Genomic DNA, 71,863 nt, shown 5'->3' with positions numbered 1-71,863 from the left:
CACTGGCAGGGCTGAGGTGAGCTGCTCCAGGAACAGGAGGGTCATAGACGAAAGCTAGAGGGGGGCCAGCCCTGTGGGGCACACAGACTTGCGTTTCTCGTTGCTGGCTTTTGGCCCAAACAACTCTTTGGAAAAGAGCACAGGAATGGCCCCAGTGGGTGGAAAAGAGCACAGGAATGGCCCCAGTGGGTGGGACCTGTTTTCATGGTGTGTGGCCGACTTTGGAGGACGATGGACCCAGGGCTGCTGGGCATCAGAGGAGGGAAGGGGGCCTGTGTGTGGGATGCAGGGCTGCCCTCCATCCCTCACAGCCCCTGCTGTCAGGAAGAGGGCAGGGGGTCCTGGGGCACTGAGGCTGGGGGAACATGAGGGCTGTCACATGTGTGTCCTAGTCAAGTCTGATCCATGTCCTGTTTGTAGAGTCTTGGCCATAAAAAGGGACTAGGAACACCCTGCCTCACCCTCACCCTCGCACCCTCCCCTGCTCCATCTGGGTCTGTCTGGATGGCAGAGGCTCCGAAGGTCTGACCCTACCTGATGGTGGATGCTCAGAATGTCTGAGCCAGAAAGGGCATCAGTGCAAGTCTAGGGCCAGGTGCTCTGACTCACGCCTGTAATCCCAGCGCTTTGGGAAGCTGAGGCCGGAGGATTGCTTGAGCACAGGAATTTGAGACCAGCCTGGGGAACATAGTGAGACACTGTCTCTATAAAAAGTACAGAAAAAAATTAGCCTGGCAGGGTGGTGGTGCAAGCCTGCGGTTCCAGGCTGAGGTGGGAGAATCACCTGAGCCTAGGGAGGTCGAGGCCTCAGCCATGATCAAGCCACTGTTCCACTCCAGCCTGGGTGACAGAGTGAGACCCTGACTCAGAAAAGGAAAGCCTTGCCTTCCTCCTCCTGATTGACAGGTGAGGCAGATCCCAGTGCCCCATACGGACTGTGGGGACACCGATGCTTGGTGCTGATTGAACCCCTACCGTGTGTCGCAGACTGTGCACATCAGCTCACTGAATCCTCACAAGAGCCCTAGGGGGGTGCTGTTGTTGCGGCCGCCCTCCTGCTGTGGAGTTGAAGGCGCTGAATGGGGAAGGCGCTCCCTGAGGGGCACACAGTGAAGGAGCCCCCGAGCTGGGATTTGTCCTATCCCAGGTCCTCGGTCCACCCGCAGCTCCACCGGCTGCTGGCAGAAGCAGGTCACCAAGGAAAGACCCAGGGGGCTTCCTTTTGGGGTTCCTGGTATATTAAAAGTGAAGGAATACCGAGACAGGGTTGTCGAAACCGCGGGCTGGCTGAAATGTTGAAGGAACAAATGAACTCTTTATCGTGGTGCTGTTCAGAAAATAACTATATTGACTTTGCAAAAGTCCATTCATTCCAGGTACATCTGGGCGTGAGGATGGGAAGGAGGGGACTGTGAAGATGGGAATTAGGGCTTGTGGGTCAGTGCCAGAGCTTTGTGGCCGGACTCCCTGGGTCCAGATTCCTGGGTTTGGATTCCCAGGCAAGTCACTTGACTCTTCTGTGTCTCGATTTCCCCATCTGCAGCATGGGCTCCTAACAGCGTGGTTCTGGTGTGGGGATTGGAGGGGCGGGTAAAGCCTTTGATCAGTGCCAGGCTTTGGGTGACTGCCGTGAGGGGGTTACTGGGTCCTCACAGCCCTCATTTCTCTGAGACTCTAGATGCAGCCTCATTTGAAGGTGACTCCCACATTCAGGAATCCAGGCCTTCTGGGAAAGTGAGGCCCAGGGCCCATGTTAGGCTCAGGCACTGGGGACCAGCTGCATCCATTCAGTTTACAGAGAGGTGTGTTCACCTGTGTCTCCACCTCCCCGCTCCAGGGAGACCCGGCACGGAGGCTGCTCCCAGAGTAACTGGGGATTTCATATGAAGAGCTAATTAGGCAGAATCAGTAGGGTTTACTCAAAAGAGGAGACCATTCCAGACAAAGCTGGGAGATGAGAGGATGAAACCTGTGGCTGAGTGTGGGGAGGGGAAGGGTTCTGCCAATTCCACAGAACCTCTGCCCACAGGCGTCCCCTCCCCTCCAGACGCCAGAACTGCAGGATTAAAGTCTGTGCTGGGTTCTGACCCTGAACGGGCACTCTGAGGGCTGGATGTGGCAGAGGGCACAGAGCCTACAGCTGCTGAGCCACTGCTCCCTGCACACCTGCCGCAGCCCTCAGTGTCACCACCAATGCCCCACAGTGGCTTCGGCCTGATCCCAGAATGAGGAGCCAGATGGGCCTCGGTTCAGATTCCAGCTCTGCCACTTGCTGGCTGTGTGTTCTTGGATGTGACCACTCTGAGCCTCAGTTTTCTCACCTGTCAAAGGGGAGTAAATGAAAGTACCTCCCTCCCAGGGTTTTCGTGGGGCTTGGAGCAATCAACTGGTTGAACTGCTTAGTAAATGCCTGCTGCATTGTGAATGCACAGTGAGTGCCAACTGTTGTTATTATTTCCTTCTCTCTTAACCGGAGAGTAAACACACACACAGTCATCATATAGATTATGCATTGTATGGCCAGGCACGGTGGCTCACACCTGTAATCCCAGCACCTTGGGAGGCCGAGGTAGGTGGATCACTTGAGGTGAGGCATTCCAGACCAGCCTGGCCAACATGGTGAAACCCCATCTCTACTAAAAATATAAAAATTAGCTGGCAGTGGTGGCGCACACCTGTAATCCCAGTTACTTGGGTGGCGGAGGCATGAGAATTGCTTAAACCCGGGAGGCGGAGGTTGCAATGAGCCAAGATCGCGCCACTGCGCCTCCAGCCTGGCAAGACTCTGTCTAAAAAAAAAAAAAAAACTCCCACAAACCAGGCACAGAATCCCAGACCCAGGATCTGCCCCGAGAGCAGAGGTGTTCACAGAGCCTGGGTGGAAGAATGTTCCTTAGTCCTGTTGCTTTTGAGTGAACTCTTGAGTGTCTATCCTGCACACCAGGAAGTGGCACTGGGGCACAGAACATTCCAGGGCACACAGTCTGGTCTGGCCCTGGGTCACCGGGTCTTCTGCCTCATCTGACAGTGCCCTCCTGAGTTTCCAGTCTCCCATAGAGTAAGGATTCGGGGTTTCTCTCTGGCCTCTTTCGATCCTGCTGCCTGCTCTACGTGCCATCACCGTTCCCTCGTGCCAGGCTCCCCGGGCACAAGGGGCCACACTCACAGGCCCACGCTGCAGTGAGCAGGGCCTGTCCCATTGTGGACCTTCCCAGCCCCGATGCCTACACCCATAAGACAGTCCTGTGCAGTGCAGCTTGTTCCTTGTACCTTGGACCCCAGCCCAGACAGCATGTCCCAGCCCAGACAGCATGTCCTCCAGGCTCCATTCACAGCTCACACCTTGTCCATGACCCCCTAGTCTGAGCCGCTGGACTGAGACAGCCTCCTATGGGGCCTCCCCAATCTGTGCCTGCCTCCATGATCCACTCTTCTTTCAGCCACCAGAGTGAGCATTATAAAGTGCAATAGAGATGATGCCAGTCTCTCATCTACAATCTTCAATGACTTCCCATTGCTCTTGAAATAAAATCCAAGATCCTATGTGATCAGGTCCCTGCCTTCGCCTCATACCTCCCTCCCCTGCTCTCTTTGCACCAAGCACATGCCCACCTCAGGGCCTTTGCACTTGCTGGGCCCAAAATGCTCTCCCTCCAGATCTTGTCATGGCTGGCTTCTTCATCCTCTGGGTCTTAGCTCACATGTCTCCTCCACCGGGGACCACCCTGACCTCACTGACCACCCTGACTAAGGGAGTCCCTGTCTCCTGCGGAGTCACACTTGATTCCATCAGGCGGTACCAGTTCCTCCTCGGGGTTTATCGAATCTGCGATTATCTTGCTCATGGTTTTGACTATGCTTTTCCACTAGAAGGCCAACTCCATGAGGGCAGGAACCATGGAGAGTAGGAGGCTGTGGCTCCAGGACATAGCCCTGTGTCCAGCACATAGGATGTGCCTCCTAAATATTCACTGAGTGAATGAGTAAATGAAAGCTCACCCTGGCACTATGAATGGACTCAGCTCAGAACTCACCCATCTCATATCTTATTTCTTTCAAAGCCTGCTGTATCTGAGAACTAATGAAGAATTTATTTGTGCTAATGAATATGTATTAGTTCTTTTAAGATGAGATATACATATTTTAGTAGGAAATGCTGAGAGTCACAGTTCTTCAATCCAGGGACGCCACCCCAAGAATGAGAATGTAAAATGGGGATGAGGGTGGGGTGGATATTTAGGGCATGGAGCCCCAAAGAGGCATCAGATCACAGAATAGCAAAGGCTTCCTGGGTGCAGTGGGGGAGAGGAGGACCACTACCCTGGGGCAACACAGGGCCTGGCACTGGGCAAATCACTTCCCCTCCTCCCTGGCCTCAGTGCTCCTGTCTGTACATGGGGATCATAATCCACACCTCACGGGGAGTGAGGTTCCAATGATAAGATGGTTAGTCTGGCGCTTTGTACATCTCAAAGGTTTTGCTCATCAAGAGAAGGGATTGTGGTAAAAACAAAAAGACTCTACCCATCACATGTGGGATGCTTTTGGCTTCAAGCAGCAAAGAATTCCACAATAAGTATCCTATTGTCCTTACATCATAGGGACAATATCTTACGTCTCCATGAATCAAGAAATCCAGTGGACTTCCAAGCATTTCTGGTTTGGCTGGTGCAGAGGTGGGGAACACCAGGGACCCTGATTCTTCTCAACTTCCCACTGTGCTGTCCACATTGGCCTGATCCTCAGGCTTGCACTCTGAAGCTCGAAGCGTTGCTCCACAGCTCCAGGTGGTCCACTCTCACGCAAGAGGTGAAAGCAAAAGAAAGAATCCTAGTACCTCTTTATAAGAGCCTGGAACCCTTTCCCAGAAGCCCCCAGCAGATTGGATAGCCTGTTACTTTGGAAAAAAATTGCATCCCAAGTACATTGTTAGGCCTGGTGCTGGCAGAGGAAGTGGAATTGTTATGGCTTGGCCAGTGCTTTTTCACCAGAGAGGTACAGCCCCTGAGGGTGTATGGAAATGGGGGTGTGGCTTGACTCAATGACTAGTGACATTGCTGGCATTCAGCTGGGTGAGACTGAGAATGTTGGATGCCTCCAAGGTGCAGGACGGTCCACATAAGACAGACAGTCCACATAAGACAGACCGTCCTGTTTCCCACACAAATTTCAGATCCCCTCTTGTCGCTCTTGTGTGAAGAGCCATTTAATCATCTTAGCCTAGAACCTATATCAACTTGATACCAAAACCAGATATTTTTGTAAGATTTTACCATATACTGAATATAATATTTATATTCAAGTGTCTTTATTTTTCTGCCCTTCTGTTGTAGCGTGACTCCTGATCTTCTCTTCCAGCCAGACTTCTTCTGCAGATGTGCTAGGATCTAACTATTGGTTATATCTCTGTGTGTGCCTGTGTCCGTGTCTGTTCATTTGCCTATTGAAATATGATTTAATTTATTACAAATTATTTTATTAAAAATTATTGTCATTTTATTTCTTTTTATAGTCCACTTAGGGCATTGTGATGAGTTTTTAAGTAGGTGTATGATGTTATAGGTTAATTATTTATGACTTTCATTTCAGGGCAGTAAAGAGGTCATTAAGCACAATTCTTCTTTGGAAGAGGTCATGGGTCTGACAAAGTTGAGAACTACTGGCTTGGATCCATCCAGATTCATGTCCAGGGGCTGGGGGAGAGCCTGTGTTCTGAAACTCGTGCTCCCAGGTGCTTGGAGCACACGGGGGTTGAGTCAGGATGGAGGGTGAGGAAAGACTCTCAGGTTGGCACCAGTGATGTTGACCGTATTACCCATGCTCAGGCCTCAACCAGTCATCTGTGCTGTCACTGAGTTATAGAGGGTGCCTGGGAAGGAGCTGCCTCCCTGGAGAGGATGAGGGTAGCAAGAGGGCCATTGAGGCAAGGCTGGGTTTGCATTCAGCCCTGAGATCTGACAGCGGGAACCTACCACACTCATGGGCGGCTAGCTGTTGGTCACTAGAATGGCATCAGTTTATGAGTGGAAGAGGATTTTCTGGTAGGAAAGTAAGACCAGTTTATCTATTTGAGTGCAACCCAAAGAAGGAAGGTGAGGTGTGACCAGTGCCCAGCTGATATGGGTGACTCTGGAAAAGCCCTCTGGAGGCAAAATGCCCACATTCATTAATTCAGCCGACATTTACTGAGCACCTATTAGGTACAAGGGATCATGTTTCCAGATGTGAAGACTTGGGGGGATCAGACCCCAGCCTGGTCTGTAGGGGCTTCCCACTGAGCCAGAGAAGGAGCTTCTTAGGAGACAGACAGGTGTTCTGTTTAAGTGAGGCTTAACTGGGGGGAAAGACTGAATTTTGGAAGTTACTTTATTATAAATCAAAAAATAGAATTTCAAATGTTTGGCCCTTATCCTTAAAATGTTTTTTATTTATTCATCTAAAAAGCATCTATTATAAACCTACTAAGTACCTGCCCTCATAGTGGTCATTAAAACCACATTTTTTTTTTTTAAATAAAGGAAAAGAAATGAAGTAGAAGCAGCATCCCTGCCATGTCTCCCTACAAGGTCACTAGAAGGCTGCCTTGAAAGGAGCTACCCAGACTCCACCTTTGCTGCTACTAATCCAGGGTCAGATGTCAGCCTATTCCAGGGGGACCAGCACAAAGTCCCCTCTAAGAGGAGATAGCATATACACCAAAACATTGAAAAGATCTTGCTAATTTACATTGGCAGAAACCTGCAGAATATGTGTATGAATAGTTGATAAGAGTGTTAGACTAAAGAGGTCGGCATATAACACTGCCTCATGGTAAAGGTATTGACGTGGGTGCACTTACTAGGAATTCTGAATTTCATGGTAAGTTCGTGAGGCTGGAAGTAGCTCTGATTATTTGGTTGATAACTACACTTGGTCTCAGCGGCAGCCCTCATTTAATAAGAGTGGGATAAGAGAATGTTCATTGCACAATGTAAGGGAAACTATTCAAAGGCTTAGGGAGACAGGAATGTTGGAGTGGCTTTACCATGAATGACTGCACCGTCACTCCCCCAGCCCATTACACGCCCTCACAGGGACTGACAGACGCTCTGTTCACTTAGGCATCAAGAAATCTGCTAAGGAGGGAGCGCCTGCATCCTTAAAAATCTCCATGGTGGCTGCTCTGAATGGGCCAAGCAGGGCAGTGGAGATGCCAGATGGGAGATATCAATGAGGATGAGGACATGTGACAGCATTTATCCCCTGAAGGCAAGATGGGCATATTTACCATGTTTTCCAGAAGAAAAGAAGTGGTAATTACAATGTTTTGACTGTCAGGGAATCTTCAGCAATGGCTTATTCATTATGATGTTCTTAGACATGAAATAGATGGGCAATGTATCAAAACATTATTTGATCTACCTATACTCCAGATCTGGTGGCCATGAACTGTCACTATGGAGTCATAGCCTCTTGCCTGATCTCTTTATAGAAGTCAAGTAATAAGTGGAATTTTGATCCAACTTCAAATCACAGTGGACCCCATAGGCCTGCAGACACACTCTATAGCTGTTTTCCAGGTTTCCTGGCAATGGGAAAGACTCACAGAGTAAAATCTGTTCTAGTAGTAAGACCCAAGTGGAATCCCTAGATAATTTCTCTCCTAGCCAGGATAGCATTTTTAGGTGCATTGCAGAGATGAGTGCTATCCTCAAAGACTTGAAAGATGCAGAGGTGGTAAACACAATGGTCTCCCATTTAATTTTCCTGTTTGGCCATGTAGAGGCAGATGGTTCTTGGAGAATGGCTGTGGATTACTATAAACCTAATCAGGTGGTGAAGTGAATTGCAGCCCCTATTCTAGACTTGCTATCTTTGCTTAAGCAAATCAATAAACCCTCTGATACCTCAAATGCAGCTATTGACCTGGCAGATACTTTATTTTTTCTAGATCGGTTTGTAAGGACTATAAGAAGCAGTCTGCTTTTACCTATGAGAGCCAACATTACACATTCACAGCCTTGCCTCCAGGCTGTGCTAACCTCTTCTGCTTTTGGCCACAGTATAGGCTTTGCAGACTCTTGATGATCTTTTCATCGTATAAAACATCGCATTGGTCCACTACATTAATTACACTCTGCTCTTTGAACCCGATGAACAAAAAGTAGCAAGTACCTTAAATGACTTATTCAGTAAGACAGATGTGAACTATAATTGTGATTCTGATTTCTGAGTAAGGGTCCAGTCAGGGGATTTTATTGTTGTTAAAGGGTCCAGTCAGGGGACTTTTATTGTTGTTATCATAATCCACACCTCACTGTGAATGAGGTTCCAATGATAAGATGGTTAGTCTGGCGCTTTGTAAATTTTTATACTGTGGTCGGCTGGGTGCGGTGGCTCACGCCTGTAATCCCAGCACTTTGTCCAAGGTGGGCGGATCATGAGGTCAGGAGATCGAGACCATCCTGGCTAACATGGTGAAACCCCGTCTCTACTAAAAAAATACAAAAAATTAGCTGGGCGTGATGGCGGGCGCCTGTAGTCCCAGCTACTCAGGCTGAGGCAGGAGAATGGCATGAACCCGGGAGGCGGAGCTTGCAGTTAGCCGAGATGGCACCGCTGCACTCCAACATGGGCGACAAAGCAAGCCTCCATCTCAAAAAAAAATAAAAAAATTAAAAAAAATTCATACTATGGTTTCTAAACCATACTAGTTATTTTAACAACAAAAATTGTGTGTGTATGTGTGTGCGTGTGTGTATAAAGGTTAACTAGGTATTGAAGAATTGAAATGCAAACAGAACACTAAGGCGAGGTGAGCTGTTTTTATAAACAAAGTTTTATTGGAACATAGCCGTGCGCATTTGTCTATGTATTGTTTATCACTACAAGAGCAGAGGTGCATAGTTGCAACAAAGATCATATGGCTTACAAGACTCAGTGTCACAAAGCAACAAAGGTGCATAGCCAGACTTCAAAGCCAGCTCTCTCTTACTCTGTTCTTGCTACAACCCTGAGCATCCTGCCTTCCTGCTTTGCCTTCCAGGGGTCTTTCTTTAGACCAATTTACCCCCAGATCAGGATGGGCCAGCCCCAACCCCAGCCCCAGATAGCCCAAGAGTTTGCCCGAGACAGAAATCCGCTCTCCTATTCATTTTGTTGATCGCACACAGGGTATAAATCTGACAATATATTTGTGATCAGCAGCCTTATATATTTTTTTTCCTAAGAGGCAAATTTATAGGATGTCCATGCTTGGTTCGGGGGGGGGGGTTCATTATTTCCTCATAGTTTTTAGTATCAAGGCTTCTTTATTTGCCCCAATAAATCTAATGTATATGGACTGGCAGATCAAACAGTGCATTTCCTGGCCTGGGAGGCTGGGAATCACAGGGTACTTTAGGAAACTTGGGGAGATTAAGGTTTTGCATAATGCAAGTCAGGAGGAGAAGATGTTTGCTCTGCCTCGCTGTGGATGCAATTAGAGCAGTGAACACCAGGAGAAATTCACTTGCCTGGAACAGAGAAAGGTCAGGTTGGTATGTGAAAGAGCACACTTATTGGCAACACAGGGGCCCAGGACATGGTTAGCAAAGCACCCAGTGACTGTTTGATTTGCAGCTTTAAAGCATTTAATGATGAATAAAACACTGAATTAATTTTCAAAGATCCGTTGTCCAGTGGCGTAAGTCTGAGCCTCTGGGAGGGAACAAAAGTCAAGACTGTGCCTGTGATATTCCTGCTTTGGGCCCTGGGTTTTGAATCCCTTATGCTCCCTGGAATTTACTCCCACCAACTTTCTGCCTCTCTTAATCCCATTTTCCCTACTCAAGTCCTCTCTTCTAGGAAGTCCTCTCTGCTTACCTGAGTCACATTCTGCTGAGAAAACAGAGAATAAGCAAATAATCAAATAAATAAGGTAATTTCGGAGAGTGATCAGGAGGCATAAGAGAGAGACGTGGAAGAGAAGGTGTCTGGGAAACGCAATCACCACTGGGCTCCAGGCCCATGATACAGGCAGAATCCTCTCAGGTAACTCTTGTCTTACCCCGATCCCATTTTGCAGATGAGAAAATGGAGGTTCCTTAGGGTCAGGGATCCTGGTTTCTGCTTTTTGGCCTCTCCTCGTTGATTCTGGAAATTTAGAACAGTAAATTTAACTCTTTTTTTATGAGGCCAGCACGAGGCTCTGGGGAGGTTCTGAAATAGGAAGCATCCTACGGCGTCTCCTACCAGGAGGGCCATGGCAGACGCTGGGCCTGTGCTGCTGCTCGTCGAGGTACAGCTGGATTCTGGGAGTGGAGAATTCCCAGCTTGCAAGGGAACTCCCTAACCCTGACTGCTAGATGCCATCACTCTGGGGGCGAATGGCTTGAGGGCTCTCTGGTGCCCTGAGACCAGGCCTCCTCTCCTGGCCCAAACAGGCTAGTGGGGATGCAAAAGGCTGTGGTGCCTGCTCTGGATTGGCTGGAGCCAGCCTGGTTCAGGGGCCAGGGCAGTGTGGGGAGGGCCTGGCTGCAGAGGCAGAGCAGGGTTGTGTCTGGGCTCTGCCATCCTGGTCCTGACTTCAGGCCCAGAGGAGGCTCCGGGCAGCTGGTCTCTCCTCTGCAGGGGCCTCCTGGACTCCAGCTCCCACCCTCACTGCCTGGGTTCCACCCTCTGCACAGCTTTAGGGACCTTTGTGGGATGCAGATCTGATTGTACCCCTCCTGCTCAGAACATCCCATGGCTCCCACCACACTCAGAGAGAGCTCAGGCCTGAGCTGACCCCAGTGACTGTGCTCTCTAAGCCAGGCTGTGCCAGGTACTCGCATGAGAAGCTGCATTCGTCCTTCAGCAACATTTTTGTTTGTTTGTTTGTTTTTTGTTTGAGACAGTGTCTTGCTGTGTCGCCCAGGCTGGAGTGCAGTGGTGCAATCTCAGCTGACTGCTACCTCCACCTCGCGGGCTCTAGTGGTTCTCCTGCCTCAGCCTCCTGAGTAGCTGGGATTACAGGTGCCCACCACAACACCCAGCAACTTTTTGTATTTTTACTAGAGATGAGGTTTCATCATCCTGGCCAAAAAGCCAGGCTGGTCTCAAACTCCTGGCCTCGAGTGATCCGCCTGCTTTGGCTTCCCACAGTGCTGGGATTACAGGCATGAGCCACCATGCCTGGCCCTCCAACAACCTCTGAGTGGGCTATTGTCATCCCCTCCTTTCTGAGTGGGGAAACCCTGTCAGCATTTGCTGAATGAATGAAGGAAGGAATAAATGAAGAAGTAGTTGGGTGAACGCCAGTCCACTTCTCTTCCTGGAGACCCTGGGCCTTGTGAGGTGCAGAGGAGGGGCGGGGATCTGGGTGTCACTTTAAAATAAAGGGACTGCTTGTGCTCACCAGGCTGCAGGACATTCAGAGGCTGTGCTGACTGTTCCCATCCTGTGGTCGCAGAGCACTGGAGGAGGGGAGATAACAGGTGTGATTTCTGTGCAGAGGATGGACAGGGCTCCAGGGACAGAGGATGCAGGAGTGACAGGCGCCATCAGAGGCTATTTGACCAGCGGCTGCTCCAGCTACCTGATGTGGACGTGGCCTGGCGTCCACACTGCCTAGTGCGCCTGGCTTTGTGGACATCTGCCTGGCTGTCCCTCCCATTTTCATGTGAAAGGCAGGTGGGGCAGGACATGGGAACTGGGGGCTGCCATCTGCTCCTGGGGGCTGCACTGTGCTCACAGCCGTGTGTCCCCCTGACAGGGGCTGCAGGGACAGGCCAGGCAGAGGTCAAGGAGAAGGAGGAAGCAACAGAAGGCAGCTCTCAGGGCTGGTCACGCAGAGGGTGGATTCTGATGGACAGGGCTGCTGTGGGTGGCTGGCACCATCTATGTTCATCCCTGCTCAGGCAGCTCTGGGCTCCCCCAGCCCAGGCGGGCCCCCTTCTCACCCATGGCCCGGCTGTGGCCGGCAGCAGGCACTCACCCCTTCTCAGCTGCTTAGCTGTGGAGCCAGGAGCTGACCCAGATCCTCTGTCCCCAAAGTCTGTGGCCACCAGGCCACCCTTCCCCAAACCCTTGATGGCCAGGGCCTGCGGATGGTCCCCAGGCTGCACCTGGTCAGTGGCCAAGAGGCTGCACCTCTAGGAGCCTCCTCTGTCACTCACCCGCCCCGGCCTGGACAGCCTGGATGCTCCAGCCAGAGGCAGCCCAGAGGATGCGGGAGGGGCTCTCCAGGGAGAGAGCAGGAGGGGACACTGCTGTGACCCTGTAGCTGCAGACGTGTGTCTCCACAAAGGGAAGAGGCTGCCGTCCACTGTTGCTTTCTGCAGTGACACTGTTCCCTGGCCTGGGCTCTCTGCTGGATTCCAGAAGTACCTGGGTCAGGACAGCTCGCTTCCGCGTTTACCGCAGACCCCTCTCTGCGGCCCATCTGGGGCGATGTGGCCTCTGCTGTCCAAGACTCACTTTGAGGGGATCCTTTTCCTTGTTTTAGTGGAAACTTGGGGTCCTCCCTTTGAGCGCTTTTAGGGGCTGGGGAGGAGGTGGCTATCGGGGGGCAGTGCGGGGGCTTCATGTGCTGCTTGCGTGCAGCAGAGACCACGGCTTCATCGGTGGGATTTGTCTGGTGACTGGGCAGGGGGTCGCCTGGACACGTGCTCCCGGCCTTCAGATGTGACAAGGAGGGGACCATTTGCGGGGGTCCTGTGTGCTGGGGACGGAGCAGGAAATGCCAGGCGACACCATTTTTCTCCCTCCCCACCCACCCGTGCTCACTCAGAGCGAGTGTACAGATACTCTGTTTGTAATTAAAAAGTAATTTAATTATCTGCTGAAATGAGGTTTCGGAATTAATATTGAAATGAATGCTAGCTGTGCTGTACGATGTCTTTTCTCCCTGCTCATTAGAACATCGGGAGGGGTGAGGAGAGAAGGCCCCGGAAGGAGGGTCTGTTCTTCCTAGGCGGCTGTCACAGGTCCCCCGGTGAACTCTCACAGCAGACGTAGCCCAGGACACCCAGACCCAGAGTGACCAAGAGCCCCGGCAAGATGCGGAGGAGCAGGTACAACTCGTCAAGAGCCTGATTTCAGGTTGAAACTGGGCTGTGCCATGCAGTAGCTGTGTGGCCTCGGGGAAGTTACTGAACCCCTCTGAGCCTCCTGTGGAAAATAAGGATGATGATCGTGCCCCTCACAGGGAGGATTTGGTGTCCTCCTTCTGGTCATGACCCAGATATTGCTTCTCAGTGAGGTCATCCTTGGTCACCCCATTTCAAGTCCAGACCTGGCCCCTGCCACTTCCGTCCCCTCTGTCCCTCTGTCCTCTTCCTGGCTCCTGTCACCATCAAACTGTTCTCTTCCCTGTCTCAGCAGGGCCCTTGTCACTCTGGGTCTGGGGGTGTCCTGGACTGTGTCTGCCATGACAGCTCGCCGGGACCTATGACAGCTGCCTAGGAAGGAAACCCCTTCCTCTCGGGGCCTTCTCTCCTCACCCCTCCCAGTTGAGGTGTTAGGGGCCAGGTAAACAACTTCTACCATGGAACTTTAAAGTCTTTGAAGGAATTTTGATTTGTTTTGCTCATTGCTTTACTCACAGAACCCATAGTAGCTGCTGGCACAGAGCAGGTGTTCAGCAAAGGCCTGTTTGGGTAAAATAATAAATGAATGAATGGGTGGTGAATGAATGAAGGCACAAGACACAGAGCCCTGGGAGCGGTGACTTTGCTGTAAGGTTCCCTCAGTGTACCAAGGCCAGTGCTGCCGTCAGCCCGTGCCTCCCTTTCCAGGCCTTTTCTTTCCATCTGTTTCCCCAACACTCATCCATGAGCACCTGTGAGTTCCTGGTGCCACATCCAAGCGGCCTGAGAACGTAGCAGTAGAAAAAAATGCCACAAATTTCTGCCTTTCTGGAGTTGATATTTCAAGACAGGAGACAGACATTGAGGAATTGAATGGTTAAACATAAACTAATGTCAGATTGGGATAAGTCTTAGGAAGAAACAATGGAGGGGGGCACGGATGGACTGAGAGTCTCAGGTGTTAGGTCAACAAGGGAGGTCCCAGGGGACTGCTGCAGAAGGAGGCCTGAGACCTGGCGGAGGTGAGGGAGCCCGGAAGAATTAGGGGGGTACAGTGGGCTCCAGCACAGGGAACAGCAAGGCCAAGCCTGGGTGAATGTGGCCTGGAGAGTTTAGGGGGCTGCAAATGGGGGATCGGCAGTGGGGAGTGACCCTGCCCCATGTGTCTGCAGCCTCAGCAGCAGAAGGTCCATGACACACCTGGGCCTGTGATCCTTAAAGTGGGGACAGTGCCCTGGGGAGACTGGGAAGAAGAAGAGGGCACTGTGAGCTGAGGGCTGGGTGCAAGATGGGTACAGAGTTGCCATCAGCAGGATGCTGTTGGGGGTCCATGGCAAGAGCAGGGCTAGAATTGAGGCCAGAGCCCTACAGGGCCTCCAGGTATTTGTAAGTCAGGGAGACTAAAAAGGCTGGTCCTGTTCATTGCCTGTAATAAAGGGTGGAAAATAAGAATGTCTACTTTAGGGCCAAGATGATGGCAGAGCACAGCCCTGGGTCCTGACTTGCCCTGGGGTCTTCTGTGTGTGCCCTGAAGCCCGCCCTCCTGCCTCCTGCGGAAGCCCCCGGGATGCTCTGCCCCACCCTGGGAGGGGAGGACGGGCTCCTGGAACCGAGGATCACTGAGTCTTGGAGGAACCTGGGCAGCTTACGGCCCCCATCGACCAATGGACTGATCAATACTTTGTCAGCTGAAGCTTCCTGGAAGGCCAGAAGTGGGCTTTTAGAACTAGGGCTGTGACTGGCTTCCTGGATGTCCTGGCTGGTGGGTGGACACAGGCCTCCTCAAGTGACTGACAAGAGTCTCATCAATCATAGCAGGTGGGTGCCAGGATCTGCAGCAGACAAATGAGGGCAGGACCACAGGGCACAGCCACAGGGCACATGCCCAGGGCAGGTATTTACACAGCGAGCACCCATGGGGCGTTGCTGGTGTCTGTCCTGAGTTACTGAGTGTTGGGTGTGTTGAACATGCCCGGCCTTGCACACGCCCGTGGGCTGCATTTGAGTCTGGGATGTCCAGTTGTGACCCCTGCGGTGGGCCCTCCATAAATAGCTGTGGATTTGGTGGTGGAAGCCGAGCCTGGGGAGGCCAGTCTGGGTGCACCATGGACCCTCACAGCTGCTACAGGGGCGGATCTCCCAGGGACGCCAAGTATTTCCTTTTCCCCTGTCTCCTCCTCTGTCTCACTCCACCCCTCCTCCTCCCTCCTCCTCTGATCCAGCACAACTGACACTCGAGGAGGTCTGGGGATTATGGAATCTGGGCAGACACATGCTGGGGGCTGAGGAATTACCCAGCAGCTGTTGGGCCCCAGACTGGGGTGGGGGGAGGGGGCAGGAGTCTGTTCCAGCTCCCAGTGCCAGGGAAGGATGCAACCTCCTGACCCCCTACCTGGCAGAGGCCACACAGAGGCAGTTTACGTCCACCCCTGGGTGCTGGGGATGCAGGGAGGGAAGGGGCCCTGTTCCCTCCCTCAGGGACATCCCAGGCCCGCAACTATGAGCATTAGTCAGACTGTGGACTGATTCTGGTCCTCATACTCAGGTGAGCGGGAAACTCATCATCCCCGTCCTCCATGCCCGATTTAACTTTCTTATTCTAAGCCACCTTCCACTGGAGGTGCAGGAGTTTTATAGTTTTGCGTTGTACATTTAGATCTATGATACATTTTGAGTTAATTTTTGCACCAGGTGTGAGATACAGGTTGAGGTTCAGTTTTGTTTTTGTTCTTTGCATATAGATGACCAGTTGTTCAAACACCATTTGTTGAGTATCCTACCTGTTCTCCACTGATTTACTTTTTTTGCTCCTTTGTTAAAAGTCAACTGCCCGTATTTGTGTAGGTTTGTTTCTGGGCTCTTTGTTCTGTGTGTGAGTTCCTTCATCAATACCACAGTCTTGATACTATAGCTTTACTGTTAGTCTTGAAGTAGGGTAGTGATGCTTCTGACATTATTGTTCTTTTTGTATTCTAGTTTCCTTGCTTTTGTGTATACATTTTACAATTAAGTTTGTATGTATAAAAATTCCTGCTGGCATTTTCATTAACACTGCACTAAATCTGAAGATCAGCTTGGGGAGAACTGACATCTTGAGTACTTTTGTCCTCCATCTTTACTACTACAATCCATGGACATGGTATGTATTTCCATTTATTTAGGTCTTCTTTGATTTCTTTCATCAATATTTTATAATTTAATGCATAAAAATCCTGTACATGTTTGTTAGATTTATACTTAAGTATTTCATTTTTGGGAATCTTTTGTAAGTGGTATTAATTTTTTCTAATTATACGTGACTATCATACAGAAATATGATTGATTTTTCTTTGTTGACCTTGCTAATCTCACTATTAGTTCTAGTGGTTCTAGGAGGAGTTTGTTTTGTTTTTGTTTTTGAGATTTGCTGGAATTATCTATATAGACAAGTATGTCAAATACAAATAGGGACAGTTTTATTTCTTCCTTTCCAATATGTTTGCCTTCACATGATGCTTTGAAAATTTTTCTGCCAGTATTTTTTAAAAAAACAGATTATTTTACATGAAAGACTCTAGCTTCTTTAAAAACAGAAAAGTAAGCTCCACAGGTCTGCCTTCCCTCATACAGAGCTGAGGAGTGGCCACCCTTATACATAGGGCTCTTCTGCGGCCCCACTAGCCCGTCTACCCACTGAAGTCACTTGCCCACCCCTTTAGAAATCTGCGCTTATAACTCCTGCATTGGCAGTCGGGTCCTGAGGGTGGCAGAGTGCCTGCCCTTCACCTCCCTCCCCTGGTGCAGGATCTGTGAGGTGTTTTACATGTGCCTCAAGTGGCATTGAAGTAGTAGAGATTGGCAGGAAGGACCATCAGTCAGCCCCAAGGAGTACCTCCGTGGCAGCCACTTGAGCTGACACTCATGATCCAGGCTGAAGAATGGATGTCCCAGCAAGTGCTGGCTCTGGGAGGCGGTGCCTGAGGACCATGTTGGTCCCTGATGTCACCTGGTACCAGGTAAAGACTCAGAAAATGGAAGCATCAATCCCAAATTGTCTAAGATTACATTTCTACTGCCTGTGCCGAATATTGACTCAAATAGAAATAATAAGATCTGTCACTGCAGGCATCGATCTAAGCACTTTTATGGGAAAGTGTTTTTAATCTCAGCCACACTAAGAAAAGATTCTGTTATCCCCACAACATGGATGAGGAAACTGAGGCACAGCATGCTCAATGGAGGCATAGTGTGTTCCAGTAAACTTGGCCAAGGTCACACTGCTGGGAGGAATTGGATGCAAACCAGGCATTCTAGATCCAGAATCTATGCTCAACCAGCTTGCTCTAATGCTGCCAAGATTAAGTGAAGTTTTAGAAAATAATGAAAGGTGCATTTCCCCCGACTTGAGTGGTGGACTGAGATGGGCCTCATCTGGTCTCTAAATAGGACCCATCTGCACCAGCTGCTTTCTTGACATCTCTGACGCCCAGGCTGGAGTGCAGTGGCACAGTCTCAGCCGACTGCAACCTGCGACTCCTGGGTTCAAGTGATTCTACCGCCTTAGCCTCAAAGGTGGGTGATCAAACTTGCACCAACTTCCTGGGGCTGTGGAGATTGAATGAGCTCAGGCACCTCAAGCACCCAGGCCCCAGCTGCCCACAGTGAACGCATCGATAAGCAGCAGCTGCACATGTGTTAGCACTATTGTTCCTCAGCACTCCCTACCTCACCCAAGTCCCCACGAACTTTGGATGCCACTTCAGGTCTTCCTGTTCCAGAAGACTCTCCCTGACCATCACAGGCTATGAGCACCTCACGTAAACATGCTTCTGATCTTGATCAGTGCCCAGATCTCCCCAAGTCAGCATGTCAGGCGTGCGTCTCCACAACCCATAACAATCACAATGGTGATGATGGCAATGATGACCACACGGATGGTTGTTGAGTCCTGAAAACAGGCCAGGAGTTGCATTTCATTCTCTGAGCCACTTTATTTAATTGACCAAGGGCAGATGTGGACTCAGTTGTCATTCCTGCACCCACTAGGCCTCTTGGCAGGAGGGGAAAACCAGGACGCACATTGCAAGCACCTGCCGTGTACCAGGCACTTTCATACATGTCGACTCCCTTAAGCCCCCCTAATCTATGTTACCATTACCCCCATTCCACAGACCAGGAAACCGAGGCTGGGAGGGTGAGGTGACCGGCCTGGGGTCACACAGCCAGTGAGTGACAGAGGGTATCACGCACTCAGGTGTGTTTGGTGCCAAATACCAGGCTCTGCGCAGATGTCCATGAGGCGTTTACTCTAGGTGTGAGTGGGAAGAAGATTCTGCAAGGCTGCTGCCCTGGGTAGGCTGTTGGCACAGAGAACAGGACAACAGTTGGAAGCAGACATCTGGGTCCTCTCCCTGCCCTCTCATAAGCTCCCCTGGACACACTCCACATCAGGACCCTGGCTCCCCTGGGAGGACGTCTGCTCACCTCTGGGAGGGGAGGGGGGGAACTGATGAGAATTGAGGGCCCTCCCTGCAGTGCCCGGATCCCCGTCCCAGCTCCTCATGTCACAGATGGTGGAATCCCAGCACCTTGAGGATGTAGGTGAGAAGTGCATGGAGCCCTCATCTCTCTCCTCTACTCACCACCACGGCTCACCTCTAGGCTACCCCCAGCTGAGTGTTGGAATTAACGCTGACCTATGGTGTACCAGGTGTTTTCTTGTATTATTTTTTTATCTTTTGGCTGCAAGTGGCAGAATCCAAATCAAGGACTGCAACAAAACCAAGAACAAAGACACAGGAATGCCTGGTTTGCTGTTCCCCATTCACAAGGTGGCTTCAGGCACAGCTGCATCCAGGGGCTCTTACAGGGTCACTAGGGTGCCTCCTTTCTGTCTCTCAGCCCTGTTTCCCTCTGTCTCAGGGAAGTTCTCAGACTGGCCCTTCAGGTAGTGGCAAGGTGGGTCCCCAGCGGCCAGGCTTCCATCCTCCAACTTAGCACCCTGAGCAGAAACTCAGCTCTTGCCCAGTGAGTCTGGCACAGTCTTGGGGTGACGTTCATTGGCCCAGACAGAGTCTATGGATGTTACTGGCCAGACCCAGGTCACATGACACCTCTGTGCAGAGAAGGGGCTTGAACCGTCTGGACTGAGAGTGGGAAGGAGTTTGCACTGTGACCCCTGGGTGGGTGTCAGGGTGCAGGTTGCAGTGTCTGTGGCCACAGCAGCAATGCTGGGTCCCCAGGGATCAGTCCTGCCAGGGATCCTATGTCCTGCTGCCTGCGTAGCCCCCACACCCGTCTCTGTCCTCGCAGAAGTTCCAGAGCCCCTGACAACCTTTTAATCTATTCCTTTCTCTGCTCAAACCAGCTGGAGTGGAGCCTCTGGTTGCAAGAGGAGTGCTGATGTTCTCATGGTAAAGCCTCATTTTACAGATGGGGAGGCTGCGCCCCAGGGAGGGGAAGTGACTCCCAGCATCACAGGTCCCATGAGTGGTGGAGAAGGGATTTGAACTGGGAACTCAAGACAGCTGTGCCTACTCCACTCCAGGCTGACGTGGTCTCCTTTCTGCAAGGCCAGGGCCAGACCCTCAGCAAGGCTGCTGGGGGGTCTTGAGGACAGAGCTGCTGCCCTGGCTGGGGTGGCCTTGCAGGAGGAGCAGGCCAGCCTGCTGTCCTTCCTGGGTAGGCTGAGTCTTGCTCTGTCCTGGCCAGTTTTAATAGCCTGAGGGCAGAGGGGAGGCAAAGGTGAACTCTAATGAGCCATTGATTTCTCAGCGGGAAGCCGGCTCTGGCCCCAGCAAGTTTCCTCCTAATGGATGGGAAGAAAATGTGAGGACAGCAGTGCCCTGGCACCGCTAGGTTTTTGTCTGGCTGTTTGTCTGGTTCCAGCTCTCACCCGCACCGTCCAGCGGGACCTGGATCCCCCCATTTGCTCAGACGTTCAGGCTGCTTCTGTCCAGGGACGGGGCCGTCACTCTGCTGTGCTGTTCAAGGCAGACCTGAGAGCCACCTGGAGTCCCTCAGTGTGGCTTTTCCACTCTGACCCAAGGCAGGCCGCCTCTGCACACCTGCCCTGTCCACACTTAGGCAGAGCCCCCGTCACTTCTCCCTGGGTCACCGCAGATGCCTCCACCCGGGGCCTCTGCAGTTTACTCTCCCCATGGCAATGACAGGACTCTTTAAACCTGCAAGTTGGGCCTTATCTCTCTGCCCGATATCCCCCATGGCTCCCCACCTGACTCAGAATGAATGCCAGTGCTCCAGCTTGTGCCACATGACTGCCCTTTGTCCTCCGGGTCCTCTCCCCACCTCCCCCTGCTCTGTGACCTGCAGGCTGACTGGGTGGCACACACCACAAGGCTCCCTTGCTTCTGGCTCTGGATGTGTCCCCTGCTGGATGAGTCCCAGTGGGAGGTCAGCAGGATGGTGCTGGGGTTCACCTGGCTCCTTCCTTTCAGGGTCGCCTGGGGCTGGCTGCTCCCTGGCCTCCTTTCTATCCTCCACTACAGGATGGTCTTTCCTGCCCCAGGGCCTTTGCACTGCTGCTCCCTCTGCCTGGCCTGCTCCTTACCCCGCCCCTCCAGCATTCAGTACACAGTGCAGCCACAGGCTGTGTGAGGCAGCCTGGGGGAGGGAGGGGCAGGTGGTGCAAGAGAAACCGGAGCTTCCCTCAGGCCACGTGGACCTAGGGCAGAATGGACTTTGGTGGCATCTGGAGCTCAGCGCCTGGAGCTTGGAGAAGGGAACTGAGCTGGAAACAGATGCCTGGTGGTACCTGGGCCGATGGGTTTTCTTCAATGTCACACCCTCAGGGACACCCTCCTGTCTGTCGTGGGTGCACCCTGTTCTCCCCATCGATCCCTAAAGTGCCACACTGTTTATTTTCTTTATCACACAAATATCATGATGGTATTATCTTACTTGGTTATTCGTGTACTTGGGTTTTGTCCATCTCTTCCAATAGACTAAATTTCATGAGGTCAGTGACTTTGACTGCCATGTTACCACGCTGAATCACAAATGTGTGGCACAGTCGCAGACACACAGTAGGTGCTCAGGAAATACTAGCTGAGTAAATAAGCGAATTAGGGAATACATATGTGAGCATGAGTATACACAATTACACTTACACCCATATCTGTTCATATACATATATTTATTTCCATAGAACCCATGGCCCATATGCATTTATTATTAATGCATTTTCTCAGCAGGATTTCTTGAGTGGATGCTTAATAACTGATGGTCAGCAATGCTTCCAACACAGGCATGGACACATTCCCACAACACACTTAGGGCAAACATTCATGCATAGAATGGAAGAGACTGTTGACTTTTCCTCCAATTTTGTTCTCCCTTTCCTCTTTAGAGAAGAAAGAATTCAGCTGGCACATAGCTACCCAAAATAATGACTACATTTCTCAGCCTCCCTTGCAATTATATATGTGACTGTGTAATTAAGGTGTTGTCAATGGAACAGGAACAGAAGGGCCATGTGTAATTTCTAGAAAGTGTCTTCAGGGAACAGGAACACACGTTTCTGCACCTCCCTCCTCACTGCTAAGTGGAATGTGAATGTGATGGCTGGAGCTCAAGCAGCCATTTTGGATTATGAGGTATGCAATGCATTGTGCTTGACAGAATAACAGGTTTGTGCCTGAATCCTCTTTCCAAGTGAAACGATTCCATCAGCCCTGGTTACTTACTTCTGGGCTTTGCTTACCACAGAGGGAAATCATCTTATGCTTTCCCTAAGGTGCATTTATAATGGGTTTACTGTCACTTGCAGCTGACTCTGCTGCTAATTTACACACATCCAGCCTTGAGTCTCCTTTCCTCACTGTGGAAACCGTTGGGAGGTGGGAGGGGCCTTTTTAAATGGGATCACTTAGATCCTTTGGAGAGAGCTGTGTATTGGTCCCACCCATATCACCAGTGCCTACCTACAGCTCCTGCTTACAACCATGCAACCAGAACTAGACATTGACCTAGACTCTCCCTCCAGAATAAGGATTGTCCGACTTCTGTGGATTTATGCTTTGTCTTTCTTTGTCTGGGGAAGATTTATGGAGAAACAACAGCATGAAACCTGAGTGATGTAGAGCTTGGGGACATCGACCACAGTATCACGTGGTTTCTCTTGGCAAGCCCTGCTCGCTTCCCAAGGCCCCACCTGCCTTTCCAGGCTCAGCCCAGTCCTGCCTCTTCCCTGGAGTCTCCTTTGAGCTTCTGGGTCACAGGGAAGGGTCTCCTCTGAGCCCTGAGACAGACCTGCCCACCCACCCACCCACTGGGGTTAATTTCTGCTCAGAGCTCCTCCTCCTCCCCAGGGCCTCCTGTGGGGTCCTCAGAGAGCTGCTTGTCCCCAAAAAGCCCAGGACTGTCCTCAGGGTTTCTCTAAATGAAGACTGAGTATTAAACACATCACAGACAGGACTACAGTATCCCACACTACGCCATAAAAGGAAAGTTACAACTTTCAGCCTCTGTAAATATTTAAAAGTAATGAAATTATACTCCAAGTCTTATAAAGATGGCCATAAATCTCTAGTCCACGTTGATTATATGTGGGTGCGCCAGTGCTGTAAACATGCACACATCATACGTTATAAATGTACTGCTCCAGGCCCATAAACTTGATGTAAAACTAACCTAAGAGCTGCAACAGGCATTATACATCTCATTAACACCGGCTTTGCTTGTCTTTTTAGAATTTAGATGGTCTATTCTATTTTGGAATACTTTGGGTGGCCCGATACTGTGATGAAAAGCTGATGTGGGAATGTGTGTGAGTTTAGCGAGCAGGGGGAGGTAAGGCTCCTGTTGTTGACCTTGGAATGTGAATTGGAGAAATAGCCTGCAGCTCCCTTCCTTTTTCTGGCTGGCAAGCTCATGCCTGAGTCCTCTTAGGGCACTGAAAGGTGAGTGACAGGTATGAAGACACTGCTGTGTGCTGTGTTCTCACATTTAGTTAGTTACACCATTTGTCCATGAAGAAATGTGGAGATTGTGATTTGTTTCAGTGTTGTAGTCTCTGTGTTAAACAGAAGGGTTGTTTTCATTGCAAAGGATGTAAGCCCAGTTCCACTGACTTAAGCCAAATGGGACATTATTGGCCTGGCAGTGGAAAAGTCTAGGGGTTTCAGGAGAGGCTGGATCTAGGAGCTATAGTGATACTATAAAGCATTTGTCTCCCTTTCTCATCTGTGATTCTTGCTTTTGGCTTCATCCCCTGGAAAGCTCTTCCCTCACAGGGATGGTGATGGCCTCCATCAACTCTGGTCTGCTATCCTACCGGCTCAGCAAAGCCCAGTGGAAGACACTTTCTCCCTTGTGAGAGTTCCAGCAATATCCCAGTGACTCTCAGTAGACTAGAGTGAGGCCCACTGACTGTGGGCTCCTCTGATTGGCCTGGCTTAGGTGGCATGCCCACCCTGAAGTAGACTGTAGGAGTCATTCCCCAACAGAACACCTGCACTGAGTGTGTGGAGGAGCTATCCAGTCGGGTTCTTTGGTTTCCAGCAACAGAAACTGGATCTGGCTCACTGAGGCCGATGGGGTTTACTGGATACAGAAAGGAGGCTCAGATGATCAGCTAAGTCTGAGAAGCAGACTTGGGACAGGTGGGAACCAGGAGAGCTCCAGATGGCCCTGTGGCAGAGACTGCATAAGTGGTGACCCTGAGCCCAGCGTACAATGAAATGAGCCTAGCAAATATTTGTTTTGTGGGTTTTTTTCGGTCTGTTTGTTTTGGAGACTGGGTCTCACTCTCACCCAGGCTGGAGTGCATTGGCGCTGTCTCAGCTCACAGCAACCTCTACCTCCTGGGCTCAAGTAATCCTCCCACCTTAGCCTCCCAAATAACTGGGACTACAGGCACATGCCACTGTGCCCAGCTAATTTTTGTAGAGATGAGGTTTTGCCACGTTGGCCAGGCTGGTCTTGAACTGCTGGACTCAAGTGATACACCCACCTCGGCCTCCCAAAGTGTTGAGATTACAGGCATGAGCCACCACTCCAGGCCCAGTAAATATTTGTTGGTTGAAAGAATGCATGGATGAATGAACAAATGAATGGAGGAAAAGGATGGGGCTTAGAAACTGCTCAGACAAAAGCACAGATATCAATTTTCTTTCTTTCCCCCAAAACCTTTCTCCACAACTCAGGCCCTGGAAATAACCTCCAGCTTCTGGATGCCCATCATTCCCTTTGCTTTCAAGATCCCAAGGCCAGGATGCACCTCCTTTCTCACCACCTGTGCTAACTGTCTCCCTCCTAGGGTCCTCAGTGGCTCATGTCCCGGGACCTCTGCCTCCTCATCTCTCCTCACCTGCTTTCTTGCGCAGTCCCTCTTTGCTTGAAGCTTCAGGTGTCACCTTATTTCTGGTCCTAATCTCTCTCTCAAATTCTCTTCTGAGGTCTCCCAAATCTAATACCCAGATGCTATTTGTTAAACACCTTCTATCTGCTGAACCCTTTGCTAAGCACATGTGATGCCTCGTGTAATCCCCATGACAATCCAGAAAAGATGCCAGTTATTCTGTCCATTGTATGGATGGGGAACAAGAGGTTCAGCGAGGTAAAGGGTCACTGTGCCTCTAGAATCCAAACCTCAAAGCCTGTAATCCTATCCCAGCCTTAGCACCTGCAACTAAGTTGGCTGAGACTCAATTCTTCACCCATCCCCCTTCAGATGACCAAACCATCCTTTTACATGCCAGGATCCAAATTTGGGAAACTTCCTAATTGCCTCTCTCTGTCCACCATATCCAAGCAAATACCTAGGGATACTGTGTCCATCTTCATGGACCCCTTCTTCCTAAAAAGGAGTAAACTTATATTTTATGACAATGTTGACATAAAAGCAAATATAATCCAGGCTAGAGTATAGTCACTTTTTTAGGTGGAGTCTCGCTGTCACCCAGGCTGGAGTGCAGTGGTGCCACCTCGGCTCACTACAACCTCTGCCTCCAGGGTTCAAATGATTCTCCTGTCTCAGCCTCCCAAGTAAGCTGGGACTACAGGCACCCACCACTACGCCCAGCTAATTTTTGTATTTTTAATAGAGATAGGGCTTCACCATGTTGGCCAGGCTGGTCTCAAACTCCTAACCTCAAGTGATCTGCCCACCTTGGCCTCTCAAACTGCTGGGATTATAGGCATGAGCCACCGCACCTGGCCCTGATTTTCAAAGAAATGAAAATATTTGTGTGGGCTCCTACAAGTGCCATGAGCCCTAAGCACTGCTCCCTCTGTGCCTAATGGAGAAGTTGCCCCCACCTTGTTCCTTTCTTGACTGGCCAGTGACAGTGGCTGACCTCTCATCTGCAGCCCATCCTGAACACACTGGCAGAGTCCTTCCACATCTGGGATAGGTGCCCATCAAGCATCTGTCTCTCCTCTGTCTTCTGGTGATGGTAGCCTGGTTTCCCTTGGAGAATCTTTTGTCCCCCACTCTCAGGCTGATTCTAATTCTGGCTCCATGGGAGGACACATGACCCAGGCCTAGTCAGTCAGATCAGGGGTCCCCAGCCCCTGGGCCACAGGTCAGTACTGATCCGTGGTCTGATGGGAACTGGGCCACCCAGCAGGAGGTGAGTGGCCATCAGATCAGCAGCGGCATTAGATTCTCATAGGCGCGGGAACCCTATTGTGAACTCCACACGTGAGAGCTCTAGGTTTTGTGCTCCTTGTTAGAATCTAAGTCATGCCTGATGGTCTGAGGTTGAACAGTTCATCCCAAAACCATCCCTCCCCCTGCCCCCTGGTGTGTGGAAAAATTGTCTTCTACGAAACCGGTCCCTGATACCTAAAAGGATAGAGAATTGCCGTTGGGGGAAACTGGGCAAAGGGGGACTCTACGTGGGATTCTTTGTAATATTTTTTGTAGTTTCCTATGAGTCTATACTTGTTTTAAAATGGAAAGTTAAAAAATTCCAATGAAATATGGCCACTTCTCTAACTGGCTCAGGTCTGGCTGCTCCCCGTTCAGAGACAGAAAACGCGAGAAGCGAGGTGTGGTGAAAGGAAGGCACTTTTATTGACCCAGTGCAAGCAGCTGGAAGACAGCCAGGCTTCTGCCTCAAAGAAGCCACCTCTGCCTTTAGGGCTGAGTGAGGGGTTTAAGAAGGAAACCTTGGGCCCAGCGCGGTGGCTCACATCTGTAATCCCAACACTTTGGGAGGCCGAGGTGGGTGGATCACCTGAGGTCAGGAGTTGGAGACCAGCCTTGCCAACACAGTGAAGCCCCGTCTCTACTAAAAATACAAAAATTAGCTGGGCGTAATGGCGCATGCCTGTAATCCTAGGTATTCAGGAGGCTGAGGCAGGAGAATCGCTTGAACCTGGGAGGCGGAGGTTGCAGTGAGCTGAGATTACACCATTGCACTCCAGCCTGGGCAACAGAGTGAGACTGCGTCTCAAAAAAAAAAAAAAAAAAAAAAAAAAGAAGAAGAAAGGAAAACTTGGTGCAGGAAGCCTGCAGGAGTGGAGCAGGGGTGGAAAAGGAGTGGAACAGGGGTGGAGCAGGGGTGGAGCAGCAGTGGAGCAGGAGTGGAGCAGGGATGGAGCAGGAGTGGAGCAGGGGTGGAGCAGGAGGGTGCGGGGCTGTGGGTCTTGTTCTGATGGTCATCTCAAAGAAGTGCCCATCCCGAGGTCTGGTTTGGGTCGCCCTGGCTTCTGCCTGGTAATGGTGGGCTAATGGTTCATAACTCCCCCTAAGCAGGATGGTTCTACAGCTCAGTATCTCTGCCCGGTTTGTTTCAAAATGAGCCCCTGATACTTCTTAGGAAGCACACAGTTAGAGAAGAGAGCCCTGTGCCTAGGAGCGCCTGGTGCAAAAGGGAGACCAGAGTGTGTTTCAAGGCTGAAAACAAGAAAGGAAAAACGTTTCAAAATGCATTTTGAGACTGAGATATTCGGTTACAGCCCCACTCCTCAAGCATACCCTTCCCTTTCCCAGGTTTTTGTTCCTCTGTGTGAGTTTACACTGCCTGGGAAAACTTCACCACTGCCTTCTACACTTTCCCACCGAGGCTGAACCGTGTGGTTCAAAGCATGGGTCTTGCATAGGGTCAACAACAGTTGACCTGGATCTTCACGGGTTTCCGTTTGTGGGACTGTACGTTTTCAAACAGACAGTCCCAGATAAACCAGGGTGAGTTGGGCACACTAGCTTTTGATCAGTCAGGGTGGACCTGGGTTTAAGTATTTTTTTTTTTTTTTTGAGACAGAGTTTTGTTTTTGTTGCCCAGGCTGGAGTGCAATCGCACAATCTCAGCTCACCGCAACCTCTGCCTCGGGGTTCAAACGATTCTCCTGCTTCAGCCTCCTGAATAGCTGGGATTACAGGGATGTGCCACCATGCCTAGCTAATTTTGGATTTTTAGTAGAGACAGGATTTTTCCATGTTGATCAGGCTGGTGTCAGACTTCCGACCTCAGGTCATCCTCCCGCCTCAGCCTCCCAAGGTGCTGGGATTATGGGCGTGAGCCACTGCGCCCAGCCGGGTTTAAGTCTTTACTCTGCAACTTAGAACTGTGGCCTGGGGAAAAACACTAGACCCCTCTGTTCTGCAGTGCTGTCATCTGTAAAATGAAAATAGTCTAGGACTCTCCCTCAAGAGCTGCCTGAGGATTCAGTGAAATCACACATGTGAACGGCTGACACATGGCCTGGAAACTGCACATTAAATCAGAAGCCTTCATTGTCACTCTGCTACACGGCTGTCCCTCTTCCCCCAGGGAGTCTCCCCGAGGCTCCAGGCTCTGCTGATCTCCCGGCACAGAGTCTCCGAGCTACCCCTCCATCAACAGTTAAAACAATGAACATACGCCTTGAGACTGAATAGCGCATATTGATTACACAAGTGGCCCCAGTGCGATAACACGTGTACACACAGTGCTTTGCAATACGACTCTCTCTGGCCCATAAATTTGACCTACAGCTTACACATGAGCTGGAGCAGACATCAAACATTTCATGAACGCATATTTGTTTGCCCTCTTGGAATTGAGAACAAGGCCTGGGACGCGTGTCACTTTCTGCTGGGTGATTCGGTTCTCGGCAGACACATCTGTCCTCCCTGCTTGGATCTGCATTTCTGGAATTTGGCATTTACTCCAGTCTCCAACCAACCCTGACCCTGACAAGATGTTTTCCGTCTGCTCAGGACTCGAGGGGATTCACCCATTTGATGGACATTTATGGAGCACCCACTCTGTGCCAAGCAAGGTCTTGGGCCCTGGAAATAGGGCAGTAAGCACCATAGATCCAAGTCACGGTCCTCATAGAACTTAACAGTTTAATGACAGAAAAGGAAGGCAGGAAAGAAGGAAAGGAAGGAAGGAAGAAGGAAGGAAGGTGGAAGGAAAGAATGTGGAAGAAGGAAGAAGAAAAAAGGAAGAAGCAAGGAGGAAAGAAAGAGAAAGGGGGAAGGAAGGAGAAGGAGAAGAAGGAAGGAAGCAGGATAAAAGGAAGAAGGAAGTGGTACTCTTTGACTCCCATTGTTCATCTGAGACAACCTAAGCCCAGAGAAGTTAAGGTATTTGGTCAAAGTCACCCAGCTAGGAAGTGGTGGAACTGGTCATTGAACCCAGCTTTATCTGTCTCCAAAATCTCCGCTAGGTCTGAAGTGAATGAATGAAAAAATGTAAGCAGAGACCCCAAGAGAGCCCTTTGGAGCCCCCAGGGAGAGTCAAAACCTCTCCTCTTTTTCTCCACTGTATGATTCTCAAGAGTCATTCAGAATCAAAGATAAGAAACATGGCCCTCCTTCGGCAACCCTCCTCCATAGTCATCATTGCTCCTGAACCAGTGCTTGCCTGGGCCCTGATGGTTGATGTCCTCACAGAGGGATTCTCTTGAAACATCTTCTTCTCCAGACCTTCCCTCAGCTCCCACCTCACTCAGAGCAAAAGCCAGAGTCCACCCATAGCCTCCACCCCCTGGTCTCCACCTCATCTCCCCTCCCCTACTCACTCTGCCCCAGCCACAGTGGCCTCCTCCAGGCTTCTCAAATACAACAGGCATAGGCTAGCCCCAGGGCCTTTGCACCTGCTTTTCCCTCTGCCTGGAGCACTCTTCTCCCTGACACCTGCACGGAGTCCTTCCTCTCTCTAAGGTCGTCATTCGTGTGTCACCTCCTCTGCGAAGCCCACCCTGACCACCTGATTTCTAAGTACAGCCTTGCCTCCCTTCCCTTCTTCATTTTCCTCTTAGCACTTTTCATTGTTTGGCATCTTTTTTTGTCTTCTTTACCCAGCTGGCAGTTTTTGTACACTTCTCCCACCATCTGGACCAGGATATAACTCCATGAAACAGGATTTTTGTCCATCTTGTTTGCTACCATATCCCTAGGGCCTTAAATGTGGCTGGAACACAAAAGGTGTTTACCAGGTGTCTGTGGATTGAAGGCATGTGAAGGGGATACATGGCAGCTGAGGACAGTGACATTCCCCTGAGTGGGGGAGTCACGTTTGAGTCAAGGCAAGAAAGATAAAATTGAGCAGCCAGGAAAAGATGTGGCAAACAGCATGTGCAAAGGGCCTAGGGCAGGAATGAGCAAGGCAAGGTGAAGGAACAGCAATGAGGCCCATGTCGTTGTAATGGAGGGAGCCAGAGGAGAGGCTGGGAGGTCAGTAGAATCCAGGCCACGTGGGGCCCTGAAGGCCATGATGAGGAGTTTAGATTTTATTCTAACAGCAATAGTTTCAGCAGCTGAGGGTGACATGATTTGATTTGCATTTTAAAAGCTCAATCTGGCTGGGCATGGTGGCTGGTACCTATAATCCCAGCACTTTGGGAGGCTGACGTGGGAGGATCACTTGAGGTCAGGAGTTTGAGACCAGACTGGTCAACATAGCAAAACCCCATCTCTACTAAAAATAATGAACATTAGCCAGGCGTGGTGGCAGGCGTCTGTAGTACCAGCTACTTGGGAGGCTGAGGCAGGAGAATTGCATGAACCCAGGAGACAGAGGTTGCAGTGAACTGAGATTGCACCACTACACTCCAGCCTAGGCAACAGAGCGAGACTCTGTCTCAAAACTAAGTACATACATACATTTGTACGTACATAAAGGAAGATTAAGAAAAAAAAAGCTCAATCTGACTGCAGTGTGCATTGCATGAATGCGAGTGTGGGGTGAAGGGGGCCAGAGTGGAAGCCTGGAGACAGAGAGGCGCTGTTATCATTACCCAGGGGGCCATGATGGATGATGGGACTCCACTCAGGGAGGCAGTGGCAGTAGGGAAATGTGGGCGGACTCAGGACACACGTTGGAGATAGACTTGGCATTGGAGGTTGCTGTGGGGAGTCTATGTTGAAATTTGAGAACAGTGAAGCATGGCTTTGCCTGGTAAGTCTCTTGATTCCAGGGACCTTGTAGGAGGGAGAGGGGACAAAATGCAATCCTGATAGTGTGCCCAAAGCATCGCTTCCTTCAGGAGGCCCCAGGGGGTCCCTCCCAGGCTTCCCTCCTGGGCTTCCTGTCTCTCAGATCATTCTTCATTGCAAGTTTGCACAAAGCTCATTTTTGCTAATTGATATAAATGACTTGCTTTTCGCTTCCGCACATCAGCGCTGTGCACTTTCGTATTAATTGGGTTGGAGGAGGAAAATTAAGTGCTGCAATTTGCCATCTTTCAAGATGACAAAATAGGAAGGGAGAAAATCACTCAGCTGAGAGAGAGGAGCTGTGAGCGCTGAAACCTTCTTTGAGGAGGGGGCGGAGGCTGCACTGGGGAGGGGAACAGACTCCTGTGGGGAGCAGCCCTGGGCAGAGGAAGGAGGTGATGAAGTCAGAGGCTGCCAGCATCCCCAGCAGCCCTTCATATGCCTCAAGAGTTGAAAAAGGACACAGTGCTTTTCAAGAGCAGGGTCTAATTTAGCTACAGGGCTACCCTGCAAGGTGTCATCACTTCACCTCCTGGGTCAGACAAGGATCCAGTGGTTGTTCGTGACAGAAACTCAACCCCAGCAGACTTAGACAAAAATGGAATGGATGGGCTCGTAGAACTGAAAGTCCCGGCCCGGCCTGGTGGCTCACCCCTGTCATCCCGGCACTTTTTGAGGCCAAGGCGGGCGGATCTTGAGATCAGGAGTTCGAGACCAGCCTGGCCAACATGGTGAAACCCCATCTCTACTAGACATACAAAATTTAGCCGGGTGTGATGGTGGGCACCTATAATCCCAGCTACTCAGGAGGCTAAGGCAGGAGAATTGCTTGAACCCAGGAGGCAGAGGTTGCAGTAAGCCGAGATCGCACCACTACACTCCAGCCTGGGTGACAGAGCAAGACTGTTTTAAAAAAAAAAAAGGCCCAGAAATGGTTCCAGTCTCAGGGCTGGATCCAGAGACCCAGTTAGTTTCTTCCAGCCATGCAGTGGTGCTCCCGCCTCTTTCCTTGCTGGTCGAGGGATGCCACCGACCAGCACAACAACCCTAGAAGAAAGATCTTCTCTTCCTGGTGGCCCCTGAGGACTTCACAGGATTCACCTGATTGAACATCCCTGCGTGTGCCAGCCTGGCCACATGTCTGTCCCTGATTCAAACTCCGCAGTCAAGGTGATGGGATTTGTTCATGGTCAGGGCTATCCCTGAGTGCCTCGGTGTGAGTTAGAAAAAGGGTACCCCTTCCTCTCAGGAGAAACAGCCCTGTGCCAGGACACAAGGCTTGGTGTGAAGGGTTTCAGTTCCTTGTGCAGGGCACAGCCTGCCCAGCTGTACCCAGTGGTCTCAAATATGCCAATTGCCAGGGCTAGATCTTGTCCTTGAATGGAGCTGCACATGAACTGAGAGTGAAGGACAAAGGCTCCCCAAGGGGCAATCCGGGCACTGGGCCCAGAAGGCAGAGCTCATTCATTCATTTCCCATTTAGAAAATTATCATTATGAACATAGGAGAAAGTGGACCAAGGTCCCTGCCCTCATGGCACTGAGAGGCACTAGTTTGGGGATATAAACAAAAAAATCAATGCATATATTAGTTATATAATAATAGTGACTGACAGAGCTATGGAGAAAAAGAGAGCAGGAGGGGAGAGGATGGGGTATGCAGTGTGGATGGGGCGGCTCGGGATGGCCTCACTAACAAGGTGACATTTGAATAAAAATGAGAGGAGGTGAGTCATGTGGATGTCTTAGGGTAGAGAATTCCTGTAAGATGGAAGGAAGTGCAAAGACCCTGAGGTAAAAGTTGATAGGGCAGTGGGGTGAGACCAGTGGATTAAGGCCTCATGGGCCATTGTGAGGACTTTGGCTTTTTTTTTTTTTAAGACGGAGTTTCAGTCTTGTCGCCCAGGCTGGAGTGCAATGGTGCAACTTTGGCTCACTGAAACCTCTGCCTCCCGGGTTCAAGTGATTCTCCTGCCTCAGCCTCCACCTAGCTAATTTTTTTGTATTGTTAGGGTTAGTATGTTGGCCAGGCTGGTCTCGAACTCCTGACCTCAGGTGATCTACCCACCTCAGCCTCCCAAAGTGCTGGGATTACAGGCGTGAGCCACCGTGCCCGGCCCCCGACTTTGGCTTTTTTTCTGAGTGAGTTGGGAGCCACTGCAGGGCTTGAGCAGAGGAGGGATAGGATCTGAGATGGATTCTGGGAGACCACACCCCTAGAGGGGGTGAATGGCAGGTGCACCCACCCTGCCTTTAGGAACATCCAGGTCAGGGAAGGGGAGGGGAGGGGAGGGGGATGGACATTGGACAAATGACTCATATTCAATTTTTTTTTAGACAGGGTCTCTGTTGCCCAGGTTGGAGTGCAATGGCACAACCATGGCTCACTGAAGCCTTGGCCTCCCAGGCTCAAGCAATCCTCCCACCTCAGCCTGCCATGTAGCTGGGACTGCAGTGTGCACCACCACGCCCTCATATTCCATTTTTTCAAGCATGGTATGTGCTTTGCATACCTCTTCCTTCCCTCATCTGACTCAGGTCCTGCCCTCTCCAGGGAGCCACCACCAATTACAGACACATCTGACTGGGGCCAGCTGAGTTCATTGGTCAGACCCTGCATGATGATTGGGAAGGGGGGCTGAGAGCCGGGCACTGAGACTCCCCATCATGACCTGAGCCCGAGGCCATCCTGGAGGTGGGAGGTGGGATTCAGCACAGCCCTGCCCCTCCTGGAGAAACTGCTCAGCCGCCTCTGGTCCCCAGATAGGCAGGATACAGCCTTTGTGAAGCAGCAGTTTCTTCCATGGGTGCCTGTTCCCATCATTTAGGTGACCCCAGGAATAACTCCGAGCTCTCTTAGTCAAGATTCCTCTGGTCGCAAGGGACAGAAGCTCAGTTCAAACAGAAATAAGTGAAACAAGAAAACCTCCCAGCCCATGTAATGAAGTCAGGCATATTGTGCTTCTGACCCAGCTGGTTCCAGGGCTCCAACAATCTGGCCATGACGCAGTCCGTCTCCATCTCGGGGCTCTCCTGTCCTCTGTGTTGGCTTCACTCCCAAGTAGGTAGTCTCCATGGGGGACCATGACGACTGCAGGCAGCTCCCGGCTTCCATCCCCCAGCTCAGCAGCCCTCGGGCATAGAGAATGTCTCTTTCCCAACAGATCGGCAGAAGCCCCAGGGCAGGCTCCCACTGGCCCATTGTGGTCACGTGTCTGTGACAGGCCACAGAACGGCCCCCAGGAAAGATGTCCATGTCAAATACCTGGAACCTGTGGTGCCCACTGATTTGGAAAAGAGGTCTTTGCAGATGTGGCTAAGCTAAGGATCTTGAGATGAGGAAATGATTCTGGATTATTTTGAGTGGGCCTTAAATACTGTCACAGGTCCTTATTAGAGGGAAGACAATAAGACAGAGGAGGAGGCAATGTGACCACGGTGGCGGAGACTGGAGCGTATGCACACACGCAGAGCCTTTCCTGACACGGGTCACATCACTGATTCTGAGACCAGACAGCCAGCCTGGGTCCAACCCCAGCTTCACCACGTCTGAACCTGTGATTTGGGTCACATGGTTTAACCCTTCTGAGTCTGTTTCCTCCAATCTAAAAAATAATCTCAAATAAAGCCGTCATGGGGCATGCGTGAGTTAATGCATGGAAAGTGCTTAGAAGAATGGCTGGCAAGCAACAGGCGTGAAATAAATGTGAGCCGCAACCACATAGTCCCAGTGCACATCCACAGGCTCCCACTTATGCACACGTGCACCCACATGCATGCACCTGCGTGGATACCTGGCCCAGGCACCGCACACGGAGATGAACATTCACATGTGTGCAAACAGGCCAAGCCCCCAGAGACCACACCGTGCTGCGCCACACCTGTGCATAGTACTCATGCATCAGCATCCTCCCCAATCGCAGAATGTACATGCAGCTGTGCACACACAACTGTGTGTCCATGTGTATATGCCCCCCACCCCGCGCACACATCCCTCCTCTTCTCAGCGGGGCCAGCTGTTCTATCCCCACTGTCTTGGCCCGAAAATGGTGCCCTACAGACCTGGGCCTCATCAGGAGCTCCAGGCAGAGGGAGGTGGCTGCCCCTGGTTAAGTTCCATGGAACTTTCTTGGATTCTCTTTGTGGACTCAGACTCATGGAACATTTGTGCTGGAAGGGCCTTAACCTGATCAGGTCTCAAGTTGTAAAGATGGGCAGACTGAGGCCCAGGGAGGGGCACCCCCTTGTCCATAGTCACCCATGGAGCAAATGCCTAGACCAGGAGCCAGTGCCCAGAACCCACCTGGCAGCCACTGGGCCAGGTCCACAGAAGGGAAAGGTGCGACGGTGATGCTGGGAGGGTGGCAGGGTGAGAGGCTGGGGCATTATGCTGAGATGGCCACACCACAGGGCTAGGGTGAGAGCCCCAAGGGGGCCTCAAACCCAGACCCAGGAGCCTGGATGACAGCAGGGCTTCCTCAGGGCTGGGGTAGGGTGAAGGCGTTTGTATATATTCAAGCGATGTTCAACAGAGGTACAAGGTAATTCAATTGGGAAAAGCAAGTCTTTTCAACAAATGGTTCAGAAGTAAATGAATATTCAAAAAGGGTAAAAAATGAACTTCAACCTCTAACTCATGCCATACAAAAATTAACTTTAAATAGATCGCAGACTTAAACATAGAAGCTGAAACTCTAAAACTTCTAGAAGGGAACACAAGCATTCCTTAGATAGGACGTAAATAGCACCAGTCATCAAAAAAGATGAATTGGGTTGCATCAAAATTAAAAACTGCTGCTTTTTCTTTTATTTATTTAAACATATGTTCGACAAAAGGCTTGCAGTGCAGAGGCTGGCAGAGCTGTTTCTCTTCCCCAGGCCTTGCTCATGCCGGGCGGTGGATCCTCTCCTGCAAATGCAGCACTTGCTGGTTTCATCATCTTCCCTGGCGGCTTCAGGCCTGGGGTCCTAATGGCTTCCTTCCCTCTGAGGCTAGTCCTGGGGGCCGTCACCATCTCTTTTAGGGTCCTTTAACCTGGTATCTCTTTGTAAACACTCCCTCCATTATACACTCCTCAGTTTCCCTCTGCAGATCTGCCATCTGCCTCCTGCTGGGATCCTGCCTGGGACAGACCTGTCGCAGTTGCAGATATGAAGTTTGTCTGGAGGCTCAAACACAGATATGTCAGCAGAATAAATGTCAACTTCCTACACTGTGGGAGCAGGAGCAAGGGTCAAGGGAAAAGGGTTACCTTGGAAGCATTGGCTTTCAGACCTTGGGCCTCCTTCCTTCCCTCCCTCCCTCCCTCCCTCCCTTCCTTCCCTCCTTCCTTCCTTCTTCCCTCTCTCCCTTCTCTCTTCCTTCTTTCTTTCTTTTCTTTCCTTCCTTTCTTTCCCTCCCTTCCTTCCCTCCTTCCTTCCCTCCCTCCCTTCCTTCCCTCCTTCCTTCCTTCTTCCCTCTCTCCCTTCTTCCTTCCCTTCGTCTATTTCTCTTTCTTTCTTCTAGGGTTTTGCTCTGTCACCCCAGCTGAAGTGCAGTGGCAAGATCATAGCTCACTACAGCCTTGAACTCCTGGGCTCAAGTGATCCTCCCACCTCAACCTCCTGAGTAGCTGGAACTATAGGTATGTGACACCATGCCTGGCTAATTTATTTTTAATTTTTTGTGGAGAGGGGGGTCTCACCACGTTGCCCAGGCTGATTTTGAACTCCTGGACTCAAGTGATCCTCCCACCTTGGCCTCCTAAAGTGCTGGGATTGCAGGCATGAGCTACCACGCCCAGCCCTCCTCTGCCTTTTTGTTCTATTCAGGCCCTTGAGGGATTGGAGAATGCCTCCTAGTACTGCGGAGGCCCACCCGCTTTTCTCAGTGTGCAGATTCAAATGCTCATCCTTCCGAGAAGCACCCTCACAGACACACCCAGAAATCATGTTAGACATCTGGGCATCCTTTGGCCCAGTCAAGTTGACACATAAAATTAACCATAACAGTCAGTGTCACACTAAAGCTTGCAACTCAGCTTAGTCACATTAAATAAAGCAATATAGACAGTGAATGGCAAGTACTAGGTGATTAATATTGGTTCCTCCCCTTTTCCTGTCTTCTGCTTGGAGCCTTAGTTGTATCACCTGTCAAATGGGGCACTAGTCTTTGCTCTACAGTAGCTAGAGGTTACTTGTAACTACAAGTGGTAGGAGGCCCAACTTGCTGAAAGGGAACTTACTGGCTCATAGAAAGCTCAGCTCAATCCTGATGCTGACACTATTTTCTGAACTCTCATATTATCTCCATGGTGGCTTTATGCTGAGGCAGATTTTCCCCTGGGAGCAACAGGGACAATCTCTCAGCAGCTCTGGATTAATATCCCAGCTCAGCCACCCCAGCAGAGGCAGGCACCTCTTTCCCAACAGAGATGAAAAGTCCTTGGTCCAGCTGCTTTTGGAGTGACTTGGTTCACATGCGCAACCCTGAGAGCCAATCACCACAGCTAGGGAAATGGGACGCTCTGATTGGTCAGATCTTGATCCCATGATAACCTGGGTCCACTATTGACCCCGCTCCACTCCCAGGAGTCAGCACTGCCAACAAGTAGGTTGCTTAGCAACCAGCTCCTGTCTTGTTTCTGTCATCCAGGACTGGAAACGCCCTGCCAAGTTCCAAATATTGAATTTTAGGGCTGGTTATCTGGCTTTTAGCCACAGCAGCTCCCTGGAGGAAAGGATGGCAGAGTGATTAAAACAGAGACTGTGAAGTTCAACAAACTATGGTTCAAATTCTGGCTGTTTCATTTATTCATTGGGTTGAATTTCTTTACATGACTCAGTTACCTTGTCTATGAAATGGAGTAATACTATGCACCACGTGGAGTTGTAAAGATTAAATAATATGTTTTAACCAGATGGCTTAGGGCTGGGCATGGTGTCTCATGCTTGTAATCCCCGCACTTTGGGAGGCCGAGGTGGGTGGATCACCTGGGGTTAGAAGTTCAAGACCAGCCTGACCAACATGGTGAAACCCCATCTCTACTAAAAATACAAAAAGTAGCTGAGTGTGATGGCACACGCCTGTAATCCCAGCTACTGGGGAGGCTGAGGCAGGAGAATCACTTGAACCCGGGAGGTGGAGGTTGCAAAGAGCCAAGATCATGCCATGCCATTGCACTCCAGCCTGGGTGACAAAGTGAGTGAGATAGTCTTAAAAAAAAAAAAGGGAAGAAAAGATGGCTTAGAACCACACTTCATCCTCTGGAAGAGCCATGTGAGCTCACTAAAAGTGAGCTGAAAATCAGAAACTGGCTGGAGGTGGCAGCAGTCACACAAACCAGCCAGAGCCACCTCACCATTTCCACTCTACCCCTCCATCTCCCAGGGAGCAGCCTGCAGCCACGCGGTATTTCAGTTCATGTTATTTCTACACCAAAAGCCCTTTGGTATCTTGGTCAAGTACAGTGCCTGGCACGTAGGAGGTGCAAATATTTGTTGAAAGAATGAAACCAGGGCAGTCCAAGCAGAATCAACGCTTTGCCTGCTCTTCTCAAACCAGGATGAGGCAGCTGGTGATGAGAACTTGTCTTCTCTGGGCTGCAGATTCTGCCTTAGAAGCAAAAGGAGCAAAGCCTGGCAGCCTACCCGACCTGCCAGACTCTTCTGCGTGAGTGCAGGGGAAGCTGCCACCTGGTGCATAATTCACCTGCTGTAGTCAGCAGCCCTGAATGCTGTGTTGGCAAAAAGCAAGCCGACTGCGGAATGGTGTCTTTTTTTTTTTCTGAGATGGAGTCTCGCTCTGTTGCCAGGCTGGAGGGCAGTGGCATGATCTTGGCTCACTGTTACCTCCGTCTCCTGAGTTCAGGCAATTCTCCTGCCTCAGCCTCCCAAAGTCCTCTCTCGATCTCCTGACCTCGTGATCCGCCCGCCTCGGCCTCCCAAAGTGCTGGGATTAGCGATGTGAGCCACTGCGCCTGCCCAGAATGGTGTCTTATTTTTACCAGGCATAAAACCACTGTCTTGAGTGCTTATGTTTCCATGGCACTAATTTCAGAGGCAATTCGCTGGTGGGAGCTTGTGTCTGTAGCTCCCTTACGCATCTACTTGTTGGGTGCATTCACCCCTGTCCAAATAAGCCGTTGAAGATTTATATCAACTCGCTATTAAAGTACAATTTTAACAATTCTTTTAAGTGACAGCAGCATCTATGCATCAGCGGCATTACATGTTAAGCCTCCCCTTGGGGACAGTAACCTGCTTCATTAAAACAACCATAATAAAGAGGTTCTATAAATCAGCATCTTTTACACAAAAACAGGATCTACACTCCTTTGGCAGCTCAGCCCTAATGCAGACAGACAGCTCAGATGGGAGGTAAGAACCTGGGAGATATTGCTGTGAAGGGCAAAAGAAGCCAGTTTTAAATATTTTAAGCGAAGCTGGGTCAGCCAACCAAAACTTGTTTTCTCCATATTAACCCTGGGGACATGTGGAGAAAAACAGATCCAGTTTCTTTCCATGACTAAACCTTCCCACCAGCTCTGGGCCGGGGGTAAGGTCACCCTGACACCTCTTTCTGTGACTCCGATGGGCTGGAAGATCCTCTGCTTGCCTTGACCAAAGGAAATTAAATACCCAGGCCCAAACCACCCAGCTTGGCAGGAACTCCCCGTTTCTCAATGTCTTCCATTTGCACACCCCCTCACGAGTGCTGTTCGGGTCATCTCAGGGCACGCCCTGTACGACTATGGAATATTTCTCTTGAAATGGACTTGCTCTTCTAAGTTCAACTTCGGCCCATTGAATTATGGCTGAGTCATCATGGATCTCATATCCTTGTTTTCTTTTTTTTTCCTTTTTTTTTTCCGAGACGGAGTCTCACTCCGTCCCCCAGGCTGGAGTGCAGTGGTGCGATCTCAGCTCACTGCAAGCTCCACCTCCCGGGTTCACACCATTCTCCTGCTTCAGCCTCCTGAGTAGCTGGAACTACAGGCACCCACCACCATGCCCGGCTAATTTTTTGTATTTTTAGTACAGATGGGGTTTCACCGTGTTAGCCAGGATGGTCTCGATCTCCTGACCTCGTGATCCGCCCGCCTCGGCCTCCCAAAGTGCTGGGATTACAGGTGTGAGCCACCGTGCCCGGCTTCTATTTTTTTTTAAATAAGATTGGTGCAAAAGTCATTGTGGTTTTTGTCATTGGGTGGCAAAACCTAGTAATATATATTGAAATAAATACATAATGTAAAAGAGGGCCTTTATCATATGGCATGTAATATTATCTCATCTGCTCTAGCGTCACTGCTCGTAGCCACTCATTTTTGGAAATGGTGAGTTCACTCAGCATTGTAAAGGACCAGGTCCAAACCACCACTGTTTTTGGGGGACTTGCCATTTCCCAGATACTTTGAATGTTTAGGCCTAATTTGCCAGTCTAGAGACTTCTACCCAAGAGAAGTCTGAGTAGCAGATGCCCACAGCACCCCCTCCAGATCTATTCCTGGGACACCTGACTCAGGTGACACAGGAGCACAGGGTGTGACAGATGACTAGCATGGCTATGTTTTTAAATGATAGATATAGCTAGAGTATGTGAGGTCAGGAACTCTTTGGGAAGGTAGAGGGAGGGAGGGTGGGGCAGGGAGAAGAACAAAGCTGGGGTCAGTCAAGCCAGGATCTGGACTTGACTGTATCTCACCATTGTCATCTCTTGCCTAGGCTAGTGTCCAAGTCTCCTAGTTGGGTTCCTGGCTCCGCCCCCAGCCACTGCCTTGTGTTCTCCATTCAGAGCCAGGGTGGGCCTTTCATCCTATTAGGTCAGCTCATCAGAGTCCTCTAGGGACCCACCCTCTCACACAGAATAAAAGCCAAAGTCTTCCCCATGGCCTGCAAGGCCCTCCATGGCCTGGCCCCTCATCCTTTCTTCAACCTCTGCCCCTGCCATTCCCCACTTCACTCCTCTGCTCCAGTCACATGGGCCCCTGTGCTGCTCCCCCAGCCCCTTGAGAACCCTCCTGCCTCGGGGCCTTTGCACTTGCAGGTCCCTCTGCCAAGGCTGCGCTTCCCCAGATACCTGCCTGGCTCGTCCTCTCACTCCAGGCTCTGCAGATGTCACCTCCTCCGAGAGGCCCTCTCTGGAGTCACCCTCTAGGGAGCACCCTGTTGCTCTTTGCCTTGGCCCCAAAACCCGTGTGTGTGTGTGTGTGTGTGTGTGTGTGTGTGTGTGTGTGTATTCTTACAGGACACACATCACGTTGAGTAGGATACTGGTCTGGGGTGATGAGTGTGAAAACTGGGTAGGAAGTGAGGAACTACTTTTGCTTTGTCTTCTTTGAATTCTTAAAATTGCAGTTTATTATTTATGTAATAAAGATCACTTAGGAAGGGGTTGTAGAAAGAAGAAAAGCACCTGGAAACCCCAGTCCTTTGCAATTCCTTGATCCACATTCCTAACTACATGGAAATTGGATCCAAGAGGGAACATGTCTGTCCTGGCTCAGGTTGGAAAATTGTCCAGAAGCAGAAGTAAGTGGGGAACTGAGCTGGGAGCCTCATATGGTCTTTGTCCTGTTCTCCTGAGTGACTCCTGCTTCCCTTGGGGGCCCTGGGAGTTGCAGACACACCCTTGCCCATAGCTGAGTTAGTCGGCACCCCCAGGAATGGGCTCACATTGCAGCCCTGTGCTTCAGCAATCACTTTTCTTCCCAGATGTCACAGAGATGTTGCAAAATCATGAGACTGTAGGCAGATGGCTGTTTTTTGGGGGACCTGAGCTAGATAATTCGCTCCCCAAGTCAGAGACCACACTCATCAGGGTGCCCCAGTGCCTGGCTGAACCCTGGCACCCAAAGAGGCTTGTCAAAGGTCGTCTGAATTGAATTAAGCCAGTAACACCCTTGCAGGACCCACAACTGCCATGGCCTCCTTGACCAAAGGAAACCACACAACAAGGTCTCAGCTTCTAGACTTTTCTCTTCTTTCTTAACCTCCTGGTGACAAAAGCCTAAAGGTCTTTGACCATCATCCCCACAGATTTTCCTAATCGATTTGAAAATCTGATGACGATTTCAACCACTTTCTGACCAGTAAGCTCATAAAACCAGTTCCGCTGAGCTTTTGATACTTCCAAGAGGCAGCTCAGGAAGGAGTGACCACTTCACATAGGGAAAGGAAAACCCATTCTCAGTAAAAACCTGTACACTCGACCCCCGAAATAGGAAACAGAATGAGCCCCTCATCTTGCATGTACGGCTTCATCCTCCTAACCAGACCCTAATGAGGATGGACGGCTGTTCTCTGCCCTGGAACTGGATGGAATCCTGGGATTATCTCAGTGGAGAAGTCTCTGGTCCTGAGGACTGTCAGAACTGCCTCACGGATGAGCAGAAAATAGCAAATGATAAATTTTTCAGGAGCCCGCCTGCTTGTTGGCTGTAGTCAGCTATGAGATAATGTGTTGGACTTTAAGGGATGAGCCTTGTTGACCTGGGTCTATTTAGAGGTTCAGGAGTCTTATCCTCCCTCCGCACCCCCCACCTCCTGGAAGGAGCTTGGCCACCTTCCAAGGCCAGTTCAACTGTTGGGCAGTGGGCCCTGGCCCATTCGTAGAAAGGACTTTCAGGCACAGATGTGAGAGTGGAAGGCTGCTGGGTGGAAGCTGACAGACTCCACAGAACATGAGGGACCCTAAAACCGCTGTCTCCACTCCCTAGAGAGTTTGTCTTCAGAAACACTTGCTCAAGGAGGCAAAGATACATGTATAAAGACATTCCCAGTCGCACTGTGTATTACAATGAAAAATAAACTTTCAAATTGGAGCAACTCAATATCCTCTACCTGGAGACTGGTTAAATAGTGCAGTGATTAAAAAACATGGCTCTAGGGCTGGACTCAGTGGCTCACACCTGTAATCCCAGAACTTTGGAAGGCCGAGGTGGGCGGATCACTTGAGCCCAGGAGTTCAAGAGTAGCCTGGGCAACATAGGGAGACCCTCATCTCTACAGAAAGTACAAAAATTATCTGGGTGTGGTGGTACATTCCTGTAGTCCCAGCTACTTGAGAAGCTGAGGTGGGAGGATTGCTTGAGCCCAGGAGGTTGAGGCTGCAGTGAGCTGTGATCACGCTACTGCACTCAAGCCTGGGCGACAGAGTGAGATCTTGTCTCAAAAAAAAAAAAAAAAAAAAAAAAAATTAAAATTAAGTAAGTAAATAAAAACATAGCACTAGGTTTAAATCTTGGCTTACTGCCTTCTGGCTGTGTGACCTGGAGCAAGTTTCTTAACCTCTCTGTGCCCTAGTTGCTCCATCTTTATAATGGTGAGAAAAAATATACATCTATGTTGAGGCTTCCATGGTTTTCTTTGTGCTGCTCTCCTGTGTCCTCATCAGACTTTCTTACACCAGGATATTTTCTTGGTTTTCATCAAGAGTCACTGATACAAAGTTATAATCTGAGCTTAATATTAAGCTTATTTGATTCACAGATCCTGTAGCAAATGTTTATCGCTCCCAGGAGAGAAAAGCTGGGGCTCAATCATCAGCCTAGTGGCTCAGCTTAAAATGCAGGTGTCTTTCCTCTTCTCTTTGCCTCAACCCCACCTCCAGTCCCCTGAATACATACAGGGTCTGACTGCATTTCACCATCTGCACTAGGCACCCCGGTCCAAGCATCACAGCTCCTGCCTGACAATCAGAGTGGCTTCTCCTGTGGTATCTCTGCTTCCACCCTCCCCCTGACAATCTGTTCTCCCCACACTCAGCCAGAAGGATCCTGTTAGAATCTATGTCCAGTCATGTCCCTTCTCCATCTAAGCCCCCTAACCCATTTTCATTTTATGGGAATGTAATCCAAGCTCCTCACCATGGCCTTGGGCAGTCTCCCCTGTTTGTCCATCTAACGTAGCCCCCTACCACCCTTGCTGTCTGGCCCGTTGCCTCCCTTTGTTCTCAGCATTTATTTCTCTTTGAAATGACTGCGTGTATTCATTTGCTAGCATCATCACCTCCGCTTCCTGAGAGAAGGGATCGTGTCTGTCTTCATTACTGTAGCCCCAGGCTGTGGAATAGTGCCCGACATAGGGAGTACTCAAAAGATACTGGGTGGAAACATGATTTGGTCTGACCCTTTCTTCTTCTTCAGGCTTTGGGGGAAACCCTTCTTGTGAATCCAACTCGAATTCCATTCTGTGTCTATATGTGTCGTCTTGCACCAGGAACCCTAGGCTAGGCATGGCGACTCTGGGCAGGCGCAGCTTGTGATGTGAGCGGAAGAAGCTGGATTCTCTGAGCCTTGTGCCTCTGTTTCCACATTTGTCAAAAACAAAGAAACACAAAAATAGGTCTAACAGAAGGCTTTTCCTTCAAAGGCCTTTCTGGCTCTAGGGTCTTTGATGTGAAGTTAAGGGGGTCCGGGAGCTGCAGCCTGTGTCTGGGGCCCTGAAGCAGGTGGGACAAAGCCAGGAAGTGGGGCACTGTGGACTCTGTCCTCAGTGCCCTAGTGCTTGTGCTGGTTCCTTGAGAGCGCTCCAGGCACTAATGATCCCTCTGCGGGTTTCTCTGGGGTCAGCTGGGGTTTCAGCTCTGTGGGCAGCAGCTGGAGTGAAACTCGAGTGCCGTTCTGAGTAGCATGATAAAATTTTGCACCATGCAGCTCTGTCCCGCTCCATTCACTTGGGAAGTGAATCATCCCTTTGTCCAGTGAGTTCATGCTGTGTGCGCCACCTGCCCGTTGGTCACTTGGCAGCTATCCCAGTTACCAGATATCAGATAGTTTCAGTATCATAGTGCCTGTGTCCAAGTTACCCTTATTTTACTTAATAACGGCTCCAAACACAAGTGTAGTGATGCCAGCCATTTGGATATGCCAAAGTGAAGCCATAAAGGGCTTCCTTTAAATGAAAAGATGAAAATTTTTAAATGAATAAAAGAAATAAAAATGGTATGCTGAGGTTGCTAAGATCTTCGGTAAAAATGAATCTTCTATCCGTGATATTGAGAAGGAAAAAGAAACTCATGCTAGTTTTGCCGCTGCACCTCAAACTGCAAAAGATATGGACACAGGGCACAAGTGCTTAGTTAAGAAGGAAAAAACCATTAAATTTGTGGATAGGAGACATGACCAGAAACGTGTTCAGTCACGTTCTGTATTAGCTGTGGTTTCAGGGTCCACTGGGAGTCCTGGAATGTACCCCTCCTTGGATAAGGGCTGATGACTGACTGTGCCAATCATGTTTCTCCACCCAACACCCGGGGGAAGCCAGTTAAAATCCCACCTGACCCCAGGGCCTTTGCACTTGCTGTGCTCTGTGCCAGATGTCTTTGTGGCTTCCTCCCTCAGCTACCTCAGCTGTCTCTTCAAAAGTCACCTTCTCAGTAAGGCCCTCCCTGGCTGCTCCTTTTGAAATTGCAGCCTCTTAATGATTCCTGCCCGTTCTCTGTCCTCCTTGCCAACACCCAACACTATCTGACATGACACATATTTTGCGTGTCCTCATTTATCTTACTTCACTAGAATGTCTGTTTCAGGAGCATTGTGTGGCCTTCGTTCATGGGGCTGTATCCCACCACTGAAGCAATGTCTGGCATACTAGTAGGTGCTTGAATACATTTATTTGAAAAAATGCTTCCCCTCTGTTTACAGTGAATTGATGGAAAATTCGAGGTATAGGAAGGCCAACAGGTCAGGAAAGGACTGCCACTCAAAAGGGGGTTTGTTACAGGTCCCGAAAGGAGGGGACACACCACACCATGGGGACCACCCAGGGAAGCGCTGGGATTGGCAGAGGTAGAAGGAGAGGGAGTGAATATGAGAAAGAGCCTTGATTGTGGCTTTGGAGGGAAGAATAAGGAAGGCAAGGTAAGCAGGTTTTGGAATTGGCTAGTTTGAATAATTTCAGGGGACCCTGGGGCATAGGGACTGCCCCTAGCTATCTGGCACCTGGCCCTGGGGTGACTAGGGAATGGAATAGGAGGGTCCAATAGAGGAGGGGTTGGAGCATCGGCTCTGGGTTGGTTGGTTTGTATTTGAAAAGCATGCTTTATCAGGAACCGGCTGACCCTCAGATAGGCAGGCCAGGGTCAGCATGGTCCCAGATATCAAAGTGTCAGAATACAGAAAATAAAATACCTGGTTAGTGAACCCTCCTCCTGGTTATAGCATTTCTCCTGGATAAGGGAGGTAACTCCTTCTCCCTTATCCACCTTATATATTTGACTGTAGGATGGGGCATGTGACCCAGGCTAAGCCAATCAGCACGTTCCATTCCTGTAGCCAGCGATTGGCCCAGAGACAAACGTGACCCAGGTCTGGCTGAAAGAGAGAGGAACTCAGGCTCAGCTAAGGATATAGGGATGAGTTAGTTAGAGAGTGGGCTGGAGGCTAAATCAAGTGTGATCATCCTAGTTTCCTTTGTCAATGATTGGTATATGGGTGGATGTATTAAATATTACTAGGGCCAGATGAAGCATAGCCATGCCTAGTTACATTCAGATTTCAGACAAACAATGAATAATTGTTTAGCATAAGCTTGTCTCAATTTAAATTTAGAACATTTATTTGCTGAATATGGCAGCCATATATATAACCCACCCTGGGCAAAAAGACAAAGGGATGTCTACTGTGGGAGTGGAGGGGCTGGGTTCCATGAAAGACTTTGATCCCTGCTTAAGAGAGAGACAGCAAAGTGTCCTCCCATTTCTTCCTACCCTGTGGGTGGATGTGATGTCTGGAACTCTGCAGCCATCTTGAGACCACGAGCCATTAATGTTGAAGACATGATGGGGATGGTAGAACACAAGGACAAAGATTCTGGCTCCTAATTCCACCATGGTGCTGCCAAACCAGCCTGGAAAATGCCTTCTTCTGGACTTCTTGTTCTGTGCAGTAAAGAAAAGTCTCTATTGCTTAAGTCAGTGGTTCTTGCCTTAGCTGCACACTAGAAGCACTTGGGGAGATTTAAAACTGGCCAATTCCCAGACCACACCCACACCAACTAAATTGGAATTCTGGAGGATTCCAATTAAATTGGAAGCTCCCTATTAGTTGCAATGTACACCCCTCTGCTACTCAAAGCATAGTGCCTGGACCAGAAGCGTGGGCTTTACTTGGGAGCTTATTATAGGCGTCATTCCATACCTAATGGATTAGAAGCTGCTGTTTAACAAGGAACCCAGGTGAGTTGTATGCACATGAAAGTTTGAGAAGCACTGACTAAGCAACTGTTCATTTACTCTACTCCTTGCAGCTGAACAAATCCTGATTCACATTCAAATAGTCAGCACTCCAAGACACTAAGAATCCCAGCCCATCAAGGGTTCCCTTTTTCAGAAAGAGCCAGCTGATCTGCATTCTCCTGGGAAAAAGGGTTCCCTTTTTCAGAAAGAGCCAGCTGATCCGCATGGTGTCTCCTGGCTACTGTCCATCTCTACAGCAGGTCACAATTCTTTGGATGATCTGATTTTCACCAGAGCGTGAGTCTCCTCTGGACTTCTGTGTGTGAACAGTTTTCTCAAACTTTTAGCCAAAAGGCTTCTCTCTTCCAGCCACTGGGGTGGGTCAAGTCACTCCTGGGGCCCTGAATGGGAGCCAGTGAGAAAGGCTGTTGGCAACTTTCTTCCCCTAACACACTTGGCTTCCACTTGGTCAGACACTTCTTGGGTAGTGGTTATGGTGTCCAGGGATGGACCTGTCCATCAACCCACACAAGAAAGCTGCCCAAAACGACCCTGCGGTTGGGAAAGAGATTATCTAAGTCTCCAGCAGGGCCTAGGCGTACAAAACGGGGGGCTAGGTTTCTCATAAGATGAAGCCACGGGTCAGAGGCCAAGACCACTGGGCAACGCAGACTCAAAGTCATAAGATATGGGTTTCAAAATCATAAGCGAGCATGAAGAACTCAAGAGGAAGTGGTCTCTGGTGGAGAGAATTCCCTGCTTCTGAGGGAGATGATGTCTAAGAACTGATAGTCTCTATCATTGGACAGGATGGGCTGGGAATATTCCCCATTCAGCCTAAATCAGGAGACTAGAACCATCCCTGTGATGCTGGTCTCAACACTTCAGTTCACCAATTCCAGACCAGTGGAGAGAAAAATCACCCCTGAATCAAAGGGGAATGAGCTCCAAATGCCAGTAGTGTTCTCTGTGTGATTGTATTGCCTTTGCAAATACATTAAGCAGGTGTTCAGGATCATTGCATGGGAACCATATTCTAGGCAACAGACACCCGCAGGTTCGTGTGGATGCACAGTCGTGCATGCACACCTGGGAGCACGTTGTCATCCTCCAACCTGGTGTTTTATAGTCAACTCATCATTCAACTGATAAGTTTGGAAACGTAACATGTTATTAATGCTTCAGGAGAAGTAATATATTTAAAAAAAACTCCAAAAACAAAAAACCAAACCAGCAAGTATCACCAAAGCCTGAACCTCATATCCACCTCCTAAGCCATGGCGTGTATTTAAACTTGGCCTAGGGAAGGAAGGACCTTCATGAACAAATGTCCTATGTGCCACCAACCTAGCCCACCACCATTAATTACTCTTTGAGTTGCTTATGAGGACACTAAAGCACACACCTTGTGGGCTGCCTTGAGTTTTCTCTCCTCCACGATGCTTCACAAGCAACAGGCCGGGGTCTTCAGTTGGTCCTCTCCACCCCCTTTCTATATTTAATGAATGACTTTTTTTGGATATGGAGTCTCATTCTGTTGCCCAGGCTGGAGTGCAGTGGCACAATCTCAGCTCATTGTAACCTCTGCCTCCTGGCAGCTGGGATTACAGGTGCACGCCACAGTGCCCTGCTAATTTTTGTATTTTTAGTAGAGACAGGGTTTCACCATGTTGGCCAGGCTGGTCTTGAACTTCTGATCTTAAGTGATCTGCCCACCTTGGCCTCTCAAGTTCTGAGATTACAGGCATGAGTCACTGTGCCCAGCCATTAATGACTTTAAGTTAATTAGAACCCTCCGGTGACTGTGTAACAGGAGGTGGAGATGCAGTAAGAAATCCCCTTCACAATTCACTACAAGGTGAACAAATCTGGGCGTGTCCTCTAGGGAAAGTCTGTCTCACCTGCTCTCTGTCTTCCCTGAGAACCTGCTTTAGAGCAGCCTCCTCTTCTCTTCCCCAGTGACAGGGAGCCTGGTGGGAAAGAGACAGGGGCAACAAGAGGGGCGAGAGGACAGTATCCCAACACGCACAGATAAGCAAATACCCAGATTCAAATATAAACCTAAGTTTATGGGAAAATTAATGCTCAAATACGTAAAGGGTCTTGCCCAAGGTCACGAGGCTGGCAAGTGGGGTTTGAACCAGGCAGAACTGTATCTTGCTGTGGAACTCATACCCTTTCCACCGTACCAGTGCTTTTTTAGGAGACGGAGTTTTGCTCTTGTTGCCCAGGCTGGAGTGTAGTGGCATGATCTCGGCTCACTGCAACCTCCAGCTCCCGGGTTCAAGCGATTCTCCTGCCTCAGCCTCTAGAGTAGCTGGAATTACAGGTGTGCACCACCACACCCAGTTAATTTTTTTATATTTAGAGATGGACTTTCACCATGTTGGCAAGGCTGGTGTCGAACTCCTAACCTCAGGTGATCCACCCACCTCGGCCTCCTAAAGTGCTGGAATTACAGGCATGAGCCACCATGGCCAGCTGCACCAGTGATTTTCTAATTGGACCCTTAGAGTTCAAGAAGGTGCCATCAGGGTCTAGGGACTGGGGCAGGGAGGCCCAGGGGTAGGACCTGCCTTTTAGCTGCTTTTTATGTTGAGTCCTAGATGAGATGTGTAAGAGTGTGTCCGTGTGTGTGTGTGTGTGTGTGTGTGTGTGTGTGTGTGTTGCCAAATAAAATACAGGATTCTTGGTTAAATCTGAATTTTTGATAATCAAGAAATTAATTTTTTTTTTTTTTTTGAGACAGAGTCTCACTCTGTTGCCCAGGCTGGAGCGCAGTGGCCAGATCTCAGCTCACTGCAAGCTCCGCCTCCCGGGTTCACGCCATTCTCCTGCCTCAGCCTCCCGTATAACCATGTCCTATGTGATATTTGGTGCATACTTATATGAAAAATTATTCTTTGCTTTTCTGAAATACATTTTTTTTGTGTGCTGAATCTGGTGAACCCGGTTGTGTGTAGGTTTAGAGGAAAAATAGTTTTGGAAGCCACTGTGCCACCACGCATTACCTTCCCTCAGGCTTTGTGTTTTTGAGGCCTCTCTTCCCCACACTGGGCCCTGCCTATAATTTTCTACTCTATCCCTTTCCCGCCATCAAGGAAACACTGTGAAGGGGATGTGGCAAATTGTACTTAGCACAGCAGAGGGGGCTGTGGCTGGGGTGGTGGTATCGCTTGTGTACTTGCGTTTTCTTTCCATTGTCACTGTTCAAAGGCCGAATGTGGTGATGTCTGCATTTTGCCCCTTCTCCTTTAGGGGAGAGGGGAGAGACCTTGTTTGTGACTGTGTGTGTGTATATGCATGTGTGTATTTGCCTGTGCCTCTGTAAGTGTGTGCATGTCTGTGTGTGTGTGTGTGTGTGTGTGTGTGTTCATTGTAGGCAGGTGCTGTAGGTCAGGTGTTTTGGGCTGGACTTAACTCACCAGCTCAGACACCCATGAGCTCAGAGGGTCTGCAAAGCTTCTTCAGCCACGTTTCTTCCCCATAATTCCCAGCAAACTCCCTGGTCCTCTGGGTTCAAGGCCTCAGCCTGTTTTCCAGGTCCTTCCAGGCAGGTGGGGACTGCTAGCCGCATTCTGGAGCTGGGTGTCTACCTGGGAGACTTAGGGGCCTCAGGGTCTCAGATGTCCCTGGCCTGGGAGGTCGCTCAGCTGTGACTCAACCAGGCCTGGGTGAGGCTCAGCAGAATCCTCGGGGCCCCCACGGCCTCCCGCTGCTCCAGTCCCTGCCGCCTCCACCCACAGTGTCTGGGACAGCCTTTCTCCTCCCATGTCTCTCGCCCCCCATGACATCTTTCACTGGTATCGTCCTGGATGGACAATTGGGACTTTCAGACTCTTCATGCCACCCCGACTCTCCCCCAACCCCCTCGAGGGGATCTTTCTTTTGATGTGTGTAAGGCATGCTATTCCTTCTACTGCTTTCTTGGCAGCATTTTGTGAAGAATGCCTGACTTATGTTTAATGACAGATGGAGAGAGAGAGAGAAAAAAAAATTGCTGTTGCTCTGTGTGTCCTTCCGTTGAGAGGCTGAAATACAATCCAAACAGTTTGTCCGAGCATGCTCTGGCTGAGTTTGGGTTGGAGCTTGGAGCAGATGGGATTTTATGAGGGTTGTAAAAGTCAAGCTTTTAATGTATCTCAACCAAATCAATGTGTAAAGGAGAAATGTTAAAAGTAGAGAAAATGACTGGGGTCTGAAGCACAAGGACACTAAACTGGGGCACAGGTGGCTTTAATAGCTCACGAAATTTGGCTGAAACTCTTCCACGAGAGCAGAAGAGGCTGCAGAGTCACCCTCGTGGGGTGGGGATAAACGTCTCAGCTCCTGAGTGGGGACAGTTGTGCACGGGGCTTTGTAACAAAATTCTAGCATCATCCATATAATACACTCTTGTGGTTAATTCTGCCTGAGTTTTCATTTAAACCCAGGCCGTCTCATTGGTAGAATGCAATTACATTAGAGAAAAACTGTTTCTATGTCTTGAGATATTATGATTATGAAAAATAGCAACATAAACAACTATTAAGTCAGAAGAAATTTAATTGTATTTTGTGCCGCCTCTCTGGACTGGCACGCCGCTATAGATATGATTCACATCAACAAAGCACGGCTAATTTTTGCAGTACAGTACACGTTTTCTCCCTTAATTACAAATAATTGTGTAGTGTAGTTTATACTAATGCCCGAGGCCTCAAAGTGCACGTTCAGGAATAAAGGGTTAGTTTGGGGGTGGATTCTAAACAGGTGTAACTGTGGTCTCCTGGGGGCTGCGTGCCTTTAACCTTGGAAAGCAATGAGGTTTAATCAGAATTCCTACCAGTCAAAGACAGCAGGGCTGCCTCCAGTTAGGAGGACAGTTTGCAGAGAGCTGTGACAATTTGTCTAGCTGCTTAACCATCCACCCATAGTTGTTTTTTGGATAAGCAGGGAAGGAAGATTAAACACGTGGATTTCACTGTGTGATGAAACCGAGGCACATAAGCCTTGTTTAAGTAGCATTAATACACATGTAAGTGAATATTAAAATATTAAAATAAGGCGTCTCCAGGCAGCACAGCTTCAGATCTCTGTGGAAAAGTTAGAGTTCATGGATCTTTGGTGGACAAAAGTTCTTTAAAGGGGAAAAACAGGATCCATTTGAACATAAATGCAATTCAATTTAGGGCTCTCTCTAAGACAGCACACTGGGTTTGGCAGTCCCCATCCAGAAAAATCACTTATGAACTGATATGTTAGTGATTTAATAAAAGAGCAGTACAGCCCCAAGGCCAATGTTCTAACTAACCTGGGCTCTGCCTCCACCGGCTGGCCCCTCCTTCCTCCTTAGCTGACCTCCCTGGGCCTCAGTTTCCTCATCTTAAGAATGAGGTTACTATCAAGGACACTGCAGGCTGTCAAGTGGATTAAGATTAATGAAGGTAAAATGCATACTCGGTGACTAGTTTAGGGCGGTGCACAATGAGATTCATGGAATCAGAAACGTGCTGTCATATGGGGCCTCGGGATATTCTTCCATTGCCTGCAAAACTGGACTGTGAAAATCCAGGGCAGTGGGTCCTCATGAATCCAATTTCCACCATCAACCCTCTAAAGGGTTCCCCTGTGGATAAAACAATTTTTATAGCCTGTTTGCAGCTGCAGTCACTGAGATTCATAAAGAATCATAAGCTGGGCTCTAGGAGTTATCAGCGGGTGTTGTCTGTTTAGATGATTAGTGAATTAAGGGCTTTTTTCTTTGACTTCTACAGGGACCATACTCCAGTGGGCCATTAACAGACACTATTTGGGACTGATGGCCACAGGTTCTCTGTCTCAGCAGCAAGGACCGCCCCCAACAAATAGGCATTGTTCTTGGGTTACTCGCAGGCTGAGTTCTGACCCTGCAGTGTCACTGCAGAGCAGGCAGCTGGCCTTCCCTGGAGGAAGGGCGGGGAAAGGGAAGATATCTGAGCTGCTTTGCAGGGCATCTGCTGCCGTCATGGAGCCCAGGAAGCAAAGGGCTGCTTTGTGTTTTGGAGGCTACCTGCTTGGGCTCCAGGAAGGTGTTTTGACCAAGGTGACCGGAGCGTGTAGCAGCCTTGGACATCTTTGGTGAGATCCTCATTTTTTCATTCAATCTTTAACAAATGTGCGTTAGGTTGTTAAGCCCTGGACCACAGCAAACATTGGGGTATAGAGTCTGACCCTGTTCTAGGGTTGCCAGATCAAACACAGGACACCCTGTTAAATGTGAATTTCAAATAAACAAGGAGTAGTATTTTAGTGTAAATACAAGTACAGGTCGGGCGCAGTGGCTCACGCCTGTAATCCTAGCACTTTGGGAAGCAGAGGTGGGCAGATTGCCTGAGCTCAGGAGTTTGAGACCAGCCTAGGCAACACGGTGAAACCCCATCTGTACTAAAATACAAAAAATTAGCCGGGCATGGTGGCGGGCGCCTGTAATCCCGGCTACTCGGAAGGCTGAGGCAGGAGAATCACTGGAACCCAGGAGGTGGAATTTGCAGTGAGCTGAGATCGTGCCACTGCACTCCAGCCTGGACGACAGAGGAAGACTGTCTCCCAAAAAAAAAAAAAAAAAAAGTACACTTCTTGGTAAACCCCTATCCTGCTCCCAAGGGATTAGATCGGAGTTTCTTAAGCTCAGCACTGTTGACATTTGCAATCGTGTCATTCTTCATTGTGGGGCTGTTGTGTGCATTGTAGAATGATTGACAGTGTCCCTGGCCCTCTCTCTACCCTTAGATGCCAGTAGAAACATCCCCCGTGATATGACACCAAATATGTCTCCAGATATTGTGACATGTTCCTATGACATAAAATCACCCCTGACTGAGAACTGGGTTAAGCCTAATAGGCTACCCCAAGTAAGCTTACAAAGAGTTTGTGGCTGCAACTACTGGTTGCTTACCCAGTATCTAGTCTCTCTTGTTAATAGAATTCTGCTTTTTTTTGGGAACACACGATGAACTTTCAGAAACTCTTGCTGAGATTCACACTGCCAAGGAATGGCTCTTGCCACTCCCCTAAGGAAGTGTCTCCCAAAACTTGGGGAACAAGAGGGCTTAGATGAGAAGGAACCAAAATGGTCAGAGTGCCGTCCACAAGTCTGGTGGCTCTGATCAGGCAGGTGTTGCAATCTTGCAGAAAGGAGCTTTTTTTGTGACTTGTCCAGTCTGTGTCCATCATGTCCTGTTGTCAGAATGGTTGACTCAGAGAAGCAATTTGGAGGAAGTGGATTAATCTCTCAGGACCTGGGAACCTGGAAGAGAGCTCAGAGCAGAATGTTATACTCTCCCCTCAGGCAGGAACCTGTCCCTCAATGGGGAGGAATCAACACTGCTCTGAGTGAACCAGTGCAGTACCAGAGTTAGCCTATGATCGATTCTGGCCAATGAGATGTAAAAGGAAGTGTCCTGGGCTTTGCAGGAATAATTGTTCTCTTCATTAAATCTAGAAGTCCTGAGCATCTGGAGGCCCCTGACTCCTGTGCCCTTTATCCTGCTTTAGACACTGTCACGTGAGGTGCTGAGGCTTGGAGTTAAGGCGGTCATGTAGTGATTGTGGGCAGACTACCAACCTGAAGGCTGAGCAAAAGGAGGGAGAGTCTGAGTGGCTGAACCAGCCCCAAGACCTCTTGTTAAGTCAGCAGGAAATGTCCTCAGAGTATTGTTACTTACAGTCAGAGCCCCACAAGGATCCAGGTTTATGTGGTCAATAATAATGTGAGTTCAGCCGTGTTAGATTTCTGTGGCCGCTGTAACTAATTGCTACAAACTTAGTGGCTTAAAAGAACACATATTCACACTCTTGTAGCTCTAGAGGTCAGAAGTCAGAAATGAGTCTTATGGGGCTCACATCGAGGTGTCAGCAGTGGTTCCTCCTGGATCTCCGTGGAGAATGTGCTCCTCATCTCTTCCAGCTTCCGGGGGCTGCCTTCCTTGGCTTCCTTGCTCCAATCTCTGCTTCTCTCACCACATCATCTTCTCCTCTAACAGAGACTCGTTGTGATTACATTGAACCCACCTGGATTGTCCTGAATCCGGGATAATCTCCCCAGCTCAAGATGCTTAATTTAATCACCTCTGCAGAGCCCCCTTCTAGCATGTAAGGTAAGATCTTGGCAAGTTCCGGGGATTAGGATGTGGACATCTTTGGGGGGTCATTACTGAGCCCTCCACAATGACGATTGACACTTTCCAGGGATTAGGATGTGGACACCTTTGGAGGGTCATTACTGAGCCCACCGCATGACAATACTATGCTGCTGGGCTACTGAGGCTGTCAATCTTGTTCGATCTCTTTCCTGCTCTATGCCTTTGTCCTGATCCGTAATTAAAGATTCTCTTCCTTCCTTTACCATCTCCAGGCAGGTGGTCTTTATAGCTCATGTCTCTCTGAGTTCCAGACCCCTGTACCTACCTGGCTTCCTGGAATCTCCACCAGGATGTTTCAAAGGCACCCAAAACTAAGCGCATCTAAGAATGAAGCCAGGATCTCCCATCCCGGTCCTTTGCCTGCTCCCCTCCTAGACTTGTCTTCTCAGACAATGGCACCTTCACCTGTCTGCTTGCTAATGCCCACCATGCACTCCATTATCCAGGCCTGTGGATTTCACCTGCCATGTATCTCCCAGATCTGGTCCCTTCATCTGCACTACCACCACCCTTGTCTAAGCTGCCATCATCTCCTGTCTGAGTCTTTGCAATGACCTCCTGATCAGCTTCACATGTCCTTGCTGACGTTGCTTAAGTTCCTTCTGTACAGCAGCAGCCAGAGTGATCATCTCTAATTGCAAATCTGATCAACTCTATTCCTGTTCTTGATATGAAAATATATAATGAACAGCAGCCTGCCCCTCCCAGTAGAAATCTCTAGGCAGCCCCTTCCTGAGCTGACTCCACTCTTGGTTGTCACAGTCAAGACACCTCCAGGATTTTTCTGGACTGAATGTCACAGGTCTGAGGTTGGTAATAGGGCGTGGCATAGGGAGAAAAGCTGGGGAGACCCCTCAGCCAGTTCGGGAAAAAATGTTCTTTTTGGGGACAGTGAGATTCTGACCAATTTCCTAACCCTACTCTCTGTAAAAGATGTGCTTTTCTAGACTTTACAAGGTGGATTTGAAAGTTCTGATGTCAGGTAAAAGCAGTGGATCAGACCAAGAACCTCCCAGAGGAGGGAGGTCACGCAGGGCTCTTGGCTCCCCATATCTTATCATGAGAGGTGGTGCAGTCCATAGCATGTGTTACCGCCCATGGTGCCAGGTAAGTTAGTTTGGGCTGCCCAGAAGCAGACTCTGAGATAAGAAATTTTAAAAAATTGAGGTGAAATTCACATAACATAAAATTAACCTTTTAAAAAAAATTTTTTTTTGAGACAGACTCTTGCTCTTCTGCCCAGGCTGCAGTGGTGCCATCTCAGCTCACTGCAACCTCCGCCTCCTGGGTTCAAGCCATTCTCCTGTCTCAGCTTGCCGAGTAGCTGAGATTACAGGCACGCACCACCACACCTGGTTAATTTTTGTATTTTTAGTAGAGATGGGGTTTTGCTCGTTGGCCAGGCTGGTCTTGAACTCCTGACCTCAAGTGATCTGCCCGCCTCGGCTTCCCAAAGTGCTGGGATTACAGGCGTGAGCCACCACGCCTGGCCTAAAATTAACCATTTAAAGTGAACAAAATGGCATTTAGTACATTCACAATGTTGTACAACAACCACCTCTATCTAGTGTCAAAATATTTTGTATCACCTATAACCATTAAACCCAAACCCATTGCTCCCATTTCCCATCCTCGAGCCCCTGAGCTGCATTCTGTCTCTATGAATTGACCTATTCTGAACCTTTTGTATGAATGGGATCATGTGAGCTTTTATGTGTGGCTCCTTTCAAGCACTTAGCATCATGTTTTCAAAGTTCATCCGTGTTGCAGCCTGGGTCAGAACCCCATTCATTTTTAGGGCCAAATAACATTTCATCCCATGGATCCATCCCATGGATCATAGTTTGGTTCTCCATTCATCTGCTGATGGACGCCTGGGCTGTTTCTGCTTTTTGGCTATTGTGAGTCATGCTGCTGTGAACATGTGTATACATGTGTTTGTTTGGGTCCCTGAGATAAGGATTTGAGTACAAATGATTCTTTTACCAGAAGTTGGGAAAGAGGGGAAATGCGACAGGAAGCAAAGAACCAAGAGGGTGCGAGAGGGTGTGTTACTAAGTGGGCTACTGCAGAGGGCTGTGGGAGCTTCATCCTATGGAGAAGGGCTGCGGAGAGCACGAGCCACAGGGCAGAGTGGCCCCACCTGCAGGTCAGGAGGCCTGGGTTATTTATGCTCCAACTCTCAGGACTCATTGGGTGGAAGTTGGTGGTGGTGATAGTGGTGGAGTTTTTTATTCCCTGTGATTTCCAGCTTGCCATGTGCGTGTGTGTGTGCATGTGTGTGCTGGAAGAATGGCCACCTTGTGTTCTGGAAGAAGCTCTCAAGCAAGAGATGCAGACATCAGCAGGCATGAGGGGGCCTGAGCCCAGTGAAGTGTTTGAGGATGTGGGTAGGGCAGGTCTTCTGCGATTGAGGATGACACAGAACATCACTCCAGCAATCACACAGACACTCAGTGTGTAACGCGGAGACACATCGTGAGGAAGCTGGCCCTTCAAAACCCTCCTTTCTTTCAACTCTCCTTCCTTAAGGGAAGTCTCAAGTTCACGCGCTATGTCTTTAACATTTCTCCGAAACGTGGTCTTCCTTTTTAACTGGCCTCTAGCTCAGGGCCTTCAGAGGAAAATAGCGCCTAGCAGGAATTTATAACATTATTTTATTTTCCAGTTTATATTCCAATTGAGTAGATAAGAGTTACCGTTAAAATAAGTATATATATAATTATAAATAATAACTTGATCTTTAAAGTGTTTAATGCTGTCACAGGCTGCGCTCTGTGATCAGGTGGCAGGCGATGCCTAAATCAAGGGGACAGAGTCCATGCTCTGCTGGGGCGTCAGCGAATCCTGGCAGTGCGGGAACTGGGTATTCGGGCAGGGATGGGGTCTTGGAGGAGGCCCAGTGTGGAGCTTCCAGCGTTGGATTCAGAGCCTTAGGTTTAGAGCTTTGGTTTGCACTCACCCCAGGGGCTTTATGTGTGTGTCTGCGTGAGTGTGTATGTGTGTGAGTGTTTGTTTCTGACTATGTCTGTTCATGTGTGAGGGTGTGTAACTGTGTATACATGTGAATGAGTGTGTGAGTATATGAGTGTGAGTCTGTACATGTGTGAATGTGCATGATGTGTGGGAGCCTGTGTGTGTGATTATGTGAGTGTGTATGTGTGTGTGTGAGCCTATGTGTGTGTGGCAGACAGGGTGTCTGGAGGAGGTAGGCGGTGGGATATGGGAGTAGAGAGAGTGAGGTGACCTCTGAGAAGAAATGACATCCAAGCGGCCCCACGAGCCTGAAACGTGGCCCGGGGGTTACCATGGATGGGAGGGAAGCAGGAGGGTCGGGACGACTCATTCTCTGGTCCTTGTCACTAAAAGCATCACTTACATCAGACATTGGCCTAAGCACTATGCGTGTGTTCTCTATATTTTTATTTAACAAATACTTGTATTGCGCTTGCTGTGTGGAGGCACTGCTCTAGTTGTTTTCCAAAACAAAACAAGAAGCATTGAAAGAAACATTGAAAGCAATGAAACATTACCGTCGTTCTCACAACTGCCTTGTGCCAGAGGTGCTGCCATTATCTCCATCTGCAAAGGGGTCGGGGGAGCCTCAGAGCCTGTGGGCAGAGGGGCAGGTGGGGTGGAACTGGCATCTGCCTCCAGGGTTGGGCTCCTCCCATTGGTGATGCCTGGGTTTCATTAGGCTCGTAAAAGTCACGGGTCAATTACACTTATTACCAGTTCTATAGATGGAGAAACTGAGGCACATGGGGTGAGCAATTTGCTCAGCTTGGAAGTGGCAGAACCAGGACCTAGCCCAGGCCACGGCTCAGGGCCCACTCTGTAACCATCTTGCTGGGACCCCACAATGATGCGCTCTTTGAAGAAAGGTGAGTCACTGACTTTGGCTGTGCCTCTGCTTCTTTGTTTGCCAAGTGGGGCTCTGCTGCCCCTGCCTCTGCCCTGCTGACTTGCAAGAAGGGTGAGAGAATGGAATTGGGTAAAGGCTCCCAGAATCTTCCATCAAGAAAGTACTCTGGGGTGGGAGAAAGCTGGTCTTGCTGGCTCTGCCTGCAACGCCCTCAGTGGCCAATCATGTCCCACCTTGGCCTGCAGGTTCCTCACTGGAGTGGGGGTGGCCCAAGATGAGCCCTCAGACTCACCATGTCCACACCCTAATTGTCCAGCTCTGTTCTGATGGACAGGGGAGCTGCCTGCGGTGGCTGTCCAGGAACTGGGTTGCTGGAGACGGGCAGATCCGATGATCTGAGGCTCATTCTAGGAGAGCGTGTTCACCAAGGCCAAGCTTGGTGACTAGCTTGTGGAATGGTTCCCATGGTCAGAAAATTGCAAAAAGATCCTCTGTGCTGAGAAGAAAAACACAAATGCAACCTTAACTCTTATCCTGAAGGGACACTGGACAAGAAGTTCAGCCCCTGGGTTCAGATACCCGGGCCAGGCAGCTTCTGTCTGTCTCCCTGAGTTCCCCATGGAGGCAGCACTTTCAGAAGAGTGCACCGTTCGTTCATTTGCCTGCTCTTTACAGAGCAGCTCCTATGTGCCAGGCACGCTCTAGGCACCAGCGATGCAGCTGTGGATGAAACAGACCAAGGCCCAGTCTTCCGGGAGGTGATGTTCCAGGGGGGCTCGGGGGCAGTGAACGATAGGCACAGCCCACCCCACCACAGATACAGCGTACACATATGCCCCACACAAACATGCACATACATATATGAGTATGTATGTTATTCTAGGTAGTAATAGATGCCATAAAAAACAAGCAATCAAGCAGGGCTTTTCAATCAAGTGTCTGGGGCCTACTTTAGATCATGGGGTCATGGAAATCCTCTCTGAAGTGTGCCATTTGAGCACAGGCTTGGAGGAATGAAAGGAGTCTCTCAGGTGCATATCTGGGGGAAGCACGCTCCAGATGGAGGGAACAGCCGGTGCAGAAGCCCTGTGGTAGGAGTGTGCCTGGCATGTTCTAGAATGAACAAGAATGCCTGTGTGGCCACTGTAGTGGAGTGAGCAAGGGGGAGGATGGTCTGAGTTATGTCTTGATCATGTCATGATCCTGGGGTGACCAATTCTCCTGGTTTGCCTGGACTGAGGTTTGCCAGGATACAGGAGTTTGAGCGATACAACTGGGATAGACTCCAGAAAGCTGGGACAAGTCGTTCACTCTATACAATATGGAATTTTGGATTGTGTTTGGCTGAGATGGCACATGACCAGGGGTTTTGGACAGAGGATTTGGTAGCGAGTGCCTCTGGCTGTGTGTGAAGAATGAACTGCATGGAGAACAGGAGTGGAGTTGGGGAGATGAGAGAGGAGGCACTGCCACAGTCCAGTGAAAAGCGATGGATGCCTGGGCCCCAGTATTAGTGGTGGAGGTGAAAGGTGGCTAGACCATGGGAAGGGCTGAGTTGCCATTTACTATTGAGGTAGGAGACAGGACTCAACTCCAGAGGCAGGGCTGAAACACCAGATCAAATTGGGGACTAGCTGAAAAAGGTCAAGGGCAGAAATAGCTTTCTATCAGACACACCCACTGGTGTGCCATGTCAGCTTACCATTGCCATGATCACACTGGGAGTTACTGCCTCTTTCCATAGCAATGACTCGATCCAAAAGTTACTACCCCTTCCCCCAAAATTTCTACGTAAACTGCCCCTTAATCTGCATGCAATTAAAATTGGGTATCGATGTGACTGCAAAACTGCCCTGAGCTGCTACTCTCTGCCTGTGGGGCAACCCTGCTCTGCGGAAGCAGTCACAGAGCTGTAAAACTTCAGCTGTAACACTGCTGCTTCAGTGAAGCTGTTTTCTTCTACCTCTGGCTTGCCCTTGAATTCTTTCCTGGGCAAAGCCAAGAACCCTCCCAGGCTAAGCTCCACTTTGGGGCTTGCCTGGCCTACATCATTGTGATAAGTAAGACTGTGGGAGGCGTAGGCTTTGGGGGAGATGAGATTTCAGAAATGTGTAGGGATGTGCCATGGAGATTGGGGGTTCCTGCTCTTGGTTTCCACGGCCTCCGTAAGATCAGGTCTACTCTGATCTTACAGCATGACCAGCAGTCCCCTTCCTGAAATCCTATTCTAAGGTCACCCAAGGGAGTCTGTATTTCCTCTTTGCAAGGCCCAGCCTGAGTTGTATCCTGGAGGTCAAGGTTTATTTGTGATAAGGATGGGTGGCCCTCACGGTTCATGGGGGGATGAATTGTGGAAAATCTCACTGGTGGCCCCGAGTTCCATTTTGGACCTATTTTGGAGATTTATCTTGGCAACCACCTGTCCAGATGTGCTTATTGGAATTTCTACATCTGTTCAAGAGAGTGTGAACTTTAAAGAGGGACATCATTTGCTGGAAGAAAGTTACTGAGTCTTCAAATGCCGTTGACTGGGGAAAAAGAGGGATAGGGCGTTTATGGACATGCAGTTTATTACAACAAAACATCTTAACATTCGTCTCTACTGACATAAAAATACTTCCATGCAGTCAGAAAGAGCAGTTGAAGTAACAGTAATGTGTTTCTTTACATAAATCTAAAGTGGAGATACCTGGCTTCTAAATTATTCATTCATTTGTGCCATGACATCCACAAAGCCCCTACTGAGTATAAGGCCCTGGGCTCAGGAGGAGAGAAATGACTTAGATCTTATTCTCCATGGGCCCATGGCTCATGGGGGCGATGCACGCAGACATAAATGGCGCACAGGATACAGCGGGTTAGTCTGGTGAGAAAAGACCCTGAGGTTCCGAGAAGGGGGTGATTGCTGGTTACTGGGGGGTTCAGAGAAGAATTTTTGGAAAAGATGCTGTGTCAATTAGCTTGCTTTTTGCCTGCAAGTAACTGAAACCTCTAATGACTCTGACTAACATGGTAAGGGAACTTGTTATCTCCCAGTTCAAAGACCAGCCAGAAGCTGGACCTCCGGGGAGGTTGATTCAGCAGCTCTACGATGTCCGCAGAGATCCAAGGTTAATTGGCCTCTGCTTTGCCGCTCACTTTATTGGCTTTGCTCTGAGGTTGGTTCACCTCCTCATCACAAGACCGCTGCTACCAGCATCTGAGGCCATGTGGCACCACGTGCGAGTCCACTGGGTAAAGACAGGAGAAAAACTCCCTCAAAGCATGCAGTACAAGTCCTTTCCTTTACTATATTTGGCCTGTTTTGGCATACCTGCCCCCAGCCCTGGACAAATGCCAATCAGCAGGGGCATATACCATACGCGAACAGGCTCAGACTGAACAGAATCACCCCGGAGTGGAGGATCCTAGGCCACAGGGGTTGCATGGAAACAGGTGAACCCCTTGACAACACTGAAGTTACCTTAGGAAAGGAGAATGCGAGCTTGTCTGCCCTTTTTGCCCTACAAGGATGTAGCAAGAAGGCGCCATAAGTGAGCCAGGAAGCAGCCCACACCAGGCATTGAATCTGCTGGTGCCTGTTCTTGGGCTTCCCAGCCTTTAGAGCAATGGAACACAACTTTTTGTTGTTGAAGTCACCTGGTCAATAATATTTTGTTATAGCAGCCCAAACTGATTAAGACTCTGTCTTCGTTCATTTATGCTGCTATAAAGGAATACCTGAAGCTGGGTAATTCATAAAGAAAAGAGGTTTGTTTGGTTCATGGTTCTACAGGCTGTACAGGAAGCATGGTGCCAGTGTCTGCTTCTGGTGAAGCCTCAGGCTGCTTCCACTCATGGCATGGGAAGGGAGGTGGTGTATGCAGATCACGTGGTGAGAGAGGAAGCAAGAGAGAGGGGAGAGAGGTGCCAGGCTTTTTTAGCTAATCAGTTCTCACAGGACCTCATAGAGCAAGAACTCATTACCATGGGGAAGGTACCAAGCCCTTCATGAGGGAGCTGCCCCCATGACCCAAACACCTCCCTTTAGGCCCCAATTCCAACTTTGGGATCCCATTTCAACATGGGATTTGGAGGGGTCCAATATCCAAACTCTATCACACACCCTCCCAGGAATCGCCTTTCCGATGTCCCTCTCTGTTGGAGTGGTGGCCAGGGGCTCGTGTGGATGTTTGCACGCTCTCTTTGAAGCTGTGGGACTGCAGCCACAATTCTGAGAGCTCTGGAAAAGTCTGTTCACTGTCCTGTTACGCTGGATTCCCTGTCTCAGAAGAGGACTATTTCCTGGAAAGAGGCACCTGGAGCAATAGTGGTATCTGGGGCTGTCACTGAGGCCCCTCTTCCATCAAGGAGCGCCGTCAGTGGTGTGGACCTGGTGCTGGCCGGGGATCCTGGAAGTGGTTCTGCTGTCCTGCAGCCATGGGCCTAGGAAGCATTGATTCTGCCCAGCCTGGCTCTGTTCATCTGTGAGCTGGATCCCAATAGCGTTGTCGAGTTCAGTGAGGATTAAGCAAGTTCACGCACCCGGAGAGCTCACAACTGCAGTCCCTGGTCTGCAGTAAGCGCTGTGTTGTGTCAGCCCATTGTCGTCTGCTGGTGCCGGTCAGGGTCACAGATGAGTCGGGTCAATAGGCAGCCCGGAATCAAGGCTTTGGGCTTAGGAAGTGAGATTTCTGTAGGAGCACTTTGAGATTTAGCTTGTAATGGGCAGCTTTGCTTCTAATCGCTCTTGAGAGAAACCATAAAATATTGGTTATCCCTAAACTGAGAGCAGAAAGGACTATGGGGAGGAACGGTGGCCCTGGCTTCCCCTGATGCACCCACTCTGACAGATGCAGACGGATGGAGGACGTTCCAAAGTCGAGGCTCAGGGCTGCTGCCTTTTCTCCTTCTGCTGCTTAATTTAAAAGAATTTATCCCAGAGTCTCTGTTACTACAGATTCCCTGACTCTGCTATGGGCTAATTTTTGGAGAAAGCATCATGTTTTTTGAGTGCTTTTCTCCTCTGGGTATCCTCTTTTATCTTGAAGCCAGGAAGAAACATATGCTCTTGCTCGTTTTTAAGCCTTTCTGTTTTCCCTTCATTTTCTGGCTAAACGTCTGGATTTGTGTTTATCTTTCTCTTTCGGGCAGGGCAGGTGCTTAAGTTCTGCGGGTTGTGAAGCCAGCTGTAAACACAGGTGACGTTAGTATTAACCCCCACGCTGCTGAGGGGGCGCTGCTCCTGCCCGCGGTCCTGGGCCACTTTGATTCATCACGTGCCCCACAAATGTCACTGAGCACCCACTGGGTCCTGGGCACTGGGGATGCAGCGGTGGCCAGCACTGCCAGCATCCCTGTCCTCTTGGGACTTACATTCCAGGAAGGGAGAGTGACCCGACAGATGGGAGGGGGTAGCTGATGTTGGACTGGAGAGTTGGGAGGGCTTTTGAGGCGGTGCCGCTTGATCTATCTGTGTAACGAGGAGGAGCCAGTTGAGGGTGGGCATATTCAGGGACCGTCACTCTTGATAGAAGGACCTGAGGTGGGACAAGCTGAGGTGGGGAGTAGGACACTGTGGTGAGGCTAGAGTGACCAAGGGCTAGTGTGAGGGGAGCCTGGGCAGAGATGGGAGCTGAGAGGAAGCAGGACCTGATCAGTCTGTCCCGTGATGGGGGCACTGGAGGGTTGCGGTCAGAGAGGTGCCTGGGGCTGATTCAGCATGAGAAGGATTCCTCTAACTGCTGTGTGGGGAAGGGGATGCTCATGAGCAGGAGGGGAGGCCAGGTCAAGGCTGGGCAGCCATCCAGGGTCAGCAGATGCTGGAAGGGGGAAGGAGAAGCACGTGTTCTGTAGAGCATAGAGTGCAACCTGAGGGACGATGGGCCAGCACCTGCCCTGGGCTCAGGGACATCTGTGGCTACTGATTGTGATAAAGATGGGGGATGACCTCAGAGCTCCCTTCCCAGCCTGCATTTCTACAGGGAAAGGTCAGATCCAGGGAATGGAATTGATACCATTTTAAGAGACATATGATACTGTAGGGCCAGGAATGAAGGTCATGAGAATGTTATCAGATGCCATATAATACTCAATATAAAACCAATCAGTAATAATCAGAATTAGTCAATATAACGGCAATAATCAATATAAAACTAATCAGTAATAATCAGTAATAATCAATATAAAGCCAATAATCAATATAAAATTCAATGCAACCATAATGAGGGTGATGATGCCTAACATTTTAAACCCTCGCCTCCCATGGGCAGACAGTGCACTGAGTGCTTTGCTGATATTTTTTGCTTTAACTTGTCCAATAATCCTATGTAACAGGAACTATCATTCTCAATTTACAGATGAGGACACTAAGGCACAGAGAGGTTAAATAACCTGCCCAAGGTCACACAGCTAGTAAGCAGGGGGCTGAGATTTGAACCCAGAGAATCTGCCTCCAGAGGCTGTGTTCTAGAAAGCTCAGGGTTCTAACCTGTTCACATCCGTGGAAAACTGTGAAAACGTTCTCACTGTGTTACTGTGAGTAGAATTTCTTCGCATTCCAACATCTGGTTTCTGAAATGACAAAATGCGAATAGCTTCTCCCAGGTGTTTCCTCTCCCCAGACGCCATCTTCCCCTCGGTGACCTCCCACTCTCTACTGCAGACTCCAGTCCCCGGCCCATCAGGAACAGGCAGAGGCACCTGATTTCCCCGCACCTGTGGAGCTGCAGGGGGTGTTTGGGTCTCCAACTCCAGTGGGGAATGATGTTCAACTTCCTGTTGTGCTGGGACCCACCTGCGGGTGAGAATGAGGGGCTTGGAGCCTTGACCCTGGATGGAGACATGTCTCCCCTTTCACAGGAGATCATAAAACTAGAACTGACAGCAAAGATGGTCCTTCCTGAGGGTAGATATTAGGTGAATTCAAGCCAAACATCCCGTGCTGTAGAGACGGATCCCTCCCAGCTGGGCTCGAGCAGCCTTCTGAGGCCATCACCTGACTGGCTCACCAGAGGCAAATGCCAGTGACACGAGAAACTCCACAGCAATTCAGCCGTGAGTGATAAAGATGGAAACACCATTTCCAGGAGCAGGCAAATGAGGATTCATGTCAGGTGAACTTTGCATTTGGTGACTTTCTGCAGCATCCTGCTGTGTGGACTTCGCAGGCTGGGGGTGCGATGTCTACACAGCATGTCTGCCTGCACAGCAGGGTATCCCCTTCTGACCACATAGAATCCAGCAGCAGCCTCAAGACTCAGCTTGCAGGGGAACTGGGCCCTCTTTGAAGCTTTGAGGAATTTATAACTGGGGGAGCCCTCTTCTGACCCTCCATTTAGGGTGTCATCGATTCTAGTTCAGACCCTTCTAAAGCCTGAGTGCTGATTGTGACCTTCTGTGGGCTCATTCACAGGTGATGCCCCAGGGGTCATTGCACATGGGGGCAGAGGCCAGTTTCTCTGGTCTGGGGCATCTCTGCAGGGGTAGGAGGAGCTGGTCTGAGTGGGTGCAGGGGCCTCTGGCACCATGGCCCATTCTTAGCACTGGTGGACTCTGGCCTCCCTGGGAAGGGGGTGTTGTCCTTTGCACAGGATCATGGGAGTAGGCAGAGGAAACCTTGTATTTGGAAGTTCAGGAGTGGGTGGAGCGGTGAGCCTGGATGGTGAGTAGCAGGGGCAGTCCCACCTGGCCGGCCGCCTGCTCCTCTGCCCTCCTTTCTTTGCTTCCCAAGTAGAACCTGGATGTTAAAAATGGCATTTCCCAAAATCTCGTGCATCTTAGGTCTATGTGTGAATTTGGCTCTGCCAACTGGATCCTCTTATCTAGATCTGGGAGGTAGAAGTGAGGCGGGGCTTCCCCTGCTGTCTGGCTTGCTTAGACCCTGTGGTCATGTCCCCGGAGTGAGGGGGATATCAGGGCTGAGGGTGCTGGTTTGAACCTTCGAAGGGCACAAGAGATAAACCCAGCAGCAGATGTGGTCAGGTGGGAAAGCTGACACCTCCTGGACCTGGAAGGCTGAACTGGAGACCCAGGGACAAGAATGGGAGGGTCCCATGGGAGTCCCCAACTCTTGTCATCCTTTCCTTGTTCATTTGTGATATGGTTTGGCTATGTCCCTACCCAAATCTTATCTTGAATAGTAACTCCCACAATTCCCCTGTGTTGTGGGAGGAACCTGGTGGGAGGTGGCTGAATTATGGGGCAGGTCTTTCCTGCACTGTTCCTGTGAGAGTGAATGGGTTTCATGAACTCCGATGGTTTTAAAAATGGAAGTTTCCCTGCACAAGCTCTCTCTCTTTGCTTGCTGCCATCCATGTAAGATGTGACTTGCTCCTCCTTACCCTCCACCATGATCATGAGGCCTCCCCAGCCACGTGGAACTGTAAGTCCATGAAACCCTTTTTCTGGTTCAAGTTACCCAATCTCGGGTATGTCTTTATCAGCAGCACGAAAACGGACATATACAATTTGTTCTTGGGAAAGGAACATCAGCCTCTCCCTCCCTAATTAGAATTCGAGCTCCAAGAGGGAGGGGTTTTTCTTTACTGTGTGTCTCTAGTGCCTGGGTCAGTTCCTGACTCCATATATGTTGAAATATTATTTTAATAAATGAGGCAGCTACCTTATCTATCACTTTAACCCAGAACTTAGCAGAGTGCCTGGTGCATAGTAGGACTCAATAAATATTTGTAGAATAAATGAATGAATGAATGACATCTCAATCCTTCCCCATACCTGCCTGCTCTACTCTCTTTAGGACCTTCTCTTGCCCATCTTATTTCAACATCCTTGTTTTCGGGCTTTCTTGGGTGGATTGGGGGCCCCATTGCACTCCCTCAGTGCCTGTTTTAAGTCTCCCTGTTGCCATTATGATGAATGTCTGTCAGCCCTGGAAGCTGAGGCTGCCTCCACTGTGAGGCTGAGCCTGGAACATGCTTCCTCCCACAGTTAGCTCTGCTCTGCTGTGCCCCTGGGGTTGCAGCACTTCCTCTGACTGGCACTTCACATTGGTCACACTCCTGGAAACAAGTTCCCAGACAGACAGACACGCTGTCCCCAAGAGTCTAGGATTCAGTTATCTGCTTGTACCCATGCTAAAAACAGCGTTATTTCCCCCAACTCGACCGCAGCTGCAGAGACTAGAATAAGACAGCATATTTTTAGCAGGTAACAGACTGTACATGGAGGCTATAATTAGCATTTCATTCAAAGGTGGGAGTTTCCCATCCAATGCAAGAGTGACTGACCATGAGGTCCTCTCACCGCAGCCTCTGTCTCAGATGTCTGGTGTGGGAAGGAGCCAGCAGCACCAAGGGAGACCCTGGGGTTCCCTGGTCACCCAGGAAGGAGGTGGGGCCTTTGGATATTGCTCCCTTCACTGCTTATGCCTTTCCCCTGTGGTCCTGCCCAGACCTCAGTGCTGTCCTCCTATGAGGATGACCTGGCCAGGCCGTGTGATGAAGGTGCCCTGTCAGGTTGGTGTGGGGCTTGCGGGTCCTCTGTCCTGCACTCAAGGCTGCCCATGGGGGACAGGGACAGGGTGGGGGTTACCCAGCTGTGGCAGAGACTGCTGGATGACCTCAGTATCCCTCCTGGTAGCAGGGAGCCCAGCTGCCCGGAATAAAGACTACATGTCCCAGGCCTCCTTGTGACAAAAACATGGCCAATGGGGTGTGAGCATTATCTCTTCTTCTCTTTTCTTTGGCTGGGAGAGAACAGAGGTGGGCAACCCAGGCATGGCAGGGTGTAAGGTGGAAGTACCCTCAGTGTCTTTATCTGTACAATGGGTGAGATGGAGCAGGGACCCCTTTTAGAGGTCTGCCAGGCTCCCCCCCAACCCCCACCCACATAAAGATAAAGGAAAAATGTTGAGTCCCTTCAAGGGAGATTCCAAGCACCTAGCTAGCTCTGCAGCCAGCAATTAGGGAAGTAAATGAATAACCTGCTGTATTAGTCCATTCTTGCATTGCTGTATAGAAATGCCTGAGACTGGGCAATTTATAAAGAAAAGAGGTTTAGTTGGCTCATGCTTCCACAGACTGTACAGGAAGCATGGCAGCATCTGCTTCTGGGGAGGCCTTAGGGGCTCACAATCATGGCGGAAGGCAAAGGGGGAGCCAGCACTTCACATGGTTGAGCAGGAGAAAGAGAAGGGGGAGTGGGTGCTACACACTTTTAAACAACCGGATTTCACGAGCACTCACTCACTATCACAAGAGCAGCACCAAGAGGACACTGCTAACCCATCCAGGAGAAACCGCTCCCATGATCCATTCACCTCCCTCCAGGCCTCACTTCCAACATCAGGGGTTACAATTCCATATGAGATTTGGACAGGGACACAGATCCAAACCATATCACCTGCTAAGCGAGAAGGTAATAATAACTTAAAAGCCGCCCAAGTAAGCCAGAGTCACAAGATGTTAGGTACCTGTATTAGTCAGGGTTCCCTAGAGGGACAGAACCAATAGGATCGATGTATATATGAAAGGGAGTTTATTAAGGAGTATTGACTCACACGATCACAAGGTGAAGTCCCACAATATGTTGTCCGCAAGCTGAGGAGCAAGGAAGCTAGTCCAAGTCCCAAAACCTCAAAAGCAGGGAAGCCGACATTGCAGCCTTCAGTCTGTGGCTGAAGGCCCCAGAGCCCTTGGCAAACTGCTGGTGTAAGTCCAAGAGTGCAAAGAAAGCTGAAGAACTTGGAGTCCGATGTTTGAGTGCAGGAAGCATCCAGCAGAAAGATGAAGGCTGGAAGACTCATCAAGACTAGTCCGTCCATGTTCTTCTGCCTGCTTATATTCTAGCTGCACTGGCAGCTGATTAGATGGTGTCCAGCCAGATTGAGGGTGGGTCTGCCTCTCCCAGTCCACTGACTCAAATGTTAATCTCCTTTGGCAACACCCTCACAGACACACCCAGAAACAATACTTTGTATCCTTTAATCCAATCAAGTTGACACTCAATATTAACCATCCCAGTTCCCTATAGAAAGTAAAAGAGAACATCTTGACCTATGTCCTTGAGTGAGTTGTTTTTCAGGAACTAGGACCCCACCAGGTGGAAAACCTGACTGTTCTCATGTAGACCTCAGATAAAGGGGAACTGAGGACTGAACCTGACCCCCATTTTTGTTCTAAATCTCTTCCTGAGGGGCCTGTAGAGAGTCACAACTATAGGCCAAAACTTAACATTCCTTTCAGCTGACCCTAAGTAGTTTAGACAAACCTTGTTTTTTTTAACCAATTGCAAATCAAAGAATCTCTGAATCCACCTGTGACCTTCAAGCCCCCAATCCAAAATATCCTGCCTTTTAAAGGCAGACCAGTGTGTAACATTCATGTATTGGTTTATGATTTTGCCTGCAACTTCTTTCCTGAAATTTACCCCTGCCTTTAAAAACCCTGACTTAAAAGCCACTAGGGAGCTTGTGTCTCAAACATTAGCTGCCTGATTCTCCTTGCTGGTGCCCTACCTTAAAGCCTTCTTTCTCTTGCTACAAACCTCAGTGTCAGTGCTTGACTTTGCTGCACCAGGTGAGCAGACCCAGCTTTGGTTCAGTAATGTTGGGAGGGTAATTGTACCTACCTCCTCTGGTTTCCATAAATTAGGAATTGTTCATTTGCTGAACGATGGAAAACCCAACCCCACAGTCCGAGGGAAAAAGGGATTTATTGGTGCAGATAACTGGAGGGTTCCAGAAAGGGACTGCTTCAGGCATCACTCAGGAAGAAGTGGGGACCAAAGGGAGGAATTTGTTAACAAGGTAAATATTTACCCCAAACCCAGGTTCCAAATAATAGTCTTTTGCTTTTGTGGCATATCCAGGTGAAATGAAATGATGGTAACACTGACAAATACAGGCGTAATCTCAGCAAAAGCTCAAGGAAAAAGCAGACTCGTGGAGAGATGAACAGCTGAGGTCAGAGCCTCTGTGTTCTTGGAATGCAGGACACATCCCCCTGTCTGTGTATCTATGGCCTGAGGGTCCTGAGTGGCTTACCTGATCCTGTTATTTTCACAATAAATTCGTTTAGGTCACCAACAATTCCGGCTTGAAAGGACCACAGAATCTCATCATAACCCAGGTGTTTGAATCCCAAATGTAGACTGTCCAGATGTCCAAAGCTATCCTCAAGATTTCTGCAGCATGAAGCTGACATTTTTTCCTGCTCCTTCCAGCTCTCATTTCTGGCCTCTGCCGAGCTCCTACTCTCCACATTATTTCTTGTAGCTGTCCCTTCTTGTTTCTGCAGAGTCCGTTCATCTTAGGAAAAACAATAGCCCAGAGAAATCTGAGCTATGTTAGGTATGCAGAATTTATCAGGTCCAGGGAGACATGAGTATGAAACCTCAGTCACGCCTCTGGCCCCATGCCCAGAAGCAATAGTTTAAAGGCATTTTGGTCCTGACTAGCTACCTCACCTATTATCTTGATGTTCCTGGAGTCTGTGATACAAAGAAGAATGTATAGCCAGTCAATGGTTTATGTTATTTTAATGCAAATTCTTGGTGAACAACTTAGAAAGTGCCTCTTCTTTTTTCCTTAAAAACCCACTTGTAACTCTGGCTAATTATCGTGCACGTTCAGGGCGACTTGGATCTATGGTTCTGGGTGATCATCCTCAAGCTTTGAGCTCAAACGAACACTATAGTTAGTCATAACTTCTGAATCTCATTATTTAAGGTTGACACATCCAAGCATGGCGTGGGCTCCTTCTAGTATTTTTTTGTTTTTGTCTCCTTAGAGTCAGGGTCTTGCTGTCACCCAGGCTGGAGTGCAGTGGTGCCATCACAGCTCGCTGCAGCCTCGAACTCCTGGGCTCAAGTGATCCTCCCACTTCAGCCTCCTGAGTAGCTGAGACTACAGGTGTGTGCCACCATACCCTGTTATTAAAAAAAATTTTTTTTTTGTAGAGACAGAGTCTCACTATGTTGCCCAGGCTGGTGTAAACCAAAAATAAAATTCTAAGGTCCCCAACCAAGTGAATGGACCCCTCCTCTCAGCAAAGGGCATTCCAAAATAAACCTGGAACGAGAGTTCAGGGCATGATGGAAATGGGTTATACCCTCCTCTTGTTGGAATTGAGGCACAGCTGACCAGCATTAACATTAAAGCAGAGACCTAAAGGCTGACAAATGACTCTTTGTAGCAATGTGACACATCACAAAATGACAGCAGGCTCTGAAAAAAATTCAAGTATTTTACCCCAAAATATGTTTATTGGACCTATTTTGAAATGGCCCTGCAAAGCTGTCTCTTGTAGGAATAATCTACATTCTGTAGAGAATCTCTTTCCCT

This window comes from Mandrillus leucophaeus, unplaced genomic scaffold (genome assembly GCF_000951045.1).
Source record: "Mandrillus leucophaeus isolate KB7577 unplaced genomic scaffold, Mleu.le_1.0 Scaffold489, whole genome shotgun sequence".
In the NCBI taxonomy this organism is placed as follows: domain Eukaryota; kingdom Metazoa; phylum Chordata; class Mammalia; order Primates; family Cercopithecidae; genus Mandrillus; species Mandrillus leucophaeus.
This window is presented reverse-complemented; position numbering follows the sequence as displayed.